Here is a 72,089-nt window from a genome sequence, read left to right as displayed (position 1 = left end):
GCAGCGAGGATTTCATCGTGCCTGAGGCACCCCTCGAGAAGGAGCGCTTCAAGCGCCAGCTAATAGCTACTGCAAGAAGCCTGAAGAAAAAGCAGTAGCAGCTCCAAGCCGATCAAGACCTACTCATTGACAGATGGACCGATGTCCTGGCAGCCGAAGAATACGGCCTCAAGCGCCCAGCCAAGAGTTACCCAAAGCGCAGACTGCTACCTCAGTTCGATGAGGAGGCACCAGATCCCATACCTCCCTCGCGTAATGCGGAACGACCACCACGCGGTCGGGATAGTGTGGCGGACCGACCACCCCGCGGTCGGGATAAAACCGCAACTCAGGCCGAACAACAGCCCGCCCACCGCCTCATAAAAACAGGGACAGAACAGCTCGGGACCATACATACGACCTTCGGCAGGACCTGGATAGTAGAGCAGGACACACCAGATCAATCTACGGATCACGGGGACGCTTCCCAACTCGGGATGACAGCTACCTATTCGGACGTGACAAACCCAGTCACGCCCGGGCCGATAACCGCAGACGGACTTCATCGAAAGTGCGTCGTGACGCGGCCCGATATAGAGGCGCCGCACACCCTCTTTACTTCACACATGAAGTATTGGATCACGAATTCCCCGAGGGGTTCAAGCCCGTCAATATAGAATCATACGATGGAACAACCGATCCTGCAGTGTGGATCGAAGATTTTATTCTCCACATCCATATGGCCAGAGGAGACGACCTCCACGCCATCAAATACCTCCCACTAAAATTAAAGGGCCAGCTAGACACTGGCTGAATAGCCTGCCTGAAAATTCTATCGGCAGCTGGGAGGACTTGGAAGAAGCTTTTCTCGACAACTTCCAAGGCACTTATGTCCGACCACCAGATGCCGATGACTTAAGTCATATAGTCCAACAACCCGGAGAATCAGCCAGAAAAATCTGGACTAGGTTCCTAACCAAAAGGAACCAGATCATTGATTGTCCGGATGCCGAAGCCCTAGCAGCCTTCAAACACAGCATCCGTGACGAATGGCTCACCCACCACCTCGGCCAAGAAAAGCCGAAATCCATGGCAGCCCTCACAGCACTCATGACCCGCTTTTGCGCGGGTGAGGACAGCTGGGTGGCTCGTAGCAAAAACACAGCCAGCGAGGTAGGCCCCTCCGAGGCCAAGAACAACACCGGCAAGACCCGGCGCAATAGACACAAACGCCGAAGTGACGGCGATAACACCGATGATACTACAGTTCACGCCGGATTCAGTGGCTCCAAGCCTGGCCAGCGAAAGAAACCCTATAAAAGGGACAGCGAGGGACCATCCAGCTTGGACCGCATACTCGATCGTCCGTGCCAGATACATGCACCCCGGGCAAACAAGCCAATCATACCAACAGAGATTGCCGGGTTTTCAAGCAAGCCAGCAAGTCAAATACCGAGAGTAAGGAAACGGGATCGCAAAGCGAGGACGACGACGAAGAGCCCCGGCAGCCGAACACTGGGCGACAGAAGAAATTTCCCCCTCAAGTCAAAACGGTGAACATGATATATGCTACACACATACCCAAAAGGGAGCGCAAGCGCGCACTCAGGGACGTCTACGCGGCAGAGCCAGTCGCCCCAAAATTCAATCCGTGGTCGTCATTTCCGATCACCTTTGATTGACGCGATCACCCAACTACTATCCGTCATGGCGGATCGGCCGCACTGGTCCTTGACCCAATCATCGACGGATTTCACCTAACACGAGTCCTAATGGACGGTGGTAGCAGCCTCAACCTGTTATATCAGGATACAGTGCGGAAGATGGGCATTAATCCCTCATGAATCAAACCCACAAGGACTACCTTTAAAGGAGTCATACCAGGCGTAGAGGCCCGTTGTACGGGCTCAGTCACGCTAGAGGTGGTCTTCGGTTCTCCGGACAACTTCCGAAGCGAGGAGTTAATCTTCGATATCGTCCCCTTCCGCAGCGGCTACCACGCACTGCTCGGACGAACCGCGTTTGCTAGATTCAACGCAGTGCCACACTACGCTTATCTCAAGCTTAAGATGCCCGCTCCATGCGGCGTCATAACAATTAATGGCAACACGGAACGCTCCCTCCATACCGAGGAGCACACAGCCGCCCTAGCAGCAGAGGTACAGAACGGCCTTCTCAAGCAGAAGTATAATCCGGCTGCCGAGCCACCGGACAGCGTTAAGAAGGTCCAGACTACACTGCAACAGGACAACTCGACTCGTAAAGAGCTTGATTAGCAATTTGGCCTCTGTCCCACGCGTACATAATTACGCGCCCAAACAATATGGACGGAGGCATAGCTAGCTCGCGATCCACAGTGCGGCTCGACCGACCCCAGCATTCGCGTACCTTTTCTTTTCCATTTCAGGTCAATTCTCTCTTTTCGAGATTTCTTCGGACAAACCGTCTGTCGGACACACCAAGGAGGCAAGGAGCTTTGGCGCACAAGGGAACCCCCAAGTGGCCTCCGTTAACGATTGCTATACCAGTTTTACATACCCGCACGCAGCTCGCACTTGGTCTTGGCATGTTAAATAGCCTTTTTTGCTCATCATATTGCACGTACAAATACGTCTCGACGTATTAATCACACAATAAAAATAAAGGGTTGCGTCAGTTTTTACTTAATCTTCCCCTTTCTTCCTCTGTATTTATTACTCGTCGCACACGTACACTCTGGTACGTATTACTGCGCCAGGGGCTTCATCACACCCCGAATTACGACAACAAAAGTCCGGACACCTCTACAGTACAGTTCGGCACCCCGAACTTATAGCATTATATGCATCGGCTCCGAATCATGTCTTTGGTCAATAGTTGGGTTGCCCGGCTCCTATGCTTACTACCTTACGTTCCGCTATATCGGCTAGGGTAGTAAAGGGAGAACTACTACGATTGTGTCCCGGTTCTTCCGGACGAGCACCTCAGTAGAGAAAGCCAAAAACTGACTGTCATGATGCGGCGAGAGCTGGTCAGCTGTTCGAGAGGTCTCAAATCCTTAGAGATTTTTTCCGCTTTACGCGAGGAATCGGTGTTTCTCCGATTAGGCGTGTATAGCGCCCCTAGTTCGGCCTTCCGAACACCTGGGGCTTCGCCAAAATTTTCATTGTCAAACTCCTATGGCTAAGTGAGGGTGATAAAGGCCATATAGTCTGATTGCCTTGTTCGTCGCGCTAAACACCTCCTTTATGGACCAAAATGTGGAGTAAAGAGTGTTTAGATTTATCCCGAACACCCCCGTACTACCTACGTGGGGGCAGAAGCCGACGACTGGTCAACCCTCAGATTTCATAAACGGCCGCACAGGAGGTAAAATTTTAAAAATCAAAAGCATTATATTACATAACATCATTGTTTCATCCTACGGGACAAGATAATACGAATGTTTTCATGGGAAAATAACATCCTTCGCACATTGCTCCGCCACCAGGCGGGACCCCTCCAGGACACTATCAAAATATAGCTCGGGTCGACGATGCTCCTTGCCCTCAGGCGGCCCCTCGGTCACCAGCTTCTTGGCATCTAGCTTCGCCCAATGCGTCTTGACGCGGGCAAATGCCATCCGTGCACCTTCAATGCAGACCGATCGCTTCACGCTTCGAGCCGTGGGAAGGCGCTCACGAGCCGCTTCACAAGTCCGAAGTAGCTGCTGGGTATAGGCTCGGCAGGCGACAGCCGGACTATCAGGTCCTTCATGGCTAGTTCAGCCGACCTGTGCAGCTCGACCAGCTGTTTCAGCTAGTCGCTAACGGGCACCGGATGTTCGGGTCCAAAATATTGAGACCAGAATAGCTTCTCCGTAGACATCCCCTCTTCGGCTCGATAAAACTCAACAGCATCTGATATGCTGCGCGGCAGATTCGTAAACGCCCCTGGAAAACCCGAATTCGGGTCAGTACAAGGTAGGTTTCCTTCGCCTACTGGCTTTGCATAGCAAAAGACTTACCTGCCGTAATCTCCTTGGCCGCCTGAATTTCTTGGAGGGCGCTTCGGGCTTCGGCTCGGTCATCCTGTGCGCTCTGACGGGCCTTCGCAAGCTCGGACTCTTGCGTCTTAAAATCGCGCTCCAAGGACTCGAGCTTCTCGACGGCGTCCTGGAGCTCTTGCTGGGCCTTGCTAACCAAGGCCTCGTGCTTCTCGCGCGCGGCACGTTCCTTGGCCGCTTTGTCCTCGGCCTCGGCTGACGCCTTCTTGAGGGCCGCCACCTCGGTCGTGGCCCCTAATAAAGTTCATGACACTTTAGTCAGCTTGAACAATTTATTCTTCAATATATACGCAGGTTACTGCATACCTTGGCTATCCTCCAGCTGCTTCTTCACGAGGCCGAGCTCTTCCTCGGCCCGCTCCAGTTTCTGCTTCAGTCCGGAGACCTCCGCGGTTTGAGCGGTAGCAGCCCGCAACGAGGCCTGCTTTTCACATAGACACCTTATGTTAGACTCATGCAAAAATTATTTTTGATCCAATGTTCGGCTTTTCCTTTCTGGACACCGAACAGAGCATCAGGGGCTACTGTCTACTCTGTGATATTCTTACATTACTCACCTCAAAGCCTGCTAGAAGGCTAGTGCAGGCCTCGGTCAGTCCGTTTTTGGCGGACTGGACCCTTTCAATCACTGTACCCATATGGGCACGGTGCTCATCCACAACGGAGGCGCCTTGCAGCGCTTCCAGTAGACGATCCGGCGCCTCCGGTTGGACAGAGGTCACCGGTAGCTCACCCCCTCCTTTTGGGAAGGGCCGTTTGCCGGACTCCGGAGCCGCATACGTCTCCGGAATAGAATCCGGCCGAGGGTCGAGTAGAACTCGGCCCACACAGTCCGTCTCCGTAGGGGCTTTTTCCCCCGTATATCCGGCGGCCCGGGAGTCATCCTGGGGCGCCACCCTGACGATCTCCGGAGCTTTCCCCCAGCCCGAGGAGGTCCTTTGGGACGCCTCCTCATCATCACCCTTGGCCGAAGGGGAGTAGGTCGACGGAGGTGACATGCTGGCCCGCTCCTTATGGTCCAGCGAACCTTCTGATGAAGATCGCGGAGAACTGTCCCGACCCTGACTATAACAACACGATTCAAACATATTAATATGGTAAAGCGGAAAGGACGGACGTTCGGGCGTGAATAAAGATTTTTGATACTTATGATGCGGCCCGAGGCTTGGCCCGGGAAGGCCGCTCCGGAGTGCTGTCAACATCCCACGCGGAGTTATCTGCGGGGAAGCCTTTCCCCCTCTTGGGTGCCTTCGCCTCCAGATGCGTGGAGGTCGTTCTCTTCTTCCTCCCCACCTCAGGTGGGGAGTCGTCTTCCTCTTCCTCCTCCTCGTCCTCGGTGGACGAAGAGCGAGTTTCGCCTTCGGACATCACGTCCGGAGCGCCTTTTCGGCGAGGGCCCCTCCGGACCCCTTTGGCCGCTTTCTTGGCCGTCTTCTCCGGCACCTCATAAGGTGCTGGAAACAGCATTTTCATCAGTAATGGAAATTCGGGGTCTTCGGGTAGCGGAGCTGGACAGTTAATCTCCCCTGCTACCTCGATCCAGGCCTGAAAACATGGATAGGAAGGCTTAGGCTTTTTCCTCAAAATATGCTAGTAAAGGGTATGCCTTGAAAACATGAAACAACTTACCGAATTAGGCTGACGCTTTAAGTTGAGCCCGCGATCCTCGGTCGTGGGCAGTGGTGTCTCGCCGGCCTTGAAGAGCACTTTCCAGATGTCTTCGTGCGTCGTGCCGAAGAGCTCTTGTAGCGTCTGGTGCTTGGCCGGATCGTACTCCCACAGATAGCAAGTCCGGAGTTGGCACGGAAGACCCCGACGAATGAGCATGACCTGGATCACGTTGACGAGCTTGATTTTCCTATCTATCATGTTCTGGACGCATGTCTGGAGTCCAGTCAGCTCGTCCAAGGGACCCCAGGTTAGACCCTTCCCTTTGATGAGGACATCAATACCATTGTTACACCCACAACCCCTGCTACTATACATACTGGACCGATTACTAGAGCTCGCGCACGCCAATTAAATTACCAGGTACTTTCGTTTCTTGGTAATGATTCTAATGTTCATGAGAATATGATGCTGCCTAAATTGGATACATTTGTTTTGCTTACAAATGAAGGGCCTAGCTTGGAGAAGGATGAACATTGGAGCAAGAACAAGCATGGAGTTGATGGCATGCGCAAGGGAGACAAGAACAGAGTTTCAAGTGATGATTTCAGGACTTTGAAGCCACCATAATGAGTGCATGAAGCCTTGGACGAAATATACAAGATGCCACTTCATAAATTTCGTCCAGAGGCTATTCTAGGTGCTGCGTCACCTTATTTTTGGGCCAGGCCCATGTAATTTCGAAATACTTCAATATAGGCTGTTTTTAGAGTCCGTATGTGTGGGGAAACAAGAGTTAGGGTGGGTTTCGGACCCCTCCTCCAAGGGCCACGAAATTCCCCCCTCTTCCTCCATATATACAGCCCCTAGGGCATCGTTTAGACTTTGGGTTTTGTTTAGATTAAAAGTTCGCCATAGCTGCAACTTCGCGTACTTCGTTTGTGTTCAACGACCAGACCAAGGCGTCACAGAACCCCAACTTCATTAATAAAGCTTTCCTCTTATATTCGCAATATCCAGATTGCAATCTTAGTTTCTTGCTTGTTCATCGTTTGCTCGCAGGAAACAGGCCCTCGTGGTCAGGTTGATCGTGCTCTGGCGTGGTCAATAACCCTCGGAAGTTGGTTTAGCGATTGCTAAGGCGCGGCGTCTCGCACGTTCGTAGTCGGATCGTCAAGGTCGACTCCCACAGAAAACGATAGCCACCATCTCATCGAAACATCGGGACACCTTTGCCTCTATCAAGTGGTATCAGGGCCAGGTTGCTCGGTGAGATTTTACAGTTTTTCGTAGTTTAGATCGAGTCTGTTCTTCATACCTACAGTCCACGAAAAATCCAAAAAAAAAATTTAGGGTTAGTTCATCATATCCGAACCAGTCTGAGCCTTTGCATAGTTTTTTCAGTATTTTGCTTTGTTGAATTTGCGGTTGCATCGTCGTGTCAAGTTGCTGGTCCTAGCATCTAGTACTTTAGAGTTTCGAGTTCTGTTCACAAGTTGTCACGCCGCCGCCGCACCATCGTCATCACCGCTGCCATATACCACCATCGTCATTACCGCTGCCATATACCACCATTGTCATCACCGTTGCCATATACCACCATCATCATCACCGCTGCCATATACCACCATCGTCATCGCCGCTTCCATATACCACATATCCACCGCCATCACGCTAATCCGAGTCCACCTCCATCACAGATTCGCCACCAGTCCGTGTTCCCTCGCCCTGCAAATATCCGCCACCAGTCCGAGTTTCCACCAGATTCATCTCCGCCACCAGTCCTAGTCCGAGTCCAGTAATTATTGCTTTGTTCTCGATTGCCAAATCACGCGATACTCCGAGTCGTGACAGAGTAGGACTTCCGAACTTCCGAGCCATCCGCAGAAGAAAAATAGTTCCAGTTTAAAAAAAACTAAGTCTGGAAAATTCTGGCTAGGCAGTTTTTAGGACATTTGTAGACTTTTTCGAAAAAAAATTGTTGCGGAGCAAAAAAAAGAGGAAAAAAAGTGAAAAAAAAAGAAAAAAATTTCAGAGTGTGCTCCTCCCTTGTTTACGTGCAGCGCCGTGATTTTGTTAGTGTTCTAGGCTCGCGTCTCTAGTACGGTCTAGCCTAGGACCAGCACAGTACCGTCGTTGAGCGTTTATTCAACTTTGCATCTCTGAATTGATTATTGCTGACCCTTTTTGCTACCATATTATAAGCCTTCCCAGCTCCACATACATCTACATCGTGCGTTTGACTCTCCCTCGTAATCGCTCTATCCAAGCTTTGAGAGTTTTGACTACATCGGTTGCCGATCACCGCCTGCTGCTGGGTAAGAACTGGTAAGAATTTGAGATTTGCTTGACGGATTTGTGACACCCACCGCCACCACTTGTTAGTAGTCTATAGGATCATATTCTTGTGTGTTTCTATTGCTGCTAACCATGCCAGGATCACAAGCCGACGAGATTGACCAGGAGAACTTAACGAACAAGGAGCTTCATGATAAGTTTCAGCAAATGATGACTGAACAGGTGCAAGATGTGCTGAACAATTTTGAAGAGGCCATGGAGAAGATCACTGGCCTTGAGAAGACGTTCGAAACAAAGCTCGATAACAGATTTAATGAACTGCTTGCGCGTCTTCCACCACCGGCTGCACCTGCCGCACCTCTGCCACAACAACAACAACAACGACGACTACCTCCACGTCGGGAAACAGCCCTCCGCCGAGCGAGTCGTGTCCCTCTTCAGCCTGGCCAAACTGCTGGTGCTGCTGTTGATACTTCTGTGGCTCCTGCTGCTGATGTGGAGGAGGATGATTATGCGCGAGATTACGAGGATGAGGTTGATCAAAATCAGAACTACGTGCAACCACCAGCACCACAACCACCAGGTCGTCCACATGCAAATAATGGCAATGTTAGGGCTCCCCCTCAGGTACGAGACCATGACCATCTCCCTAAACTGAAATTGAATATTCCACCATTTGAGGGTAGATATGTTCCTGATATATATCTTACTTGGGAGTTAGAAACTGAACAACGATTTACATGTTTACAATATCCTGAGGAGAGACGTGTTCCTGCTGCTGTTTGTGCTTTCACTAGCTTTGCATGTGTTTGGTGGTCTGAACATTGTAGATTATATCCTGTTCGAGCTACTTGGGTTGCTTTGAAAACTGCTATGCGTACTCGTTGGTCTCCACCATATTATCAACGTGAATTACTTCAAAAATTGCAGCGCTTAAGACGAGGAAAAAATTCTGTAGAAGAATATTATCAGGAATTACAAACTGGCTTGATTAGATGTGGTATTGTTGAGGAGAATGAAGCTATGCTTGCACGTTTTATGGGTGGATTAAATATAGAGATTCAGACCATTCTAGAGTATAAGGATTATAATAATATCACTTGTTTATTCCATCTTGCTTGTAAAGCTGAACGTGAAGTGCAGGATCGACAGGCATTGGCGCGAACTAACTTTTCTGCAGGTCGACCTTCACCATGGACACCACGTGCATCATCTACTTCCACTGCACCATCACCTCCTTCAGGTGCCACCTCCAACCGTGATACAAGAAAGCAGGCACAACCACCACTATCTGCCAAGAGCACACCTGCCGGGCCTGCACAGAGCTCTTCTTCTTCCATGGCGTCAACAGGGCACACAAGTGATATTATTTGTCGTCGTTGTAAGGGAAGAGGACATTTTGCGAGAAAATGCAAATCTCAGCGTGTGATGATTGCTACTGAGGATGGTGGGTATGAGTCCGCTAGTGACTATGATGAGGAGACTTTGGCTCTTATTACACATGAAGAACATGGTGGAGATGATTCTGATCATGAGACGCAATACATGGCTGCTGAAGATGCTGACAGGTATGAATGTTTAGTTACTCAACGTGTTTTGAGTGTGCAGGTTACACAAGCTGAGCAAAATCAGAGGCATAATTTGTTCCATACAAAGGGAGTTGTGAAGGAACGTTCTATTCGAGTCATCATGGATGGAGGGAGCTGCAACAACTTGGCTAGCATGGAGATGGTGGAGAAGCTATCTCTTACCACAAGACCACATCCACATCTGATAGGGGCGAGGGTGTCCCGATCTTTCGATGAGATGATAACTATCGATTTGGTGGAGTCGACTTTGACGATCCGACTACAAACGTGCACGACGTTGCGCCTTAGCAATCGCTAAACCAATCTCCTGAGGTTACTGACGATACCGGAAGCACGATCAGCCTGACCAAGAAGGTCTATTCCTGCAAGCAATCGAAGAACGAGCAAGAATATGATAAAGCAATCTGAATATTGCGAATATATATGAAGTATTGATAATGGTGGGAATCCGTAAGCGGTCTTGGTCTGGTCGTTGGACACAACGAAGTACACGAAGTTGCAATGGCTAACTTTTAACTAAACAAATTTCAAGGAAAAAGCTACTAGATGGATCTACTTATATAGGAGCAAGGGGTGGCGGCCAAGGAGGTGGGAGGACGTCCCAAGGCAGCCTAAAACCAACCCTAGGTCGTACAAGGCTCATGGGCCCAAGTGGAGGTGATGCAACACCTTTGGACTTGTAGTTTGACTCGGATTCTGGTGCAACGTCAGATTGTTTCGACCATAACTCGATGCTCCGGACGAATTTAAAGGTGAATCCAATTGGGTTGGAAAGAGCACGTAATCTAGTTTCCAACAAAAAAAGAATCACCCAATTCGGAGTCCGTATGAAAAAGTTGTTGGCGTTTTGAGTCAGGTATGTCTGTGCAGTCCGAATCTGAATCCAGAACGTGAGAGACTTGGACTCTATCTTCTCTTGGCCCAAAAGTGACGTGAGAGGACTTTTTGAACAGAACCTAAACTTCTCCTTTTGCCTTATCTTCATATGTGGATTGTACAAATGTCTCATACACCTGCAATTAGACAAAACACAAAAGTGTGTGAAGTATTTTTGTTCTGGATAACATAAATAGATTATTGAATAGTTTGCACTAGAAATCACCTGACAAATATGCATGTATGCAATATTTTTGGTCGTATCCAAGGTAGTCATGTCCTCATCATCCTCCCCTTCTTGAAAACAACGCCGTCCTCGGCGTTGCTTAATCTGAAATGTGGCTAACAAAAGAGACAAGGTGTACATGTTGTATATGTATATGTCATCCATTTTTACTTCCCGTGGATTTTGCACATATGACACATGTATACATGAGTAACTTTCATAGTTAATAAAATATAAAGCCAAAATATTATCACAAGAAGTAGAAGGCATGAAAGTATTGCAACTCAGTTTGCACATATAAGTGAAGCTCTTATTCATATGAAAAGATGGACAATATTCATCATTAAACCATCCCAACATTGATGAACCATCACCAAGATTAGAGGTCATATCAAAATGATTAAACATTGGCACAATTATTTTCAAACATATTTGATCCAAATCTGATTTATTCCCTGATTCACTTGATTCTTTTGCATCGATAATTAATTCAATGGGCTCACTCAAAATTGTTTGATCACATGGCAAAGTCAAATCATCAACATAGTCCTCTAAGGTAGCTGGTGTGATCAAAGTAGTGGGTAGCTCACCGCATGGTGCACTTAAATAGACAAGACATTCATCATACTCATGTGGAAGTGGAAGATTAGTACCTTTGTCATTACCTCTTATGATCAACTCAGATGAGGTAGGCACTCTCGGTGATGATGTGTCACATGGTGGAGGTGATGTAGTCCTCACAACAACGGATGTGGTCGTCATAGTATGCTTAGTAGTTGAAAGGACAACCGTATCAACTCTTGGAATGTGCATCTCGCGCTTGTTCTCCTTGTGCGCAACACGTCGTTTTATTTCCTGTTCAGCTTTGCAAGCAAGATGAAACAAATGGTCCATAGGATAACACTCTTCATGTATTAGTATCTCCTGAATGTCACGATTTAATCCTCCCCAAAATCTATCCATAAAATCTTCTTCACTTTCTTCTAAAGAGGAATGCAGCAAGGTAGTTTGTAAAGTATCATAATATTTCGTTACGGTGTCACTACCTTGTTTTAAATGTTGCAACTTTGTAATCATGTCACGAGTATAATAAGCGGGAACGAATGTATGTCGCATGGCAAGTTTCAAATCATCCCAAGTAGTAGGTATATCATTAGGGTGTAACCGACAATATTCACTCCACCAAACTACAGCATAACCAGTGAAAGAACCAACCGCAACCTTAACTTTTTTACGCACATCAAAATTATTGGAAGCAAATATATTATTTAGGTCAAACTCCCATTCAATATATAAAGCAGGTCTAAAACGGCCATTAAATGGTGGTATAGAAACATTAACCTGATCATGTGCATTTGGATGTTTGTGCACCTCTCGTGACGGTTGTGGTATTTGCATAGGTGATGGCACATCTCCCACGATCGACAAACCCCATGAATTGACTCTAGATCCTGTCATGATTAGTAGAAACAAGAAACAAAATTCAAGAATAATGTTCCTATGAACTACTAGGATGTGGTGGTAAAGCGCTCACAGTAAAGCAAATATCAATATCTTACAAGTTCTTACCAAGCAGCAGGTGGTGACAGGCAACCAGCGGTGTCAAATAACTCCAAAGATTGAGTAAAGCGATTGCCAGGGGAACGTACGTATACACGGTGTAGAAATATGTGGAGCTGGGTTGGCTATATATGGTAGCAAAATATTAGCAACAATCAATTCAGAGATGCAATGTTGAATAAACGCTCAACGACGGTACTGTGCTGGTCCTAGGCTAGACCGGACTAGAGACGCGAGCCTAGAACACTAATGAGGTCACGGCGTAGCACAACTAGCATCAATGAAGGATACTAAGTAGCTCTGGACAGCAAGATATAAGTGAAGATCACAACGGCAGTAAAGATAATGATGAAAAACAACTGCCAAGCAGGATATACAACAACTCTCTCCAACTTTCCTCTTGAAAAGTTTGTGCCAATTTTCTGATATTTTTTTCAAAGAATGCTACTAACTCAAGCTTTCCAATGCAAAAAGAATCACTCAATTCCGAGTTGATATGAGGAGTGAAAGAATTCTGAAACTGGCTTGAAAAACTGGAATAAGCTGTGTCCGCGAACTTCGGAGGGCAAAAAGACCTATTTAGAAGACGATTTTGAGGTGTCAAATATTGAACTAGTCTCTGCAACTATTTAGATGCGGCTCGTCGCTAGCTCTCATTTGAGTACTCGTGGAGTCAAACGGACTTCGTATGAGGAAGTTATGCCTGTTTTACTAAACAGTGCACAAAACAGATTCCAATCCGAATTCAACTACGAGATCGAGTCTAGATAGATCCGAATTTTGTTTTTTTTCTTCTCTCTTTTTTTTCCTCACACTTTTTTTTCTCTTTTTTTCTGACTTCTTTTTCTTTCTTTTTTCTCTCTTTTTTTTTCTCTGTCTTTTTTTCTCTCCCTCTTTCCAAGACAAACTAGATAAGATGCAGATTGGATCAAGCGAAGATGTGAACGACCTCAACTATGATTGTGACAATGAACTATGGGTAGCACGTGGTGGAATTTGATGGATGGTGTGGTGGACAGCAGAAGGGATAACGATGCAGCGGCGACGTGACTAATGTGAACAGAACTCGAAACTCTAAACGAACTAGACCCTAAGACCAGCAACTCGACACGACGATGCAACCGATAATTCAATAATGCAAACAATGAATAGAAAATTGCAAAGGCTCAGACTGGCTTGGACAAAAGGATGAATAGATCTAACTTTTTTGTGGCTTTTTCTTGGACAATAGGTAAGAAAATAAATCTAATCTAGGGGAAACTGGAAATTCTCACCGAGCAACCTGAAAACTGATACCACTTGATAGGGGCGAGGGTGTCCCGATCTTTCGATGAGATGATAACTATCGATTTGGTGGAGTCGACTTTGACGATCCGACTACAAACGTGCACGACGTTGCGCCTTAGCAATCGCTAAACCAATCTCCTGAGGTTACTGACGATACCGGAAGCACGATCAGCCTGACCAAGAAGGTCTATTCCTGCAAGCAATCGAAGAACGAGCAAGAATATGATAAAGCAATCTGAATATTGCGAATATATATGAAGTATTGATAATGGTGGGAATCCGTAAGCGGTCTTGGTCTGGTCGTTGGACACAACGAAGTACACGAAGTTGCAATGGCTAACTTTTAACTAAACAAATTCCAAGGAAAAAGCTACTAGATGGATCTACTTATATAGGAGCAAGGGGTGGCGGCCAAGGAGGTGGGAGGACGTCCCAAGGCAGCCTAAAACCAACCCTAGGTCGTACAAGGCTCATGGGCCCAAGTGGAGGTGATGCAACACCTTTGGACTTGTAGTTTGACTCGGATTCTGGTGCAACGTCAGATTGTTTCGACCATAACTCGATGCTCCGGACGAATTTAAAGGTGAATCCAATTGGGTTGGAAAGAGCACGTAATCTAGTTTCCAACAAAAAAAGAATCACCCAATTCGGAGTCCGTATGAAAAAGTTGTTGGCGTTTTGAGTCAGGTATGTCTGTGCAGTCCGAATCTGAATCCAGAACGTGAGAGACTTGGACTCTATCTTCTCTTGGCCCAAAAGTGACGTGAGAGGACTTTTTGAACAGAACCTAAACTTCTCCTTTTGCCTTATCTTCATATGTGGATTGTACAAATGTCTCATACACCTGCAATTAGACAAAACACAAAAGTGTGTGAAGTATTCTTGTTCTGGATAACATAAATAGATTATTGAATAGTTTGCACTAGAAATCACCTGACAAATATGCATGTATGCAATATTTTTGGTCGTATCCAAGGTAGTCATGTCCTCATCAACATCCTTACTACATCCAATGGTTCAACAACAGCGGCAAGGTTAAGGTAACACGTATTGTTCGTGTGCATTTTGGTATCTCTACATATGCTGATTATGTTGATTATGATGTGGTACCTATGCAAGCATGTTCCTTATTACTTGGTAGACCATGGCAATTTGATAAAAATTCTGTACACCATGGTAGAAACAATCAGTATACTCTTGTTCATAAGGGTACAAATATTACTTTGCTTCCTATGACTCCTGATTCCATTTTGAAAGATGATATTCGTAGAGCTAATAAAGCAAAACAGGAGAAAAAAAAGAGTGAAAATCATATTGTGGCAAAAGAATTTGAGCAACAAATGAAGCCTAATAATAAACCATCTAGTGTTGCTTCTGAAATTAAATTGAAAAGTGCATGTTTACTTGCCACCAAATCTGATATTGATGAGCTAGTTTTTAGCAAATCTGTTTGCTATGCTTTTGTGTGCAAAGAGGCATTATTTTCATTCGAGGACGTGCCTTCCTCTTTGCCCCCTGCTGTCACTGACATTTTGCAGGAGTTCGCTGACGTCTTCCCACAAGACGTGCCACCGGGATTACCACCTATTCGAGGGATTGAGCATCAAATTGACTTAATTCCCGGTGCATCGCTACCCAACCGTGCACCATACCGTACCAATCCAGAGGAGACGAAGGAGATTATGCGTCAAGTACAGGAGCTGCTCGACAAAGGTTATATTCGCGAATCCCTTAGTCCTTGTGTTGTTCCTATTATTCTAGTGCCGAAAAAGGATGGTACGTCGCGTATGTGTGCTGATTGTAGAGGCATTAATAATATTACTATTCGTTATCGTCATCCTATTCCTAGGCTAGATGATATGCTTGATGAATTGAGTGGCTCTACAATATTCTCCAAAGTTGATTGCGTAGTGGATACCATCAAATTCGTATGAAATTGGGAGATGAATGGAAAACAACTTTTAAATCTAAGTTTGGTTTATATGAGTGGTTAGTCATGCCTTTTGGGTTAACTAATGCACCTAGTACTTTCATGAGACTAATGAACGAAGTTTTACGTGCTTTCATTGGACGATTTGTGGTAGTCTATTTTGATGATATACTGATTTATAGCAAATCTTTGGAAGAACATTTGGAACATTTACGTGTTGTTTTTATTGCTCTACGTGATGCACGTTTGTTTGGTAACCTTGGGAAGTGCACCTTTTGCACCGACCGAGTATCTTTTCTTGGCTATGTTGTTACCCCACAGGGAATTGAAGTTGATAAAGCCAAGATTGTAGCTATTGAGAGTTGGCCGCAGCACAAAACGGTCACACAAGTGAGGAGTTTTCTAGGACTCGCTGGTTTCTATAGGCGTTTTGTGCGAGATTTTAGCACCATTGCTGCACCTCTCAATGAGCTTACAAAGAAGGATGTGCCTTTTGTTTGGGATACCACACAGGAAGAAGCCTTCATGATATTGAAAGATAAGTTGGCACATGCTCCTTTACTCCAACTTTCTGATTTTAATAAGATTTTTGAGCTTGAATGTGATGCTAGTGGAATTGGATTAGGAGGTGTGTTATTACAAGATGGCAAACCTGTTGCATACTTTTCTGAAAAATTGAGTGGGCCTAGTCTGAACTATTCTACTTATGATAAAGAATTATATGCTCTTGTTCGGACCTTAGAAACATGGCAACATTATTTGTGGCCCAAAGAATTTGTTATACATTCTGATCATGAATCTTTGAAACACATTAAAAGTCAAGCTAAACTGAACCGTAGACATGCTAAATGGGTCGAATTCATTGAGACTTTCCCTTATGTCATTAAACACAAGAAGGGTAAAGAAAATGTTATTGCTGATGCATTGTCTCGTCGTTATACTATGCTTTCACAACTTGACTTTAAAATATTTGGTTTGGAGACCATCAAAGATCAATATGTGCATGATGCTGAATTTAAAGATATATTGCAGAATTGTAAAGAAGGTAGAACATGGAACAAGTTCGTCGTTAACGATGGATTTGTGTTTCGTGCTAACAAGCTATGCATTCCAGCTAGCTCCGTTCGTCTTTTGTTGTTGCAGGAGGCGCATGGAGGAGGACGAATGGGACACTTTGGCGTGAAGAAGACGGAGGATATACTTGCTACACATTTCTTTTGGCCAAAGATGAGACGGGATGTTGAGCGTTTTGTTGCTCGCTGCACTACATGTCAAAAAGCTAAGTCACGACTCAATCCTCATCGTTTATATATGCCTTTGCCTGTACCTAGTGTTCCTTGGGAGGATATATCTATGGACTTTGTTTTAGGTTTACCTCGAACAAAGAAGGGGAGGGATAGCATATTTGTTGTCGTGGATAGGTTCTCGAAAATGGCACACTTTATACCATGTCATAAAAGCGATGATGCTGTTAATGTTGCTGATTTGTTCTTTCGTGAAATTATTCGCTTGCATGGTGTGCCAAATACTATTGTTTCAGATCGTGATACTAAATTTCTTAGTCACTTTTGGAGATGTTTATGGGCTAAGTTGGGGACTAAACTGCTTTTTAGTACTACTTGTCACCCCCAAACTGATGGTCAAACTGAAGTAGTCAATAGAACATTGTCTACTATGCTTAGGGCTGTTTTGAAGAATAATAAAAAAATGTGGGAAGAATGCTTGCCTCATATTGAATTTGCTTATAATCGTTCGTTGCATTCTACTACTAAGATGTGCCCTTTTGAAATTGTGTATGGTTTCCTACCTCGTGCACCAATTGATTTGTTGCCTCTTCCATCTTCGGAGGAGGTTAATTTTGATGCTAAACAACGTGCTGAATTGATCTTAAAAATGCATGAGTTAACTAAGGAAAACATTGAGCGTATGAATGCTAAATATAAACTTGCTGGAGATAAGGGTAGAAAACATGTTGTCTTTGCACCTGGAGATCTTGTTTGGTTACATTTGCGTAAGGATAGGTTTCCTAATTTGCGGAAATCAAAGCTAATGCCACGTGCTGATGGTCCTTTTAAGGTGTTAGAGAAAATAAATGATAATGCATATAAACTTGAGCTGCGTGCAGATTTTGGGGTTAGTCCCACTTTTAACATTGCAGATTTGAAGCCTTATTCGGGTGAGGAAGATGAGCTTCCGTCGAGGACGACTTCATTTCAAGAAGGGGAGGATGATGAGGACATCAATACCATTGTTACACCCACAACCCCTACTACTATACATACTGGACCGGTTACTAGAGCTCGCGCACGCCAATTAAATTACTAGGTACTTTCGTTTCTTGGTAATGATTCTAATGTTCATGAGAATATGATGCTGCCTAAATTGGATACATTTGTTTTGCTTACAAATGAAGGGCCTAGCTTGGAGAAGGATGAACATTGGAGCAAGAACAAGCATGGAGTTGATGGCATGCGCAAGGGAGACAAGAACAGAGTTTCAAGTGATGATTTCAGGACTTTGAAGCCACCATAATGAGTGCATGAAGCTTTGGACGAAATATACAAGATGCCACTTCATAATTTTCGTCCAGAGGCTATTCTAGGTGCTGCGTCACCTTATTTTTGGGCCAGGCCCATGTAATTTCGAAATACTTCAATATAGGCTGTTTTTAGAGTCCGTATGTGTGGGGAAACAAGAGTTAGGGTGGGTTTCGGACCCCTCCTCCAAGGGCCACGAAATTCCCCCCTCTTCCTCCATATATACAGCCCCTAGGGCATCGTTTAGACTTTGGGTTTTGTTTAGATTAAAAGTTCGCCATAGCTGCAACTTCGCGTACTTCGTTTGTGTTCAACGACCAGACCAAGGCGTCACAGAACCCCAACTTCATTAATAAAGCTTTCCTCTTATATTCGCAATATCCAGATTGCAATCTTAGTTTCTTGCTTGTTCTTCGTTTGCTCGCAGGAAACAGACCCTCGTGGTCAGGTTGATCGTGCTCCGGCGTGGTCAATAACCCTGGGAAGTTGGTTTAGCGATTGCTAAGGCGCGACGTCTCGCACGTTCATAGTCGGATCGTCAAGGTCGACTCCCACAGAAAACGATAGCCACCATCTCATCGAAACATCGGGACACCTTTGCCTCTATCACTCTTGCCAGGAGGTCAGCCGCATCGGGGTTCCAGATCGAAATTCAGGGGCCGCTGCCCAGTCAGCGTCGCGCGGCTCGGTGATGTAGAACCACCCCGATTGCCACCCCTTTACCGTCTCCGCGAAGGAGCCTTCGGGCCAGGTAACATTGGGCATCTTGCCCACCATGGCGCCTCCGCACTTTGCTTGTTGACCGCTCACCACCTTCGGCTTCACATTGAAGGTCTTCAGCCATAGGCCGAAATGAGGTGGGATGCGGAGAAAGGCCTCGCACACGACAATGAAGGCCGTGATGTTGAGAATGAAGTTAGGAGCTAGGTCATGGAAGTCCAGCCCATAGTAAAACATCAGTCCGCGGACGAACGGGTGGAGAGGGAATCCCAGCCCGCGGACAAAATGTGTGAGAAACACAACCCTCTCATGGGGCTCGGGAGTGGGGACGATTTGCCCTTTTGCCGGAAGTCGATGAGCAATCTCCTTGGCCAAATATCCGGCCTCCCGGAGCTCCGTGATGTCCTTCTTCTTAACGGAGGAGGCCATCCACTTGCCTCTAGCTCCGGATCCGGACATGTTTGGAGAGCTTTCTCAAACAAGGAAAAGCTAAAGCTTGGGCGCTGGAGCTCAAGAGCGGAAGGACTGAAGGAGAGAAAGGGTGTGGGTGAAGGAAGGGAATCCTTATCCCCTTATAAAGGCCGCGAATATCAAGCGCCTCCCCACTCGCCCTAAAAACTCGCCTATTCCCAAGGGTTGTATAAACGGCACGATTGGGTTACCCATGCCCACATTGATGAGAATCCCGCGATAAGGGGACGCGATCTCTATTTTGACAAGACGTGCCAATGGCAACCGCGCCTCGGGATGTGGGGCGTCGAACACGAAAACGGTTTGGAATTATGACCGGTCAGACGCAATGCCATGCTACAAAATTTGTCAGCGGATTGGATTCGTGTAGAACTATATTTTCTCTGTGGTTGCGTATGGTGTGTGTGACAGGTCCGGATACTATCACTGCGTCCGAAGACTATCTTGGAGTTCGGAAAGAAGGGAACCCGCCTTGCAATGCCGAAGACGATCTGCGCGCCGGACTCCTCGTCATTGAAGCCAGGCTCAGGGGCTACTGAGGGAGTCCTGGACTAAGGGGTCCTCGGGCATCCGACATGTTATCCATGGACCGGACTGAGGGGCTGTGAAGACACGAAGGCCGAAGGCTGTACCCGTGTCCGGATTGGACTCTCCTTGGCGTGGAAGGCAAGCTTGGCGACCAGATATGGAGATTCCTTCTTATGTAACCGACTCTATGTAACCCTAGGTCCCTCCGGTGTCTATATAAACCGGAGGGCGTAGTCCGGATAGCATATACTCATTACCATAGTCATACAGGCTAGACTTCTAGGGTTTAGCCATTACGATCTCGTGGTAGATCAACTCTTGTAATACTCATATTCATCAAGATCAATCAAGCAGGAAGTAGGGTATTACCTCCGTAGAGAGGGCCCGAACCTGGGTAAACATCGTGTCCCCCGTCTCCTGCAACCATCGACCTTAGACGCACAGTTCGGGACCCCCTACCCGAGATCCGCCGGTTTTGACATCGACACACGGTTGATCAGGAAATTAGTTGCCATCCAGTGAAGATAGTTGCTGAAAATGCCATGGCTACCATTATACTACACTTTGAAATACATCTACCTAGATCTAGGGTTCATTCGCAACTATCATATCCTCAAAATTAACAACAAAAAACTCCCTACACCGATGGCCTTATCATTCTGAAGCAATACATAACTAACATCTAGAAAAAATCGCCGGCGTGTGGACAGGATAATGGGCAATCCACACCGGCATGGCTGCCATCGCGGATAGGCCGATCCACACCGGCATGGCTGCCACCGCGGCGGCGTCGAAACTGCGCAATGCCGCCCTAAACGACAAGCACCGGACTCCACCGCCGACGAGGACGCCGGAGCACCGCAAAACCCCCGGAATCTCGAGGAATCTCGAGCGGAAATTAAGCACATAGGGGAGGGGGAATGCAGGCAGAAATGTGAGCGTGGGATGGAGCATTACCTTTAATCTGCGGGCACTCCGGCGAAGACGCTCCGGTCCAGCGAGCCCCACCAACCGCCGCGAATGCCGTCGACTCTTCCGCCTCCGCCGCCGCCTTCTCCTCTCGGCTTCTCCTCCAATCGACTGAACTGGTATGGATGGTGGGTTGGGGGAGTAATGAAGTGGAGGGAGTAATGGAACCGCGAGGGGAGGGGGGCGAAGTGGCGAGACGTGGTAGACGGTAACCGCAGTCGGGCGTGGCGTGCGGGCGCCACGGCAATTCCACCGCACGCCCCGACTGGCAACCGTTGACCGCGGAAAGGAAACCGGCGTGCGGGCGAACTCTCTCACACGCCACACACGAGTTGTCCTACGTGGCACACAAAATCAGCCATTTCGTATCAAAATTCGTGCAAAAGTAACTGGACGGCGATAAAGGCATATGGGTGAGTTGGCTAACACACACGTGTGGGCGTTAGTGTTTCCGAATCTTTATTATTGCTCGGTCGATACTTACCAAGTTTTTCTTGGCAGCCTTAAACCCTCTAAGCCCTTGTAGTAATCACTATTTTACCCCTTCCTCTCTTCGAATTCCCTTTCTCTTCTCCAAAACCCTAGCCCCACATCGGCGCCGTAACATGGCGTCTCGGGGAGGTTACGACGGCGGCTCCGCCACGGGAGGCAAGATCCGTAGGCGCCCTCCCTCCCGCGTCGCAGCTGCGTCACCCTATGCGCGCCCGGCTGCTCCTGCTCATCCAGCGTCACCCTATGCGCGCCCGGCTGCTCCTGCTCATCCAGCGTCACACGGCGGTGAAGGGAGCGGCTGGCTCGCCCGTCTCATCTCCGGTGGCGCATCGCGCCTCCTCTCCTCTGTGTTTCGCAAGCCGCCTCCTCAGCTCGCCGCGCCTACGCTTTCGGAACCAGAGTTGGTCGACGCTCCTTGCTCGTCGCCGCCGCCGCCTTTAGGTTGGTGCCTTGCTGATTTGTTTGCGTGCATTCTCCGATAGCTGTGTTGGCGGTTTGACTTGTCTGATCTGCGACTAGAGCGAAGTGTTTTCTATCATCCTGTAAAGATCAAATCATCCAAGTTTTTCCAGCTTATCATCATAGCTTGCCAATGCACATGGCGGCCGATAGGTGAAGTCGATGGTGTGAACCATGGTTACTGTTTTTATCAGATTAGCGATTTATTTACCAGCAATCAGTAAATAAGATGCTAGTTCAATCTACCCTGTGATATGGGAGATAATTCTCATTTTATTGTTAGTGGTTTCCACCAAACTCACACAAGCTGGTTTTGGAATGTAGAGAACGACATTCTAGAAGAAAACGGAGGAGGGACTGCTAACGTAAGCTGATTCTGTAACTCCATGCTGTACACGTCGTTGTTCTAATATTCTTTATTTTGTTGGGTACTAGTGCACTGTTTAACCATTTATCCTGACTAGAAGCTGAATTTAAGCTCTTTTAAATGGCTAGTATACTAAATTTACCATTTATCTTGCCTAGACACCGAGTTTAAGCTCTTTAAACCACCTATCTTTCAGCAGTATTTCGCAAGTGTTCTCAAAAGACAAAAAGCAGTGATACCACACCTTAGGTGGTACTATGCTACCACGGCAAGCCGGCAAGGTAGTACCTGCAAAAAGTTATGATTTTTTTAGAATATTGATGACAAAATATATGTCTACAATCCCACAAAACTTCAAATCCATATTTGATCTATCTGCAGAGAAACAAAAAAAAAACATATATTGTCATTTTTTTTTCAGAAATCTTCAAAACTTTTTAGAGGTGCTACCGTTTGTTGGTAGCACGGCAGCACAACTAAGGACACATTTATTAATTATTACTTCTTCGACCAGTTAATAGCGTGCCCAACCTTAGGACACATTTCTCTATTTTCTTATTGTTCTAAGGTTACACTTTTACACTGTTCCTCTGCTAATTATTTTACTTCTCTAGCCTATTGGACTTTATAATTTCCTGTAATCCTGAGTTTCCAAGCATTATTGCTGCCCATGCAGAATCTGTCTACTGATAATCCTGAAAATTATCCCATTGATGGAGATGACATTCTAAGTTCTTGTTTCAATGGTAGTATGGATCTTGAAGAATTGTTGAAGCAGAAGACCTTTACAAGGCAAGTATTGGATATTCTAATATATCATTTGAGCAGTGTTAGTGTGGTACTCACCTCAGTTCATTCTGAACTTTTCAAATGTTCAATGTTCTGCAAGCTAAGGATATGATATGTAGGAAATTCACATCACCTTGTCCTGATGAAATGCACTAATAGTACATGAGGAAGAATGTTTCTGTTAACACGCTATCAAGAACTGTGGGTTATCCTTATCTGGTTCCTTTGATATTTTGTTGGGATTTACTGGAATTCTCAGCGGTAAGTGCTTATATAATATAAGTTATATTTGTCATGTTGGTAGCAAACAAGTATCATTCAATGCCAATACCTGGTATCAAGACGTGGAAGGTTCCCTTTATTTGCTTTGTAAAGGACAATTGCAATGTGTGGCACGCGTGCATAATTTTGGCTTCTTATCTGTATGGTCCGATCACCATAGTTGCCAATGTTTCGTACCTGTTTTCACATTTTCCTCAAATCCTCATCTGTATTGCTATTTTTTCCTGATACAGCAGAGAATATATCCTTCTGTAGATTTCTTTACATTCTCTTGGGTACTTACAACGACCTTTTCTGCATGGTGCACTTATAGTTCACGAGACAGTTACTTAATATCATTCCTCGAGGCTGGAGTAGTTGGGCCTAACTGTGGAGTTATTGCATTTTGTACAAAGGGAGATCAACATAGAACTGTGGCATAGGGTAGTAGTTTTATTTTGTTGTTGCAGGTTTCGAATCAACATCCAGTTATGTTTATCACATGAACACCGGGGAACTAACTCCCTTCTTATTGTTCTGATTCCTTGTTTCTTATTCATCTTTATGTGTTTTCCTGTTTATGCAATTCAAATCTCACATTATTTTGTTGATTCCCATATATATCTGTTAATGTTAAAACTTGAGTTCATGTTCTGCTTCATCGTATGCATTATGTAAATTACAAATATATAAGTTGACTTAAGTTCTGTGTTCCACATTGTTTTGCTTATCTCTGAAATGTAGCCCTAACAGATCTCTCTGGAATAACTGTCTGTATGTTCTGTAGGAGTGAGTTTGAATATTTGACTGGGTTGTTGCGATCCAGAACTGTTGGATCCAATACAATGCAGTCAGAAGTTAATAATATAAAACAAACATTGTCTCCCGAGAAGGAAAAGGGATCTAGAGACTTACCTGTTGATTTCTCCATTAAATCATACAGTATCGCTGTGAGTATGCAATTCATGCTGTCCTTTTAAATGTTCAAAGGTTTCCGACTCACTGATGAAAAATTAGACTTTCTTGCAATTAACCGTATACTATATAATATGATTTTGCTTAAAAGTTTGGAACTACTACTATTTGCTATTTGGAAGTTAAGTAAACATATCATTGTTTGGACTTTACCAATAGATACTTCTATCATATTATTGACCCAATAGGTTTTTATATCTTGACGCATTTGTTAAGAGAGACCTGAAGGATTGGAGTATCACCAAAGAACTAGCTATGGACAGGGATGCGTGGAAGCTTGCTATCCATGTGCCAGAGCCATGAGTTGGTCGCGAGATCTTATGGGTTTCACCTCTAGCCTATCCCAACTTGTTTGGGACTAAAGGCTTTGTTGTTGTTGTTGTTGTTGTTACGCATTTGTTACTTGTACTGTTGATATTCTCCTTCTGATCACATGATTAATTTAACCTTATGCATTCCTGCAGGATCAAGTTGCTTCACCTGCAGAACTTGCAAAGGCATATATGGGTTCAAGATGTTCAGAGGGGGCACCGTTACGCCTTAGATTGCATGAACCCTCCTCCCTTTCTGTCAAATCAATAGAATCTGGCACAATACAAATAGCTAAATCTCCAAAGGCCCCACTTCTCGGAATTTCAAGATTGTCTGCTTCCACACCCTTTGATCGCCTTGGAAGCAACTATAGGACTCCAAATAAATCAGCAATACACAAAATGTCATCATCTCCTTATTTTAAGGTTTAATTTCCTCATTTTATTTATTCAGTATATTATTAATTTATGCTTATGGTATGATTACTTGGAATATCGGAAGTGCAAGTTAATTATGTATTGTACCTTTGACCAATCCCTCGAGCAGTATTGAAACCACATGCATTACTCTTTCTGCCGTGCCATAGAATGATGTCCTGTCTGGTTCCAATGCACGTAATATCTATTTCTATCCTTGTTTCGAGCAAGGAAAAAAAAGGCGCTCCTAGGCGCTCGCTTAGGTGTGCTTTGCTTTGGCACCTGGCAGTACAAAAAAAAATCAGCCATCAAGGTCCCCCGGTGAGGAATAAGCCTTCTCCGGCGAGATATCAATCTCCCCGGCCAGATTTCACCTTCCCAGCAAGTATGTATATGTATCCTCCCTGGCGAGGATTCAACCACTCTGACGACAAATTGACCTATTCTGGCAAGGAATCGAGCTTTGCTGTGGCTGATTGCCATCACTGCAGTGAGGGAGGTGGCGTGAGGAAGGCTCCCTAATTTGCTGTGTATATATGCGCTTTGAGTAGAATGCAGCTGTATCCAGAATAAAGACTAGAAAGTGTTCAGCTAGGGTCCATTTGTACTGCAGCCAACAAGAGATTCATGAATAGAAAAACCGAGTGCGTTGTTGTCTCTATCTTGTGTAGTAGTCAAGTGCTAGGGGAGATAAGATGGCAGAAATACTTACTTTGCAGAACAGCTGAAAGAATTGAATACCACACTACAGCCTATACATTCTTCACACTAACCATTTCGTGCAGCGTCCGTACAGAATGCCCAGGCACGCCTGGGCGACACCTAAGTGAGTTAAGCGTTAGGCAGTGGCAAAACGCCTAACATATTTTTTCCTTGCTCAAGCATAACATCCATCTCTAGTAGGTCTAGTCTTTCTAACTTGTGTTCAATCAATCTATTCAGGGTCCTGTTTCTTCTAGGGACATATGTGGTACTGTATCTTCATCATATCAGACTGCAAACAGCGTTCATACATTTGGCAGGCAGGTACTCATTGGTGAAGCACAACTTGTTTTGTAGTATATTTACTTTGTGTTGGTTGTTAGTTTCTGTGCTATTATATTGAGTTGATATTGTACTACATTCTAAATTTTTCATAGGGATTAGCCATGAGATGAAATCTTAGAATCTGGATTCAGCAATTTAAGCGTACATGCTTATTGTTATCACCGGTTAACTCCTCCCCTTAAAGCTGCAGGAGGATACATCCATAAACCATGCTTTCAGATTTTCTTGACTGCACCCTACCTATCTTCCTGTGTAAAATAAGCTCAACATATTGATGTAAAAATTCTCTTATATTTTCAAATCGGTGAAATTTATTCTTGATATTATTCAGGTTTTAAAATGCTATCTTTGCAGTCAGTAGTTGACACCAGGTATTTCGGCACAAGCATGATTCTACATAAATAATGTTAACCCGTGCTTCATTGTCCAATAACATGTTTAATTCCAACACTAATTTTGTATTGGTTTTGCGTTCCTGAACAATATATAAGCATTGAATACAGTAACATCCATTGCATTTACATTCAGCAATTTGTTTTCGTGAAAAGGATAAAAATCCATCAGTGTGGGATAGGCGAAAAATATTAAGAGCCCTAGCATCCTGTACAAAATGGTTTTGTTAGAGATTTGCATGAGGTTCATGGGCCAGATATAGCAACTGCGATTCAATTCATGAGCCTATGTTGGCAGTTTTGAACTACATGGCTACTGTGCTATTTCCCCAATGTTATGCCATTAAGTTATCTAATTTATGTGCCCTTTGATGTTCTACCTTACTGGCTTATTTTGTACGCTGCGTTGTGCTGTTAGTAATTATTTATAAATCAGCAGTTCCTGAGGAGGAAGAACATTGCTCTCAACAATGAGACTGTGTCTGTTGGCCCCATACGCAAAATGCACCAAAGATATAACAGAGTATCATCACTCTCGGAAACATGGCCTGGTTATCGTGAGTATCCTGGTAATGATGCAAGCAAACTGGATGAAGGTTTCGAACACTCCACACAAACTCAAAAGCGTCTGCGTCTGGCTGAAGTTGACGATGGCACTCTACGTATCTGTGGCAACAGTTTTGTTAAAGCACCAGCTCAATCAACTGAGATGGCTGCAAAGATATTGAAACAGCTTGATACATTAGTCCCTTCACCTCCAGAGAAGGAAAGCACACCAGAAACGAAGCAAAAACATGGAAATGTCCTGGATGTTGAGGATTCTATTTCTCGGAGAAAGGAAATACCATCTCAGGGCAGCCTTTTGGAATCATCTTCGTCATTCATCCCAGCTGCAATAGATGGCAAGACTGTTGATGCTATGTCAAACGGTTCTGCCCTCCTCCTAGAAAGTAAATCATCCTCTGAATTAATTACTTCACCCAAGGTAGGACCATATGACTAAAAATATGATACTATCTTCTATACTCTGCAGCTACCTTTTTGAGATATATTATGTAGCTATTAATGTTTTTCTTGTAGGATTCTCTGGAGGTGGACCACTGCAGTGGAAGTATTGAAATTGAGAAAAACTACTCACCAATCCAGGAACATGCTGCTAACAACTCTGGAACAACAAATAAGGAGAATCCCCCAACAGCCTCTTTGCGAAGCTATTCTCCTTCCAATCTGGTGTTATCTAGTGAAATAAAACGAACCAAAATGCTGGCTTCATCAAATGGCTTCTCATTCCCTGTCACGGCTGCACCGGGTGCCCACTCACAGGCCCCTCCAACGCCTACTATGGCATCTCCACCTGCACTACATGTTGGAAAGCACAAATCTTCTGCACTACCCAGTGTGCCAGTTACTTCCCCGGAAAGTGCTCCAAGGTCAGATTCTGATCGAGCTAGAAAGCATTTTTTTTACTCTGAAGTGTTATTGTATTTTCCTGCTTAATAAAATTGGAACAACCATCAGTTATCAAGTAGATACTGCAATGAAGAAATGCTACTTTTGTTTCCTCCATTTATGTTAGAGCACTATTAGCTTGTTAGTCTTGAGCGTGCCATTTTTGGTTCCACTTCTCCAGTTAGAAGGGTATCTGCTCAGTTGATGTTCAAACTGTTGGTCTGTAATTCTGAAGCTTGCCATGTTTATTCACCTCTCCATTTATTTAAAAATTGTTGAAGCCTGGACATTATTTTATTTGTCTTTGCAGGTTTTTGAAACGAGTTTCAGAAGAAAGCTCAATTTCAGACAAGCACAATAAGAAGTTAAATGGAGAAATTCCGCCGGTTTCTTCCAAGGGTGCTGGACATGTTGCATCATTCACTAGTAACCCTGTATTTACTGTTGCCAGTTCCAAGCCTACAACCTTAAGTAATGGGCTAGAACATACATCAAAATCAACTGCCTCTGCTGTTCTGGCTTCTAATAAACCGAACAACCCATTTTTGTCTACAAATACTGCCTCTTCCCAATCTGCTAGAGCACCAACATCTGGAAGTGCCAATGCGCCTTTCAATTTCTCACCAAAGTTTGGTGGTGCAAGTTTGTTAGCTGCCCAGAACAAATCCAAGGCAGGAAGCAGCAGTGCCCCATTTAATTTCTCTCCGCAGTTTGGTAGTGTGAATTTGGTCGCGTCTCTGGATAAGTCCAAAGTAACCTCACCTGAATCAACGTTGTTGTCTGGAAACCAGTTCGCCCAACCAGGAAATAACAATTCATTGTGCACACAGAGTTCAGCAAGTAAGTCGGATATGATGTCTCCGGAAGAATCAAACACGGGGAGCTTACCATTTGGTTCAGCACCTCTGAGCCCTAGTCCTTTCAGTTTGAGCTCTGTAACTGCCTCTGGCACGACCTCTGTGATTACAACTACTCCACTGCCTCTGCCATCTATGGCTTCTTCTGCTTTGGGGTCTAGTAAAGCATTCTCGGTGTCACCAATATTTGGCAGCAGTCCAATCACGACTGCTCCATCGTCGTTTGGCATGCCGAATAATGGTTCCGCTATGTCCATTAGCCCCTCTAGCGCTGTATTTTCATTCACTTCGGCCACACCTACAATACCAGATCCACCATCCTCAACACCACTATTTGGTAGCACGATCCCAACTATTGGCTTCAGTACAGGAACTGATCAGATGACTGTGGGGAATAACCATACTCTTTCTGTTACGGCCCCACCATTTGGCTTTCAGAGCAATTCACTGTCAACTCCAGCTTTCAGCGGCTTTCAGAGCAATTCACTGTCAACTCCAGCTTTCAGCACGCCAGCTACTCAATTCGCTTCCACCTCAACCACCTCACCTGGCATTTTCCAGTTTGGCCAGCAGAGTCAAGCTTCGTCAGGTGTCTTTTCAATGGGCACTGTCCGTGACAATGACAAGTCTGGCAGAAGAATTGTCAAGGTAAAGAGAAAGAAATAGGCTACTCTGTTCAAAGTTGATTGAGGCTCGGAACTTGCAGTCAAATTGGCCTGTGGACCAGCCTACATTGCAAATTGATATGGCTCCCAGGGCTCTGGCGATCGGCGAGTGTAGTGCAGCACATTTGTTCACTTGATATCGACTGATCTGGCATGAGATTGCCCGTGGCGTTTTTGGCACAGTACCTATGGTGGACTCTCTCTAGTCTATTTTGTTGAACTGAATTTTGTTGCATGATTTTGTTCCCTGATGTACCATTACAAAAACATTTGTATATCGAAGTAATGTTTTGAGGTATCTGTTCTTGTTACTGCTTAGTCCTATGATCCTTGCACCTTTCTTCAGTCGATTCATGCATATCGTTCATGTAGGGAAACACAATTTTGGTCTGTGTAATGAGAAGGGTCAGATTTGCGGGTTGCAGTACACTGACAACTTATTGTTGGTTGCATCTCGTCCAGAGTTTTAGCCTCCCAGTTTAATGAGATTGATCTAACGTTGCCCTCCGCCAATTGTATTGTTCGTATTACAGGGTCCAACTGGCGCCTGTGTTCAGTGTCTTGCACCGGAACCATGATTTGCATTTTTAGATTAGTTAGGTAATTGCCTGTGATTTGCAATTCTAGATTAATAACTAGGTAATTGCCTGCAATGGGGCATAAATATTCTTGTACGTCACTATCTGCTAAAGCAAAGCCGAGGAAACACGGCCGCTGCGGACAAGAGGGAAAGCATCAAAGAAAAGAAAGATATGCACATATACGAGAGCTAACCTAACTGTGCACTAGCCTAATCTTTATCGAAAAAGGTAATAGCTCAGTAGGATGATTTTCCTGTGTTGAACTCTAATTCAGAATATCACATCTTGTAGCATGAATCATATTGTGTTGCTCACAAGAAAATAATGCACATACGATCGATAAGAAAAGAAGTGTCACACATAGTACACCTGACTAGTTTTTGATTTAACATTCAAGTGTAGAAGAATCATTCCACTTTCGTCCGGTAAACTGATTCCTCTACTTCTTGCTCTTGCCTCGATCAACGCCACTTCTTGCTCTTGCCCCGATCAAGCAGGCTTTATATCCATCCCTTGGCCGCTACCTAAAACCTACAAACGGAAATGGCACACAAGAAATTAAAGCATGAAACGCCGGGACAAGCCCAACATGCATGCAACGGCCGTAAGACCCGCCGTTTCCCACCATCAACACAGGGTCTACGCGGTATTCATAGAGTGCAGTGCCTCGGAGCCAGGGACAGACTTTGTGATGCATATGACTAATATATGTTACCACCTTCATAGTGAGGATAACATATTTTTCGCGAATACGCAAAGATTGCGTATCTTTTCATTAATAGAAGAAGTTGAATGAATACAAGAACGTTGGTACAACACATGTTACAAACGCAAAGGGTAACATGGTGACCCGAGCATGGGGAGGGGGATGCTCAACCCCAACAAGACTAAAGCGTATGTCCAGCAATGATGAGAGCCAATCCTTTGGCACCGGCCTTTACCCATAGCCGTGCCTGATCCTTGATGTCCTGTATCACGCGGGCCATGGATGGCCGTAGCCCATAAAAAATGCACGCGTTCCGGTGGCACCAGATGCACCAGACTGTCAGCATAATGAGGGATGAGAGGCCACGTCTATGAGCCGTGGGTGCATGGTGGCAGGAGAGGCCCACCACACCGAAAGGCTCGACGCCGGGTCTGGGATCATAGCCGTGGAGCGGCACTGGGACAACATATCATGCCATACCCAGTGGGGAGTAACATAGAGAGTGTCATAGGTGGTTGTATTTATTAGCTTGTAGACTCATTTTGCTTTGGGAAGTGCTATGTAATGGTAACATATTATGTTACTGCAAACACCTCTCTCCTCATTAACTACATGCCACATAAGCAAACTTATCTCGAGGTGTGTTATATTACTTGTTAAGTTACTCCCACTAAGAAGGGCCATAGTGGGAATAACTTCAACAATAGCATGGAGTCCAACTCAGCAAATTTTCCTAGTGGCAATGAGTTAATGAGGAGAAAGGTAATTTGAGCAACTTAGCTAGTTACCGTAACATCACATATCCTAATACAATATGTGTCTTATAACCTAATAAATGAAGCTTTGCATGACACCATACTTATGTTACTACCCACTATGAAGGTAGTAACATAGCCTAGGGTCATGTGTATGTTACTAATGTAAGTTACTCTCCACTATTGCTAGTCTAAGGCTGGTCATAGTGAGAGTAACTTAGCTATTAACCTAACATACCCCAAGATAAGTTTGCTTATGTGACATGTAGTTAATGAGGATAGAGGTGTTTGGAGTACTACCTCCGTCCTGGTTTATTGGCCCCCTTCGTATTTTGTGCCAAATTTGGACCATAGATTTAACTAACAAAATTTTAATGCATGTCAGCAAAAATTATATCGTTGGATTCGTATTTGAACATAGTTTCCCATGATATAGGAGGAAGAGTAGGCAGAGGAGGAGGGGGCGCATGAGGAAGAGGTTTAGGGAGAGGTATGGGACAACAACAACACTAGGATGTGGAAATGGAATACATCGAATCCAATATGGAAACAGATGGAGATCACAATAAAAATGTTCGCAGGCGGCTAGTATCTCCTGATGGCATTGTCAACTTCCGAGGGCAACCCTTGGCAAACTTGGCAGGAAAAGTAGCGGGAACGGTGCTTCCATTGGAAGGAGCGGCGGTCAGTGGAGGAAAGGAAGGAGTTGTTACAGCTCTTGAGAAAGCACCAATTGTTAAACAGAGAAGACAAGGGGATGGGGTGGATTTAGAAGAGAATGATCTTATGAGCGAGGCGACCTCTTTCGAGGAGGGCCACCATCATCAATGAGTACCCTATGTTGGAACTGCCGTGGGATTGGCGACCCTGCGATAGTTCAAGAGCTCAAGGAGCTCATCTGGGGTGTGCGCCGAAGGTGGTTTGTCTGGTCGTAACGCAATTGACAAAGCAATGTGTCAAGGACCTGGCAGGTATTCTAGGGTATGATGGGAAATATGTTGTGGCTAGTAGGGGAAGGAGTGGTAGCTTGGCGGTGTTCCGAAAGAGTCCTATTAGTTTGTGGTTGTTAAACTTCTCCAAATATCATATTGATATAGTTGTGACAGAGCCAGGGAAGGAAGAATGGAGACTAACTTGTTTTTACGGGGAAGCTAACCAGAGTTTGAGGCAAAATAGGATATGATGACATTTTTGAGGGGAGAATCAACTATGTCATGGGCTTCTATAGGTGATTTTAATGGGACTCTTTGCTGAGAGGAACAATTTGGTCCAAATGAGAGGGATGCGGCTCATATGGCTGGGTTTAGGGAGGCGGTCGATGTATGTGGATTGTGTGACCTGGGCTACATTTGTCTAGACTGGACTTTTGAGGAGAAGGTGGCATGGGGACATTCTGTAGAGTCAGTCTGGACAGAGCGCTTGCTACAACAAGTTGGAGCGCCCTATTCCCTTTTGCTTCAGTACGCCATTTGGTTGCAACTAAATCCGACCACTCTCCAATCATCTTATTTAATGATCTTGATGCTGCTAATAGGAAAATAGCACTGGATCAGCCATTTCGGTATGAAAATATGTGGGAGGCACATGCTAATTTCCCCCCTATGCTTGATAGGGTCTGGTCAGTAGCAGGCAAGGCTGACTCAATGCATGATTTGAAGCAGAAAACTGAGGCAATTGCAGGCTCCCTAGCGGCATGGGGAAGGAGTCTTTTGGCCATGTCTGAAATGAGTTGCGAGCTCTGAAGAAAAGGCTTGAGGAGTTGTGTTCTGAACCAAATAGACAGGGGCGGTCCTTGGAAGAAAAGAAGGTGGAGCAATGCATAGTTGAGCTGAACTTCAGGGAGAACATTATGTGGAGGCAAAGGTCGCGTATTTAGTGGCTGTCAGAAGGTGATGGAAACTCTAAATTTTTCCATCAAAAAGCATCCACTAGAAAGAGGAGAAACATAATAATTCAACTAAAGTGTGATGACGGAACAATGTGTGAAAATGATGCATAAATCGGTAATATGGTTATAGATTTTTACAAAAATCTTTACACTTCTGAAGGTACTGTTGGGATGGAGGAGGTGCTCTTCACATACCATGTAAAGTAACTAATGATTTTAACGAGATGTTGTGTGCTCCGAATGAGGCGTGTGAAGTGAAGGAGGCCCTATTTCAAATGTTTCCCACTAAAGCACCGGGACCGGATGGTTTCCCGACGCATTTTTTCAAAGGAATCGGGGAGTGTGGTGATGAAGTTACTAAGATGGTGTTGCGAGTGCTTAATGGTATTGAGTCTCTGGAGGTTATTAACAAGACATTCATCGTTCTTATCCCGAAGGTACAAAAACTAACCTCTCTAGTCCAATTTCGGCCAATTACTTTGTGCAATGTAATCTTCAAGATTATATCGAAAGTACATGCAAACTAGATGAAAAAGATTCTACCGGAGATATTTTCCGAAGAGCAGTCCGCTTTTGTCCCAGGCAGGCTAATCACCGACGATGTTATAGTTGCATATGAGTGCCTTCACTTTATGAAAAGATCGCGAAGTGAGAATAATGCTTGTTGTGCATTGAAGTTGGACATGATGAAAGCATATGATAGAGTTGAATGGAATTATTTGGAGGTGGAAATGATCAAAATTTGCTTGCACCGCAGCTGGGTAAAGAGGGCAACGCAGTGTGTGACGACTATCTCTTTTTCGGTTTTGTTGAATGGCAGTCGGCTTGAAGAGTTGAGGCCATCGAGGGGGATTCGCCAAGGGGATTTGATGCGGAGCATCCTACGGACATCACCATGTCAAGACTCCGTTTGGCAAGTGACACGTGGGACATCTACTTCACATACATAAAGGTGAATCATCTCCTTTACATGTGTTCACTTGACCCCTTCGAGGATGGTATACTACTTGACATTCCTCTCATGTGCATGCATAGGTATTATCGGAGCACCACAGATGAAGAGGAGGAGTGCAAGCGCAAGTGTACGCTGATAAGTCTCCATCATATCTACTTTTCCAAACTCTTTTGCCCTTGTTTTGGACTCTAATTTGCATGATTTCAATGGAACTAACCCGGACTGACGCTGTTTTCAGCAAAATTTCCATGGTGTTATTTTTGTGCAGAAAAGAAATTCTCGGATTGACCTGAAAATTTACGGAGAATATTTCTGGAATATATAAAAATACCGGCAAAAAAGATACCAGAGGGGGGCCACCTGTGATGCCCCCGATTCAATCGTACACTAATCATACACGCAAATGTGTACGATCAAGATCAGGGACTCACAGGAAGATATCACAATACAACTCTAGACACAAATTGAAATAATACAATCTTTATATTACAAGCCAGGGGCATCGAGGGCTCGAATACATAAGCTCGAATACAAACGAGTCAGCGGAAGCAACATTATCTGAGTACAAACATGAGTTAAACAAGTTTGCCTTAAGAAGGCTAGCACAAAAGCAACATCGATCAAAAAGGCAAGGCCTCCTGCCTTGGAGCCTCCTAACTACTCCTGGTCGTCGACGGCCGTCACATAGTAGTAGGCACCCTTGGGGTAGTAGTAGTCGTCGGTGGTGGCAACTGGCTCCTGGACTCCGTCATCTGGTTGCAACGCCCGAGAAGAATGGAAAAGGGGTAAAAGAGGGAGCAAAGCAACCATGAGTACTCATCCAAAGTACTCGCAAGCAAGGATCTACACTACATATGCATCGGTATCAATGAAATGGGTAGTATCTGTGGACTGGACTTCAGAATGCCAGAAGAGAAGGGGAAGGCCTAGCCTATCAAAGACTAGCATCTTCAAGCATCTTGCAGCATCAGAAAAGATAGGAGTGGCATATTATAATATTAGTAAGTATGTTGTAACATCGCCCAGAGATCACTTCCTCGTCTCCCTACGAGAAAACAATCCCGGAGCCATCATTTCCATTACATGCCTTAGCATCAAGTTCTAGTTGTATCGATCGGGATACAACTCCGAGCATCCGTTACCGTGGACACGGCTATTTGAATAGATAGAATACTTCCCTGCAGGGGTGCACCAACTTACCCAACACGCTCGATCAACTCCGGCCGGACACACCATCAGGTCATGACCGTCCTCGGCCGATCAACACACCGTAGTCCTACCTAGGCTCAACAGAGAGGCCAGCACGCCGGTCTACATCCTAAGCGCGCAGGGGTCTTGGGCCCATCGCCCTTTGCACTCCCGCATGTTGCATGGGCGGCCGGTGAGCAGACCTAGCTACCTCCTTAAAAAGGCAGGTGCTTACGTAGTCAGACCCGGCGCGTGCCGCTCCATCACCGACGTCCGTTGAGCTTTCGGCTGATACATATGACGCAGAGTGCCCATACCTATTCCCGCGTGGTGGTTAGTGCAAAAAAGGCCAGAGGCCTACTCGGATCAAATATCCAAACCATTAGTGTCTTGGTAGTGCGGTAACGATCAATGATCCACAATATGTGGTCCCGTCGCCCCGTCTCACAGACTTGCGAGCTAGAATGCCCGGCCGTGCCGCATGGAAAACTTGCGGGTATCCTCCAGATCAACCCGACTTCACATCACTCGCGGGTACCCCTCGGGGCTGACCTGATGTCATCATGGTTCTTTGGTAAGTCAAAAGTAACTGTGTGTCCAAAACAGCAAGGGGAAGCCTGAGGAATCACCCTCGATGGATTCCCACTCGATGTAACCGTCAAGGTGGACTTGGAGGAATCACCCTCGTTGGTCCACACTTGAGGGGTTGTACGACTGAGTCGTTAACGGGAGTGGTGAAGGAGGAATCACCCTCGATGACCATGACCGAATAGTTACACTATAGGGTTAACATCAGAAGTGCTGACGAGGTATCACCCTCGGCACTTGATAGTAACTCTGCAGAGTTGTACACCTAAGGGGGGGTGATGTGTGGTGTCGGGGTCTGGACGTCGATCACGTGGATCGAGTCATCGGTCATCAAGCGGGGACGAATGGGATAAGGAGAGGGGTCTTTGGTGGATCACCAACCAACCTGTACGAAGCAGTTTAGGATAAACAGGTAAGGTATGAAAGCAGGTAACAAAGACGGGCTATGCATCAGAGTAGGATCATACACAAAGCAGTAGCAGTTCTAATGCAAGCATAAGAGAGAAGGGAATGGGCGATATTGGAATGCTCAAGGGGGGTTTGCTTGCCTGGAAGTTCTGCTGCAAAAAAGGGTTGTCGACGATGTAGTCGATCACAGGGGCAGCATCGATCTTGGGGTTTACAGGAGAGAAGAGGGGGAAGAAACAGTAAATGCACAGCAAAAAAATGCATCACTAAGCATGACAGGACAATATGCAGAGCTAGGGGTGTTCTAACGCAGTACTACACGTTGCAGACGGAGAGGGAAAACATCCGGAGAGGTTTTCCCGGCATTTGGCATTTTCCGGACAGATGAAAAAGAGGGGAAGGTTCCATGTTCAGTAGGTTAGAGGGGTCTGGCAGGTATGTGGGTGACATATTAGGATCCGTCATATTTTTCTGATCATTTTTCATATATAAAACATTTTCATCCGGGTTACGGTTGAATTTATATGAATTTTTAAAGTTTTCTAAACAACTTATAGAATTAATGGATTTATTAATATTTCGAACAAAATAGTGAAAATGCTAAGTACACCCAGAAACGTACCCAACAGAGTGTTGTGAGAGGCTGACAGTAGGGCCGGTCAACTGCTGACTCAGTAGTTGACTGGTCAAGGCGTTGACCGGTCAAAGTGTTGACTGAGCCCATGTGTCATTGACTACTTGTCTACTAACTAGATTAAAAAGGATAATTTAACAGGTGGGGGCCCCTAGTCATTCTATAGAGGGTCATTAGCGGGGGATTAGTGCCAAACAATGGGGATTAGGTGATGAGGACATCAATAACATTGTTACACCCATAGCCCCTTGATGAGGACATCAATACCATTGTTACACCCACAGCCCCTGCTGCTATACATACTGGACCAATTACTAGAGCTCGCGCACGCCAATTAAATTACCAGGTACTTTCGTTTCTTGGTAATGATTCTAATGTTCATGAGAATATGATGCTGCCTAAATTGGATACATTTGTTTTGCTTACAAATGAAGGGCCTAGCTTTGAGAAGGATGAACATTGGAGCAAGAACAAGCATGGAGATGATGGCATGCGCATGGGGAACAAGAACGGAGTTACAAGTGATGATTTTAGGACGTTGAAGCCACCATAATGCGTGCATGAAGCCTTGGACGAAATATACAAGATGCTACTTCATAACTTTCGTCCAGAGGCTATTCTAGGTGCTGCGTCACCTTATTATTGGGCCAGGCCCATGTAATTTCGAAATACATAAGTATAGGCTGTTTTTAGAGTCCGTATGTGTGGGGAAACAAGAGATAGGGTTGGTTTCGGACCCCTTCCTCAAGGGCCACGAAATTCCCCCCTCTTCCTCCATATATACAGCCCTTAGGGCGTCGTTTAGACTTTGGGTTTTGTTTAGATTAAAAGTTTGCCATAGCTGCAACTTCGTGTACTTCGTTTGTGTTCAGCGACCAGACAAAGGCGTCACAGAACTCCACCTTGATCAATAAAGCTTTCATCTTATATTCGCAATATCCAGATTGCAATCTCAGTTTCTTGCTTGTTCTTCGTTTGCTTGCAGGAAACAGACCCTCGTGGTCAGGTTGATCGTGCTCCGGCGTGGTCGATAACCTCTCGGAGTTGGTTTAGCGATTGCTAAGGCGCGACGTCCTCGCACGTTCGTAGTCGGATCGTCAAAGTCGACTTCCACCAAAGCGATATCCATCATCTCATCGAAAGACGGGACACCTTTGCCTCTATCACCCCTGCTGCTATACATACTGGACCAATTACTAGAGCTCGCGCAAACCAATTAAATTATCAGGTACTTTCGTTTCTTGGTAATGATTCCAATGTTCATGAGAATATGATGCTGCCTAAATTGGATACATTTGTTTTGCTTACAAATGAAGGGTCTATCTTGGAGAAGGATGGACAATGGAGCAAGAACAAGCATGGAGTTGATGGCATGCGCAAAGGAAACAAGAACGGAGTTACAAGTGATGATTTCAGGACTTTGAAGCCACCATAAGGAGTGCATGAAGCCTTGGATGAAATATACAAGATGCCACTTCATAAATTTCGTCCAGAGACTATTCTAGGTGCCGCGTCACCTTATTATTGGGCCAGGCCCATGTAATTTCGAAATACATAAGTATAGGTTGTTTTTAGAGTCCGTATGTGTGGGGAAACAAGAGATAGGGTTGGTTTCGGACCCCTTCCCCAAGGGCCACAAAATCCCCCCCTCTTCCTCCATATATACAGCCCCTAGGGCATCGTTTAGACTTTGGGTTTTGTTTAGATTAAAAGTTCGAAATAGCTGCAACTTCGCGTACTTCATTTGTGCTCAACGACCAAACAAAGGCGTCACAGAACCCCGCCTTCATTAATAAAGCTTTCCTCTTTTATTCGCAATATCCAGATTGCAATCTCAGTTTCTTGCTTGTTCTTCGTTTGCTCGCAGGAAATAGACCCTCGTGGTCAGGTTGATCGTGCTCTGGCGTGGTCAATAACTCCTTGGAAGTTGGTTTAGCGATTGCTAAGGCGCGACATCTTCGCACGTTCGTAGTCGAATCGTCAAAGTCGACTCCCACAGAAAACGATTGCTATCTCATCGAAACATCGGGACACCTTTGCCTCTATCAAGTGGTATCAGATTTCCAGGTTGCTCGGTGAGATTTTACAGTTTTTCGTAGTTTAGACCGAGTCTGTTCTTCATACCTATAGTCAACGAAAAAGCCAAAAAAATTAGGGTTAGTTCATCCTATCCGAACCAATCTGAGCCTTTGCATAATCTTTTCTGTATTTGCTTTGTTGAATTTGCGGTTGCATCGTCGTGTCAAGTTGCTGGTCTTAGCGTCTAGTCCTTTAGAGTTTCGAGTTCTGTTCACAGGTTGTCACGTTGCCGCTGCCATATATCACCACCGCATCATCATCATCGCTGCTGCCATATACCACCACCGCACCAACTTCATTACCGCTGCCATATACCACCGCCACATCTTCACCGCCAATCCGAGTCCATATACGCCACCACATATCCGCCGCCATCACGCCAATCCGAGTCCACCTGCAACATATATCCGCCACCAGTTCGAGTTCCACCAGATTCATCTCCGCCACCAGTCCGAGATTCCACCAGATTCATCTCCGCCACCAGTCCGAGATTCCACCAGATTCATCTCCGCCACCAGTCCTAGTCCAAGTCCAGTAATTGTTGCTTTGTTTTGGATTTCCAGATCACGCCATACTCCGAGTCATGATAGAGAAGGACTCCCCAACTTCCGTGCTACCCGCAGTAGAAAAATAGTTCCTAACTCAAAAAAATAATTCTGGCTAGGCAGTTTTTAGACCATTTGTAGACTTTTTCAAAAAAAAATTGTTGCGGAGCAAAAAAAGAGAGGAAAAAAAGTGCAAAAAAAAAAGAAAAAAAAGTTCAGAGTGTGCTCCTCCCTTGTTTACGTGCAGCGCCGTGATTTTGTTAGTGTTCTAGGCTCGCGTCTCTAGCACGGTCTAGCCTAGGACCAGCACAGTACCGTCGTTGAGCGTTTATTCAACTTTGCATCTCTGAATTGATTATTGCTGACCCTTTTTGCTACCATATTAAAAGCCTTCCCAGCTCCACATACATCTACGTCGTGCGTTTTGACTCTCCCTGGTAATCGCTTTATCCAAGCTTTGAGAGTTTTGACTACATCGGTTGCCGATCACCACCTGCTGCTGGGTAAGAACTGGTAAGAATTTGAGATTTGCTTGACGGATTTGTGACACCCACCATCACCACCACTTGTTAGTAGTCTGTAGGATCATATTCTTGTGTGTTTCTATTGCTGCTAACCATGCCAGGATCACAAGCCGACGAGATTGACTGGGAGAACTTAACGAACAAGGAGCTTCATGGTAAGTTTCAGCAAATGATGACTGAACAGGTGCAAGATGTGCTGAACAATTCTGAAGAGGCCATGGAGAAGATCACTGGACTTGAGAAGACGTTCAAAACAAAGCTCGACAACAGATTTAATGAACTGCTTGCGCGTCTTCCACCACCGGCTGCACCTGCCGCACCTCTGCAACAACAACAACAACAACTACCTCCATGTCGCGAAACAGCCCTCCGCCGAGCGAGCCGTGTCCTTCTTCAGCCTGGCCAAACAGTTGGTGCTGCTGTTGATACTTCTGTGGCTCCTGCTGCTGATGCGGAGGAGGATGATTATGCGGGAGATTACGAGGATGAGGTTGATCAAAATCAGAACTACGTGCAACCACCAGCACCACAACCACCGGGTCGTCCACACGCAAATAATGGCAATGTTAGGGCTCCCCCTCAGGTACGAGATCATGACCATCTCCCTAAACTAAAATTGAATATTCCACCATTTGAGGGTAGATACGTTGCTGATATATATCTTACTTGAGAGTTAGAAACTGAACAACGATTTACATGTTTACAATATCCTGAGGAGAGACGTGTTCCTGCTGCTGTTTGTGCTTTCAGTAGCTTTGAATGTGTTTGGTGGTCTGAACATTGTAGATTATATCCTGTTCCAGCTACTTGGGCTGCTTTGAAAACTGCTATGCGTACTCGTTGGGTTCGACCATATTATCAACGTGAATTACTTCAAAAATTGCAGCGCTTAAGACAAGGAAAAAAATTCTGTAGAAGAATATTATCAGGAATTACAAACTGGCTTGATTAGATGTGGTATTGTTGAGGAGAATGAAGCTATGCTTGCACGTTTTATGGGTGGATTAAATAGAGAGATTCAGACCATTCTAGAGTATAAGGATTATAATAATATCACTTGTTTATTCCATCTTGCTTGTAAAGCTGAACGTGAAGTGCAGGATCGACAGGCATTGGCGCGAACTAACTTTTCTGCAGGTCGACCTTCATCATGGACACCACGTGCATCATCTACTTCCACTACACCATCACCTCCTTCAGGTGCCACCTCCAACCGTGATACAAGAAAGCAGGCACAACCACCACTATCTGCCAAGAGCACACCTGCCGGGCCTGCACAGAGCTCTTCTTCTTCCATGGCGTCAACAGGGCACACAAGTGATATTATTTGTCGTCGTTGTAAGGGAAGAGGACATTTTGCGAGAGAATGCAAAGACTTAGTGTGTGATGATTGCTACTGAGGATGGTGGGTATGAGTCCGCTAGTGACTATGATGAGGAGACTTTGGCTCTTATTACACATGAAGAACACGGTGGAGATGATTCTGATCATGAGACGCAATACATGGCTGCTGAAGATGCTGACAGGTATGAATGTTTAGTTGCTCAACGTGTTTTGAGTGTGCAGGTTACACAAGCTGAGCAAAATCAGAGGTATAATTTGTTCCATACAAAGGGAGTTGTGAAGGAACGTTCTATTCGCGTCATCATAGATGGAGGGAGCTGCAACAACTTGGCTAGCATGGAGATGGTGGAGAAGCTATCTCTCACCACAAGACCACATCCAGATCCTTACTACATCCAATGGTTCAACAACAGCGGCAAGGTTAAGGTAACACATACTGTTCGGGTGCATTTTAGTATCTCTACATATGCTGATTATGTTGATTGTGATGTGGTACCTATGCAAGCATTTTCCTTATTACTTGGTAGACCATGGCAATTTGATAAAAATTCTGTACACCATGGTAGAAACAATCAGTATACTCTTGTTCATAAGGATACAAATATTACTCTGCTTCCTATGACTCCTGATTCCATTTTGAAAGATGATATTCATAGAGCTAATAAAGCAAAACAGGAGAAAAATAAGAGTGAAAATCAGATTGTGTGGCAAAAGAATTTGAGCAACAAATGAAGCCTAATAATAAACCATCTAGTGTTGCTTCTGAAATTAAATTGAAAAGTGCATGTTTACTTGCCACCAAATCTGATATTGATGAGCTAGATTTTAGCAAATCTGTATGCTATGCTTTTGTGTGCAAAGAGGCATTATTTTCATTCGAGGACGTGCCTTCCTCTTTGCCCCCTGCAGTCACTAACATTTTGCAGGAGTTCGCTGACGTCTTCCCACAAGACGTGCCACCGGGATTACCACCTATTCGAGGGATTGAGCATCAAATTGACTTAATTCCCGGTGCATCGCTACCCAACCGTGCACCATACCGTACCAATCCAGAGGAGACGAAGGAGATTATGCGTGAAGTACAGGAGCTGCTCGACAAAGGTTATATACGCGAATCTCTTAGTCCTTGTGCTGTTTCTATTATACTAGTGCCTAAAAAGGATGGTACGTCGCGTATGTGTGTTGATTGTAGAGGCATTAATAATATTACTATTCGTTATCGTCATCCTATTCCTAGGCTAGATGATATGCTTGATGAATTGAGTGGCTCTACAATATTCTCCAAAGTTGATTTGCGTAGTGGATACCATCAAATTCGTATGAAATTGGGAGATGAATGGAAAACAACATTTAAAAATAAGTTTGGTTTATATGAGTGGTTAGTCATGCCTTTTGGGTTAACTAATGCACTTAGTACTTTCATGAGACTAATGAACGAAGTTTTACGTGCTTTCATTGGACGATTTGGGGTAGTCTATTTTGATGATATACCGATTTATAGCAAATCTTTGGAAGAACATTTGGAACATTTACGTGCTGTTTTTATTGCTCTACGTGATGCACGTTTGTTTGGTAACCTTGGGAAGTGCACCATTTGCACCGACCGAGTCTCTTTTCTTGGCTATGTTGTTACTCCACAGGGAATTGAAGTTGATAAAGCCAAGATTGAAGCTATTGAGAGTTAGCCGCAGCCCAAAACGGTCACACAAGTGCGGAGTTTTCTTGGACTCGCTGGTTCCTATAGGCATTTTGTGAGAGATTTTAGCACCATTGATGCACCTCTCAACGAGCTTACAAAGAAGGATGTGCCTTTTGTTTGGGGTACCGCACAGGAAGAAGTCTTCACGGTATTGAAAGATAAGTTGACACATGCTCCTTTACTCCAACTTCCTGATTTTAATAAGACTTTTGAGCTTGAATGTGATGCTAGTGGAATTGGATTAGGAGGTGTGTTATTACAAGATGGCAAACCTGTTGCATACTTTTCTGAAAAATTGAGTGGGCCTAGTCTGAACTATTCTACTTATGATAAAGAATTATATGCTCTTGTTCGGACTTTAGAAACATGTCAACATTATTTGTGGCCCAAAGAATTTGTTATACATTCTGATCATGAATCTTTGAAACACATTAAAAGTCAAGCAAAACTGAACCGTAGACATGCTAAATGGGTTGAATTCATTGAGACTTCCCCTTATGTTATTAAACACAAGAAGGGTAAAGAAAATGTTATTGCTAATGCATTGTCTCGTCGTTATACTATTCTTTCACAACTTGACTTTAAAATATTTGGTTTGGAGACCATCAAAGATCAATATGTGCATGATGCTGAATTTAAGGATGTATTGCAGAATTGTAAAGAAGGTAAAACATGGAACAAGTTCGTCGTTAACGATGGATTTGTGTTTCGTGCTAACAAGCTATGCATTCCAGCTAGCTCCGTTCGTCTTTTGTTGTTGCAGGAGGCGCATGGAGGAGGACTAATGGGACACTTTGGCGTGAAGAAGACGGAGGATATACTTGCTACACATTTCTTTTGGCAAAAGATGAGACGGGATGTTGAGCATTTTGTTGCTCGCTGCACTACATGTCAAAAAGCTAAGTCACGACTCAATCCTCATGGTTTATATATGCCTTTGCCTGTACCTAGTGTTCCTTGGGAGATATATCTATGGACTTTGTTTTAGGTTTACCTCGAACAAAGAAGGGGAGGGATAGCATATTTGTTGTCGTGGATAGGTTCTCGAAAATGGCACACTTTATACCATGTCATAAAAGCGATGATGCTGTTAATGTTGCGGATTTGTTCTTTCGTGAAATTATTCGCTTGCATGGTGTGCCAAATACTATTGTTTCAGATCGTGATACTAAATTTCTTAGTCACTTTTGGAGATGTTTATGGGCTAAGTTGGGGACTAAATTGCTTTTTAGTACTACTTGTCACCCCCAAACTAATGGTCAAACTGAAGTAGTCAATAGAACATTGTCTACTATGCTTAGGGCTGTTTTGAAGAATAATAAGAAAATATGGGAAGAATGCTTGCCTCATATTGAATTTGCTAATAATCGTTCGCTGCATTCTACTACTAAGATGTGCCCTTTTAAAATTGTGTATGGTTTCCTAGCTCGTGCACCCATTGATTTGTTGCCTCTTCCATCTTCGGAGGAGGTTAATTTTGATGCTAAACAACGTGCTGAATTGATCTTAAAAATGCATGAGTTAACTAAGGAAAACATTGAGCGTATGAATGCTAAATATAAACTTGCTGGAGATAAGGGTAGAAAACATGTTGTCTTTGCACCTGGAGATCTTGTTTGGTTACATTTGCGTAAGGATAGGTTTCCTAATTTGCGCAAATCAAGGCTAATGCCACGTGCTGATGGTCCTTTTAAGGTGTTAGAGAAAATAAATGATAATGCATATAAACTTGAGCTGCCTGCAGATTTTGGGGTTAGTCCCACTTTTAACATTGCAGATTTGAAGCCTTATTTGGGTGAGGAAGATGAGCTTCCGTCGAGGACGACTTCATTTCAAGAAGGGGAGGATGATGAGGACATCAATACCATTGTTACACCCACAACCCCTGCTACTATACATACTGGACCAATTACTAGAGCTCGCGCATGCCAATTAAATTACCAGGTACTTTCGTTTCTTGGTAATGATTCTAATGTTCATGAGAATATGATGCTGCCTAAATTGGATACATTTGTTTTGCTTACAAATGAAGGGCCTAGCTTGGAGAAGGATGAACATTGGAGCAAGAACAAGCATAGAGTTGATGGCATGCGCAAGGGAGACAAGAACAGAGTTTCAAGTGATGATTTCAGGACTTTGAAGCCACCATAATGAGTGCATGAAGCCTTGGACGAAATATACAAGATGCCACTTCATAATTTTCGTCCAGAGGCTATTCTAGGTGCTGCGTCACCTTATTTTGGGCCAGGCCCATGTAATTTCGAAATACTTCAATATAGGTTGTTTTTAGAGTCCGTATGTGTAGGGAAACAAGAGTTAGGGTGGGTTTCGGACCACTCCTCCAAGGGCCACGAAATTCCCCCCTCTTCCTCCATATATACAGCCCCTAGGGCATCGTTTAGACTTTGGGTTTTGCTTAGATTAAAAGTTCGCCATAGCTGCAACTTCGGGTACTTCGTTTGTGTTCAGTGACCAGACAAAGGCATCACAGAACCCCACCTTGATCAATAAAGCTTTCCTCTTATATTCGCAATATCCAGATTGCAATCTTAGTTTCTTGCTTGTTCTTCGTTTGCCTGCAGGAAACATACCTTCGTGGTCAGGTTGATCGTGCTCCGGTGTGGTCAATAACCTCTCGGAGTTGGTTTAGCGATTGCTAAGGCGCGACGTCCTCGCACGTTCGTAGTCGGATCGTCAAAGTCGACTTCCTCCAAAATGATAGCCACCATCTCATCGAAAGACGGGACACCTTTGCCTCTATCAAGTGGCACAAAAAAAATTGATGCAATATGTTAGCAAGAGTCAATAATGTTGAAAAAGATTCACAAATTCGCAAGTGAAACAAGTAGACCAATAGCAAAGAATGGCACACGGAAACACACACACGGATAGATAAATGGGGTCGTGCAACCAAGGAATGAGCACAAAATGTGGAATCCACGGAAAACGCTCGTGTTGCACAACTCAAGAGAGATGCTAGCACGATTGCTCTATAGGCGGATACGACACTTGTGCACAACCTATGATATGCAAAATGGATACACTTTCTATCCCAAGTATGCTATGTATGTATGGTTCCCGGTGTTTCTCTCAAGCTGATCCAAGATGACCGGATATGACAATCTTATATGCAATGTGGTATGATGCTATGGCACTTGCTTACAAGCTCTTTGCTCTTTCTCTTTTGCTTAAAAGCTTATTGTTTTTTTGTATGGCCACTTTTGCACAATGCACAAACCAAGATAGCAATTGTGTATATGCGGGAACAATCTTTGTGACACAATGGGTGATATGATACAAAGATGATATGGTATGTATGCAATGGAAGGTATAGACCACTAATGTGCACAAGTAACATTGCCGGCAATACTCAAATGGCTAGTCTCGGTAGGCAAGTGACGCAAAATGGGCTAGGGGTTATCAATGCAATTGCAAGGGGAATATACAATGGTGTCGTCGAGGTTACCGTCCTTGGCGATGATGAGTGGTGGTGTTCTTGATGTAGATACCAAGATGATGGAGACTCGTCCCTAAGTAGCCGAAACACCTTAGGAAACGAAAAAACCACAACTCAAAATCTCAAGGACAAAAGTCAAACGGTGGTAGTGGAAAGCGGTGGTGGTTTTGCGGAAGCTCAATGGGATTGCGGAAAAGCAATGATGGGGTTTTAAGACACAATGCGGAAATGGAGGGTAAGGTGGTATACTATACACGGTGTCGGAGTTGGAAGCACGGTCCCTAAGTAGCCAAAACACCTTAGGAGACACAACTCACAACACAAACAAAATTGGGTTAGGTTGTTGTCGGAAGTGTATGGTGGGTAAGCCTATGCGGTAGTGGTGGTGGTGGTTGATGAAGAAGCAACCGTCCCTAAATAGCCGAAACACCTTAGGAGACTTTAATCACAACTCAAACAACCACAAATGCAAAGGGGAACAAAATTGGTTAGGTTGCGGAAGGCTATGGTTGTTTTGCGGAGGTTATAGTGGAGGGCCTAGGCAAACTTGCCAAATTTCGGAAAATTTGATGGAGTCAAATGGTGATGGGACCTATCTAGAGGGATAGAGGATGTCAATAGCTACTCAACGAGCTAAAGAACGCGAAAATCGGACTCCGGATGTGAAAGTTACGGTCAAAACGGTGAAACGGGAAAGCTGAAATGTACAGGGGTCGGATGTCCGGGGTGGAGCCCGGATTTCCGGGGCTGTCTGTCCAGAACCGAGCAGATTTGGCGCTCCAGGAGCCGGATGTCCGGCTTGGGGCCCGGATGTCCGGCCCGATGATTCCAAATCTCTTTTGGGGCGGAAATTTTCGAATTGGGGGCGGAAATTGATGATTCCAAGGGCAAAATTAGAGATTTCGTGGATGGAAAGTGGGAAAACTTGGGGAGATGCTAGATCCACTCGAAACCAAGCAAATCCATGGATCAAAATCAACAAAACATCATCAAACCAACAAATCACAAAAAAATTTGGGGGCTATTTTTGGTGGGGATTTTTCGAATTTAGGATGAAATCAACAAAACTAGGCTAGAAAACACAACGGGGAGGCTCAGAAATCGTGATCAACGTGGCTCATGAGACCAAGATGATGTAGGGTGGAACCCTAGATGGCCGATCTTTCACGAAAGGAGCGGATCCCTACGAAGAACGCGATGAACACGAGGGGAAACACGAGGGAAACACGAGAGAAATCACTCAACCAACAAGAATAGATCACGCATGCGCTAGATCGATGAACACAAAGGTGAGATACAAGATCCAAGTCCAACAAAGGACGATACAAAGGGTAACCGGTCCGTGAGGAGGTCTTGATGGGGGTCTTCTCCGTGAGGAGGTCTTGATGGGGGTCTTCTCCGTGAGGAGGTCTTGAATCCAAGGTGGATCGTCTCCGTAGAGGGGCCGCGATCTCTCTCGTGGAGCAGATCCGTATGGATGAGCAAAGCTCTATCTCACATATGAGCTAAACCAAGCTAACCCTAGCTAGGAGGAGGTGGGGGAGTATATATAGTCTAAGGGACGAAGGGGTACATGGGCCTCGGCCCAGATGCGCTGCACGCAGGCAGGGGAGGCCGGATGTCCGGGCGTCGGGCCGGATGTCCGGGCCTTCGCGAGGTGCCGGATGTCCGGGCTAGCGGGCCGGATGTCCGGGCTGGAGTGGCCGGTCTCGGAGCTCTCTAGGTAGGCGGGGTCCGGATATCCGGGCTGGGGGCCGGATGTCCGGGCTGACGGGGTTCAGCTTCCGGCGCGTCCTGTGATGGGCGCTGGATTTCCGGGGGTCGGGCCGGATGTCCGGGGCCTGTAGCAGCTGTCTCTTCTTCCTTCTCCTTCCTTTACTTCCGCGCACACTTGGCCTTGGTCCTTGGGTTCTCCATGGTCTCCTCGGGTGTACCTGAGTATGAACAAGGTCCGCGCTTGAAGTAGCATCCATGTCTTGCATGCGGAAAGGGAAGATTCGGAAAGGAGCGAGTTCACCTTAGGTCCAATGGCGTAGGCTCGAGTGTACATGGGGATGATCGTCGGATGCTCTGCATCAGTTAATTTTGATGCTAAACGACGTGCTGAATTGATTTTAAAAATGCATGAGTTAACTAAGGAAAACATTGAGCGTATGAATGCTAGATATAAACTTGCTGGAGATAAGGGTAGAAAACATGTTGTGTTTGCACCTGGAGATCTTGCTTGGTTACATTTGCGTAAGGATAGATTTCTCAATTTGCGCAAATCAAAGCTAATGCCACGTGCTGCTGGTCCTTTTAAGGTGTTAGAGAAAATAAATGATAATGCATATAAACTTGAGCTACCTGCAGGTTTTGGGGTTAGTCCCAGTTTTAACATTGCAGATTTGAAGCCTTATTTGGCTGAGGAAGATGAGCTTCCATCAAGGACGACTTCATTTCAAGAAGGGGAGGATGATGAGGACATCAATAACATTGTTACACCCACAGCCCCTGCTGCTATACATATTGGACCAATTACTAGAGCTCGCGCACGCCAATTAAATTATCAGGTACTTTCGTTTCTTGGTAATGATTCTAATGTTCATGAGAATATGATGCTGCCTAAATTGGATACATTTGTTTTGCTTACAAATGAAGGGCCTAGCTTGGAGAAGGATGAACAATGGAGCAAGAACAAGCATGTAGTTGATGGCATGCGCAAGGGGAACAAGAACGAAGTTACAAGTGATGATTTCAGGACTTTGAAGCCACCATAAGGAGTGCATGAAGCCTTGGATGAAATATACAAGATGCCACTTCATAAATTTCCTCCAGAGGCTATTCTAGGTGCTACGTCACCTTATTATTGGGCCAGGCCCATGTAATTTCGAAATACATAAGTATAGGCTGTTTTTAGAGTCCGTATGTGTGAGGAAACAAGAGATAGGGTTGGTTTCAGACCCCTTCCCCAAGGGCCACGAAATCCCTCCCCTCTTCCTCCATATATACAGCCCCTAGGGCATCGTTTAGACTTTGGGTTTTGTTTAGATTAAAAGTTCGCCATAGCTGCAACTTCGCGTACTTCGTTTGTGTTCAACGACCAGACAAAGGCGTCACAGAACCCCACCTTCATTAATAAAGCTTTCCTCTTTTATTCGTAATATCCAGATTGCAATCTCAGTTTCTTGGTTGTTCTTCATTTGCTCGCAGGAAATAGACCCTCGTGGTCAGGTTGATCGTGCTCCGGCGTGGTCAATAACCCCTCGGAAGTTGGTTTAGCGATTGTTAAGGCACGGCGTCTTCGCACGTTCGTAGTCGGATCGTCAAAGTCGACTCCCACAGAAAATGATTGCTATCTCATCGAAACATCGGGACACCTTTGCCTCTATCATTAGGTCTTACACTGGCCAACCCATCTAGCTAGTGATGTAGGGTGGAACCCTAGATGGCCGATCTTTCACGAAAGGAGCGGATCCCTACGAAGAACGTGATGATTACGAGGGGAAACACGAGGAAACACGAGGGGAACACGAGAGAAATCACTCAACCAACAAGAATAGATCACACATGCACTAGATCGATGAACACAAAGGTAAGATGCAAGATCCAAATCCAACAAAGGAAGATACAAAGGTAACCGGTTCTTCTCCGTGAGGAGGTCTTGAATCCAAGGTGGATCTTCTCCGTGAGGAGGTCTTGAATCCAAGGTGGATCTTCTCCGTAGAGGGGCCGCGGTCTCTCTCGTGGAGTAGATCCGTTATGGATGAGCAAAGCTCTATCTCTAAATGAGCTAATCCTTTGCTAACCCTAACTAGGAGGAGGTGGGGGAGTATATATAGTCTAAGGGACGAAGGGGCACATGGGCCTCGACCCAGATGCGCTGCACGCAGGCAGAGGGGGTCGGATGTCCGGGCGACGGGCCGGATGTCCGGGCCTTCCCGAGACGCTGGATGTCCGGGCGCTGGGGCCGGATGTCCGGGCTGGCAGGGTCCAGCTTCTGTGATGGGGCGCCGGATTTCCGGGAGCTGGGCCGGATGTCCGGCGGCTCGCGACGGGCCGGATGTCCGGGCTGACTTGGTTCAGCTTCGGGTGTCTTCTGTGATGGGCGCCGGATTTCCGGGGGTCGGGCCGGATGTCCGGGCTGGTCCGGATGTCCGGGGCCTATAGTAGCTGTCTCTTCTTCCTTCTCCTTCCTTTGCTCCCGCGCACGCTTGCCCTTGGTCCTTGGGTTCTCCATCGTCTCCTCGGGTGTACCTGAGTATGAACAAGGTCCGCGCTTGAAGTAGCATCCATGTCTTGCATGCGGAAAAGGAATATTCGGAAAGGAGCGAGTTCACCTTAGGTCCAATGGCGTAGGCTTGAGTGTACATGGGGATGATCGTCGGATGCTCCGCATCATCTCCCCTCCCTTGGGAAAGATCCGACCTCGGATCGAAATCCTCATCACCATGGAAACGGTTGTCGTGGATGGACTTGTAATTGGACGGAGTGGAAGTCATGGCACAATCCAAGTACTCCAAGGTGTTTCCAGAGTGGTACACAAGCAAAAAGAGCAAACACAAACAACACTTGGAAATACAATGGTTAGCGCACACAAGGTGTCCATCATGTAAGAATGAGTCCGCGAGGCAAGGTTGTTCATGACAAAGCACATGAAGCTTAGCAAGATGATATGGAATGACATGTAAAGCATTCATGGGAGCAAAAGCATTCATTATGCACACAAATGTGTTGTGAATATGATCAATGCAACCACGGTGCAAAATGATGTCATAGTGAGACGGTTGATCAATAGCATGAATATGGCAATGGATGCTCAATATGATTATGTTATCATGCAATTGATGGTAGGCAATATGATCATGATGTATGAATATGCCATCAAGAAAGATCACAACAAATTTGCTAAGAAAATGCACAAGCTCATATACCATGGTTGACATGGAAATAGATGCAACAAGACAAGCATAATGTGAGTCAATCCATGCATAGGGTGCAAACTTGTGGTGACTATGATATGTCCATCGAGCATGACATGTGTGAGCACAATCAACAAATATGGAGGTGTTGATGCAATATGTCAAAGGAGTGTTGATGTACCAATGCTCGATGTCGTGGCATGAGTGGAGGTTGGAAGGTGCATCCAATAAGTGCGAGCGCTCCTCAATTTGAAGGTCCATAGAGCCAATCTCCAATGTCGCTCCTCCATTCGCGAGATGTATCATGTAGACAACAAGAAGGAAACAACAATGAAAGAATGACCCATCCAATATGTGTATTTGAGGATGGCTCAAAGGGAATGAGTTCACCTTTATGACGATGTCAAAAATGTTGGTGTTGCACATCATGTACGCCTTCACATAACCGATATGTCTCGTGATGGTACCGCCTTGTGAATCCTTCAAAATGAAAGAATATGACAAACACTCGGAAAAACAGATGAGGTTAGCGGAAGTGCAAAACATATCATTCGTGTGGTAAGATACCCAACAAGTGTATGCATCATGCTCATCATAAGAAAGGACAAGGGAGCATTTCATAGTATGGAGGCATATGATGCGAGAACAACCAAATACAATAGGCTCAATCAACCAAGCATGCATCACAAGTGAAGTGTCCAAGTCTCCAAGATCATTAAGCATAGAGGGAACTATTGGAGTCAAGCGACAATAAACAAGATGTATCATGTGAGAGGCATGAGCATATATGTCATCAACCCAAGAAAGCGAGTAATGGAACATGGGTGATTCAACCAAGCAAGTAATCATAGTGATCAAGTCAAGCAAGCTAGTAGTGCGAAGATGCAACGTACTAGAAGGAATCTTGGCAAGCATGTCATGTGTGCAAATGGTGGGCATGAATAATGCACATGACATATCACAAGTATGGAAGCAAGATATGAGCAAAATAGCATCAATAGCATGAGGCACATGATAAACATGGCAATAGCAACAAGGATCTCCACCAAACATGCAAATACACATAGGAGTAGCATAATGGTGAATCATGGGTAGATGCAAGCAAGGGTCACAATTGCATGGCAAAATCATAGAAAGAGGCATAACATGCAAAGTGAACGCGGGAAAATGGACATAACGTAACAAGTGATATATAGCCCAAAGCCGTGTGAGAGCCAAGTAAAAGGAATGTGCGAAGTCGGTGCGCGAAGGGAATGGTGGGAAGGACAATCCACGGGATCCCAAGTCATCTTTGCTCTCAAGAGCTCGTTTCGTCAATTCTTGGGATTGAGAGGTTGACGAGTATACGTGAGTACCTACACAAAACAAGGACAAAGGGAAAATTGTGTGTGCGTGGTAGATGTACACATCATCCATCATGATGCATACGTGCTTGTGTTGGTTAGCACAAAATATCCAATGCTCAAATAAATGAGATGCGTGATATAGAAACATGTCATCCATCATGAGAGGTTTGTTATTATGTATAGCATAATGGAGACTCAAATCATGTAATGCATCACAAGAAATATGTAGAGCATTATTATTCATGGAACGCATATGGTGCAAAAAATTATGGGAATCATGCAAACTATGGACTGCATCAAAATCTCCTAATATGTATGAGGAAACTATGGGGGTCTCCTCATGAGCATTTGTAGAAACATCACATGAAGAATATTGACAACATCCAAAACAATGCATATTCGGAGCAATGTGATCATGGCATGGCATAGTAGATGAATTGCGTAAATCATGTAAAGGAAGCATGGCAATATCATCACATGAAAAACAAAAGCCAATGACCATCATTTCGTCATCTATGCCATAAGTGCAAATGGGATTTATCTTAATGGGGGCATGCATAGTTACTATGTTGAGATTGAAATGATGCAATATGGGAGATCTCACTCATAGCATATGACAAGTTCAAGGGATTGTCAAACATGACGTGACCTATAGAATTTTCACATGATATCCTATGGAGCATGGCATCACAACTAGGCAACTCAACATGCTCATCATCATATTCATCATAAATTGGTAAGTCATGACATGAAGAAGTCGCACTAGCATGAAGCATGGGAATAGGTGTATCAACATCGTGCAAGCAATCATTGGTGATATAGTCCACTAGTGGGACAAGAGAAGCACTTTCACCTATGTTACCTTTGGAGCATCGCTCATGTGTTGTAGGTGAGGTTGCAACTTGATGGTACCATGTGGGGGTGTGTCATCGTCCACCATGGCCATCGTCGTCTCCATTGGAGGTATGTACTCGTCGAGGATAGGCATGTCGTCATGTAGGAGACCTAGCACCAAAGAAGAAAACACACTCGGAGTAGAGGGTAAGTGATAGAGGCAAAGGTGTCCCGTCTTTCGATGAGATGATGGATATCGCTTTGGTGGAAGTCGACTTTGACGATCCGACTACGAACGTGCGATGGCGTCGCGCCTTAGCAATCGCTAAACCAACTCCGAGAGGTTATTGTGATGAGGACATCAATACCATTGTTACACCCACAGCCCCTGCTGCTATACATACTGGACCAATTACTAGAGCTCGCGCACGCCAATTAAATTACCAGGTACTTTCGTTTCTTGGTAATGATTCTAATATTCATGAGAATATGATGCTGCCTAAATTGGATACATTTGTTTTGCTTACAAATGAAGGGCCTAGCTTTGAGAAGGATGAACATTGGAGCAAGAACAAGCATGGAGATGATGGCATGCGCATGGGGAACAAGAACGGAGTTACAAGTGATGATTTCAAGACGTTGAAGCCACCATAATGCGTGCATGAAACCTTGGACGAAATATACAAGATGCTACTTCATAACTTTCGTCTAGAGGCTATTCTAGGTGCTGCGTCACCTTATTATTGGGCCAGGCCCATGTAATTTCGAAATACATCAGTATAGGCTGGTTTTAGAGTCCGTATGTGTGGGGAAACAAGAGATAGGGTTGGTTTCGGACCCCTTCCTCAAGGGCCACGAAATTCCCCCCCTCTTCCTCCATATATACAGCCCTTAGGGCGTCGTTTAGACTTTGGGTTTTGTTTAGATTAAAAGTTCGCCATAGCTGCAACTTCGCGTACTTCGTTTGTGTTCAGCGACCAGACAAAGGCGTCGCAGAACTCCACCTTGATCAATAAAGCTTTCATCTTATATTCGCAATATCCAGATTGCAATCTCAGTTTCTTGCTTGTTCTTCGTTTGCTCGCAGGAAACAGACCCTCGTGGTCAGGTTGATCGTGCTCCGGCGTGGTCGATAACCTCTCGGAGTTGGTTTAGCGATTGCTAAGGCGCGACGTCCTCGCACGTTCGTAGTCGGATCGTCAAAGTCGACTTCCACCAAAGCGATATCCATCATCTCATCGAAAGACGGGACACCTTTGCCTCTATCAAGTGGTATCAGATTTCCAGGTTGCTCGGTGAGATTTTACAGTTTTTCATAGTTTAGATCGAGTCTGTTCTTCATACCTACAGTCCACGAAAAAGCCACAAAAAAAATTAGGGTTAGTTCATCATATCCGAACCAATCTGAGCCTTTGCATAATCTTTTTAGGGTTTTTGCTTTGTTGAATTTGCGGTTGCATCGTCGTGTCAAGTTGCTGGTCTTAGAGCCTAGTCTTTTAGAGTTTTGAGTTCTGGTCATAAGTTGTCACGCCGCCGCCGCACCATCATCATCGCCTTGCCATCTACCACCATTGCTTATCCGCCACCGCTTTGCATCCGTATCCATATACCACCACCAATCCGTATCCATATACCACCACCGATCCGTATCCATATACCACTACCGCTACCATATACCACCACCGCTGCCATATCCTACCGCCATATATCCACCACCAATCCGAGTTCTTTTCATATTCGGTTGGTTTTAGAGATCCATATATTTTCCGTTTCGTGTTTCCTTGCCTGAGTAGGTCTGGAGACCCCCGGGCAGTTTTTAGGCCAAAATTTCGGCAACCAAAAATATTTTTTCCCTATCCTATTTTTAGGCCCCGGGTAGTGTTTTGAGACACTCGCCATCATAGTGATTTTTTGTCGCACTTTTTCGTCGTCGCTGCCCTGATTTCCGAAAAAAAAATAGTCAAAAAATTTTGTGCCCATCCTGTCAGTTTGACCTGGGAAGAGCTTTGAGACACTCGCCATTATAGTGATTTTTCGCAAAAAAAAAAGAGGAGCGCAAAAAAAAAAGAGCGCAAAAAAAAAAGAGCGAAAAAAAAATTCCAGAGTGTGCTTTTCCCTTTTTTACGTGCAGCGCCGTGATTTTGTTAGTGTTCTAGGCTCGCGTCTCTAGCACGGTCTAGCCTAGGACCAGCACAGTACCGTCGTTGAGCGTTTATTCAACTTTGCATCTCTGAATTGATTATTGCTTACCATTTTGCTACCATATTATAAGCCTTCCCAGCTCCACATAAGTCTACATCGTGCGTTTGACTCTTCCTGGTAATCGCTATATCCAAGCTTTGAGAGTTTTTGACTACAACGGTTGCCGATCACCACCTGCTGCTGGGTAAGAACTGGTAAGAATTTGAGATTCGCTTGAAGGTTTTGTGACACACCACCATCACCACCACTTCTAGTAGTCTGCAGGATCATATTCTTTTGTGTTTCTTTTGCTGCTAACCATGGCAGGTTCACAAGCCGATGAGACTGATTGGGAGAACATGACGAACAAGGAGTTGCATGATAAATTTCAGCAAATGATGAGTGGCCAGGTGGGAGATGTGCTAAACAGATTTGAAGAGGCTATGGAGAAGATAGATGCCGTGGAGAAGTCGTTTGAGACAAAGCTGGATAACAAGTTTACTGAATTACTCAAGCGTCTTCCCCAACCACCACCGGCTGCACATGTCGCACCTCTACAACAACAACAACCACATCTCCAACGCCGCCTTCCAAATCAAGTGGGACGGGCACAGCGCGTTCCAATTGAGATTGGTCAAAATTCGGGTGCTGCTGCACCTACTGTTGATGCTTCTTTGGCTCCTGCTCCTGCGGCGGCTGAGGAGGATGACGATTATGCGGGCGATTATGAGGATGAGGTTGATCAAAATCAGAACTACGTGCAGCCACCAGCACCACCACCAGCAGGTCGACCTCAGGTATATATTCGCAACGGTAGGCCGGCACCACCACCTCAGGTACGAGATCATGACCATCTCCCTAAACTGAAATTGAATATTCCACCATTTGAGGGTAGATATGTTCCTGATATATATCTTACTTGGGACTTAGAAACTGAACAACGATTTACATGTTTACAATATCCTGAGGAGAGACGTGTTCCTGCTGCTGTTTGTGCTTTCACTAGCTTTGCATGTGTTTGGTGGTCTGAACATTGTAGATTATATCCTGTTCCAACTACTTGGGCTGCTTTGAAAACTGCTATGCGTACTCGTTGGGTTCCACCATATTATCAACGTGAATTACTTCAAAAATTGCAGCGTTTAAGACAAGGGAAAAATTCTGTAGAAGAATATTATCAGGAATTACAAACTGGCATGATTAGATGTGGTATTGTTGAGGAGAATGAAGCTATGCTTGCACGTTTTATGGGTGGATTAAATAAAGAGATTCAGACCATTCTAGAGTATAAGGATTATAATAATATCACTCGTTTATTCCATCTTGCTTGTAAAGCTGAACGTGAAGTGCAGGATCGACAGCCATTGGCGCGAACTAACTTTTCTGCAGGTCGACCTTCATCATGGACACCGCGTGCATCTTCTACTTCCACTTCACCATCACCTCGATCAGGTGCCACCTCCAGCCGTGATACAAGAAAGCAGGCACAACCACCACTCTCTGCCAAGAGCACGCCTGCCGGGCCTGCGCAGAGCTCTTCTTCTTCCATGGCATCGACAGGGCACACAAGTGATATTATTTGTCGTCGTTGTAAGGGAAGAGGACATTTTGCGAGAGAATGCAAATCTCAGCGTGTCATGATTGCTACTGAGGATGGTGGGTATGAGTCCGCTAGTGACTATGATGAGGAGACTTTGGCTCTTATTACACGTGAAGAACATGGTGGAGATGATTCTGAAAATGAGACGCAATACATGGCTCCTGAAGACGCTGACAGGTATGAATGTTTAGTTGCTCAACGTGTTTTGAGTGTGCAGGTCACACAAGCAGAGCAAAATCAGAGGCATAATTTGTTCCATACAAAGGGAGTTGTGAAGGAACGTTCTGTTCGCGTCATCATCGATGGAGGGAGCTGTAACAACTTGGCTAGCATGGAGATGGTGGAGAAGCTATCTCTCACCACAAGACCACATCCACATCCTTACTACATCCAATGGTTCAACAACAGCGGCAAGGTTAAGGTAACACGTACCGTTCGTGTGCATTTTAGTATCTCTACATATGCTGATTATGTTGATTGTGATGTGGTACCCATGCAAGCATGTTCCTTATTACTAGGTAGACCATGGAAATTTGATAAAAATTCTGTACACCATGGTAGAAACAATCAGTATACTCTTGTTCATAAGGATAAAAATATTACTTTGCTTCCTATGACTCCTGATTCCATTTTGAAAGATGACATTAATAGAGCTAATAAAGCAAAACAGGAGAAAAATAAGAGTGAAAATCAGATTGTGGCAAAGGAATTTGAGCAACAAATGAAACCTAATAATAAACCATCTAGTGTTGTTTCTGAAATTAAATTGAAAAGTGCATGTTTACTTGCCACAAAATCTGATATTGATGAACTAGATTTCCACAAATCTGTTTGCTATGCTTTTGTGTGCAAAGAGGCATTATTTTCATTCGAGGACGTGCCTTCCTCTTTGCCCCCTGCTGTCACTAACATTTTGCAGGAGTTCGCTGACGTCTTCCCACAAGACGTGCCACCGGGATTACCACCTATTCGAGGGATTGAGCATCAAATTGACTTAATTCCCGGTGCATCGCTACCCAACCGTGCACCATACCGTACCAATCCAGAGGAGACGAAGGAGATTATGCGTCAAGTACAGGAGCTGCTTGACAAAGGTTATATACGCGAATCTCTTAGTCCTTGTGCTGTTCCTATTATACTCGTGCCTAAAAAGGATGGTACGTCGCGTATGTGTGTTGATTGTAGAGGCATTAATAATATTACTATTCGTTATCGTCATCCTATTCCTAGGCTAGATGATATGCTTGATGAATTGAGTGGCTCTACAATATTCTCCAAAGTTGATTTGCGTAGTGGATACCATCAAATTCGTATGAAATTGGGAGATGAATGGAAAACTGCCTTTAAAACTAAGTTTGGTTTATATGAGTGGTTAGTCATGCCTTTTGGGTTAACTAATGCACCTAGTACTTTCATGAGACTAATGAACGAAGTTTTACGTGCTTTCATTGGACGATTTGTGGTAGTCTATTTTGATGATATACTGATTTATAGCAAATCTTTGGAAGAACATTTGGAACATTTACGTGCTGTTTTTATTGCTCTACGTGATGCACGTTTGTTTGGTAACCTTGGGAAGTGCACCTTTTGCACCGACCGAGTATCTTTTCTTGGCTATGTTGTTACTCCACAGGGAATTGAAGTTGATAAAGCCAAGATTGAAGCTATTGAGAGTTGGCCGCAGCCCAAAACGGTCACACAAGTGCGGAGTTTTCTTGGACTCGCTGGTTTCTATAGGCGTTTTGTGAGAGATTTTAGCACCATTGCTGCACCTCTCAACGAGCTTACAAAGAAGGATGTGCCTTTTGTTTGGGGTACCGCACAGGAAGAAGCCTTCACGGTATTGAAAGATAAGTTGACACATGCTCCTTTACTCCAACTTCCTGATTTTAATAAGACTTTTGAGCTTGAATGTGATGCTAGTGGCATTGGATTAGGAGGTGTGTTATTACAAGATGGCAAACCTGTTGCATACTTTTCTGAAAAATTGAGTGGGCCTAGTCTGAATTATTCTACTTATGATAAAGAACTATATGCTCTTGTTCGGACTTTAGAAACATGGCAACATTATTTATGGCCCAAAGAATTTGTTATACATTCTGATCATGAATCTTTGAAACATATTAAAAGTCAAGCTAAACTGAATCGTAGACATGCTAAATGGGTTGAATTCATTGAAACTTTCCCTTATGTCATTAAACACAAGAAGGGTAAAGAAAATGTTATTGCTGATGCATTGTCTCGTCGCTATACTATGCTTTCACAACTTGACTTCAAAATATTTGGTTTGGAGACCATCAAAGTTCAATATGTGCATGATGCTGATTTTAAAGATGTATTGCAGAATTGTAAAGAAGGAAGAACCTGGAACAAGTTTGTCGTTAATGATGGATTTGTGTTCCGTGCTAACAAGCTATGCATTCCAGCTAGCTCTCTTCGTCTTTTGTTGTTGCAGGAGGCGCATGGCGGAGGATTAATGGGACACTTTGGCGTGAAGAAGACAGAGGACGTACTTGCTACACATTTCTTTTGGCCAAAGATGAGACGGGATGTTGAGCGTTTTGTTGCTCGCTGCACTACATGTCAAAAAGCTAAGTCACGACTCAATCCTCATGGTTTATATATGCCTTTGCCTGTACCTAGTGTTCCTTGGGAGGATATATCTATGGACTTTGTTTTAGGTTTACCTCGAACAAAGAAGGGGAGGGATAGCATATTTGTTGTCGTGGATAGATTCTCGAAAATGGCACACTTTATACCATGTCATAAAAGCGATGATGCTGTTAATGTTGCTGATTTGTTCTTTCGTGAAATTATTCGCTTGCATGGTGTGCCAAATACTATTGTTTCCGATCGTGATACTAAATTTCTTAGCCACTTTTGGAGATGTTTATGGGCTAAGTTGGGGACTAAACTGCTTTTTAGTACTACTTGTCACCCCCAAACTGATGGACAAACTGAAGTAGTCAATAGAACATTGTCTACTATGCTTAGGGCTGTTTTGAAGAATAATAAGAAAATGTGGGAAGAATGCTTGCCTCATATTGAGTTTGCTTATAATCGTTCATTGCATTCTACTACTAAGATGTGCCCTTTTGAAATTGTGTATGGTTTCCTACCTCGTGCACCTATTGATTTGTTGCCTCTTCCATCTTCGGAGAAGGTTAATTTTGATGCTAAACAACGTGCTGAATTGATCTTAAAAATGCATGAGTTAACTAAGGAAAACATTGAGCGTATGAATGCTAAATATAAACTTGCTGGAGATAAGGGTAGAAAACATGTTGTGTTTGCACCTGGAGATCTTGTTTGGTTACATTTGCGTAAGGATAGATTTCCTGATTTGCGCAAATCAAAGCTAATGCCACGTGCTGATGGTCCTTTTAAGGTGTTAGAGAAAATAAATGATAATGCATATAAACTTGAGCTGCCTGCAGATTTTGGGGTTAGTCCCACTTTTAACATTGCAGATTTGAAGCCTTATTTGGGTGAGGAAGATGAGCTTCCGTCGAGGACGACTTCATTTCAAGAAGGGGAGGATGATGAGGACATCAATACCATTGTTACACCCACAGCCCCTGCTGCTATACATACTGGACCAATTACTAGAGCTCGCGCACGCCAATTAAATTACCAGGTACTTTCGTTTCTTAAATGATTCTAATATTCATGAGAATATGATGCTGCCTAAATTGGATACATTTGTTTTGCTTACAAATGAAGGGCCTAGCTTTGAGAAGGATGAACATTGGAGCAAGAACAAGCATGGAGATGATGGCATGCGCATGGGGAACAAGAACGGAGTTACAAGTGATGATTTCAAGACGTTGAAGCCACCATAATGCGTGCATGAAACCTTGGACGAAATATACAAGATGCTACTTCATAACTTTCGTCCAGAGGCTATTCTAGGTGCTGCGTCACCTTATTATTGGGCCAGGCCCATGTAATTTCGAAATACATCAGTATAGGCTGTTTTTAGAGTCCGTATGTGTGGGGAAACAAGAGATAGGGTTGGTTTCGGACCCCTTCCTCAAGGGCCACGAAATTCCCCCCCTCTTCCTCCATATATACAGCCCTTAGGGCGTCGTTTAGACTTTGGGTTTTGTTTAGATTAAAAGTTCGCCATAGCTGCAACTTCGCGTACTTCGTTTGTGTTCAGCGACCAGACAAAGGCGTCACAGAACTCCACCTTGATCAATAAAGCTTTCATCTTATATTCGCAATATCCAGATTGCAATCTCAGTTTCTTGCTTGTTCTTCGTTTGCTCGCAGGAAACAGACCCTCGTGGTCAGGTTGATCGTGCTCCGGCGTGGTCGATAACCTCTCGGAGTTGGTTTAGCGATTGCTAAGGCGCGGCGTCCTCGCACGTTCGTAGTCGGATCGTCAAAGTCGACTTCCACCAAAGCGATATCCATCATCTCATCGAAAGATGGGACACCTTTGCCTCTATCAATCTCCATGCTTGTTCTTGCTCCAATGTTCATCCTTCTCAAAGCTAGGCCCTTCATTTGTAAGCAAAACAAATGTATCCAATTTAGGCAGCATCATATTCTCATGAATATTAGAATCATTACCAAGAAACGAAAGTACCTGGTAATTTAATTGGCGTGCGCGAGCTCTAGTAATTGGTCCAGTATGTATAGCAGCAGGGGCTGTGGGTGTAACAATGGTATTGATGTCCTCATCATCCTCCCCTTCTTGAAATGAAGTCGTCCTCGACGGAAGCTCATCTTCCTCACCCAAATAAGGCTTCAAATCTGCAATGTTAAAAGTGGGACTAACCCCAAAATCTGCAGGCAGCTCAAGTTTATATGCATTATCATTTATTTTCTCTAACACCTTAAAAGGACCATCAGCACGTGGCATTAGCTTTGATTTGCGCAAATCAGGAAATCTATCCTTACGCAAATGTAACCAAACAAGATCTCCAGGTGCAAACACAACATGTTTTCTACCCTTATCTCCAGCAAGTTTATATTTAGCATTCATACGCTCAATGTTTTCCTTAGTTAACTCATGCATTTTTAAGATCAATTCAGCACGTTGTTTAGCATCAAAATTAACCTTCTCCGAAGATGGAAGAGGCAACAAATCAATAGGTGCACGAGGTAGGAAACCATACACAATTTCAAAAGGGCACATCTTAGTAGTAGAATGCAATGAACGATTATAAGCAAACTCAATATGAGGCAAGCATTCTTCCCACATTTTCTTATTATTCTTCAAAACAGCCCTAAGCATAGTAGACAATGTTCTATTGACTACTTCAGTTTGTCCATCAGTTTGGGGGTGACAAGTAGTACTAAAAAGCAGTTTAGTCCCCAACTTAGCCCATAAACATCTCCAAAAGTGGCTAAGAAATTTAGTATCACGATCGGAAACAATAGTATTTGGCACACCATGCAAGCGAATAATTTCACGAAAGAACAAATCAGCAACATTAACAGCATCATCGCTTTTATGACATGGTATAAAGTGTGCCATTTTCGAGAATCTATCCACGACAACAAATATGCTATCCCTCCCCTTCTTTGTTCGAGGTAAACCTAAAACAAAGTCCATAGATATATCCTCCCAAGGAACACTAGGTACAGGCAAAGGCATATATAAACCATGAGGATTGAGTCGTGACTTAGCTTTTTGACATGTAGTGCAGCGAGCAACAAAACGCTCAACATCCCGTCTCATCTTTGGCCAAAAGAAATGTGTAGCAAGTACGTCCTCTGTCTTCTTCACGCCAAAGTGTCCCATTAATCCTCCGCCATGCGCCTCCTGCAACAACAAAAGACGAAGAGAGCTAGCTGGAATGCATAGCTTGTTAGCACGGAACACAAATCCATCATTAACGACAAACTTGTTCCAGGTTCTTCCTTCTTTACAATTCTGCAATACATCTTTAAAATCAGCATCATGCACTTATTGATCTTTGATGGTCTCCAAACCAAATATTTTGAAGTCAAGTTGTGAAAGCATAGTATAGCGACGAGACAATACATCAGCAATAACATTTTCTTTACCCTTCTTGTGTTTAATGACATAAGGGAAAGTTTCAATGAATTCAACCCATTTAGCATGTCTACGATTCAGTTTAGCTTGACTTTTAATATGTTTCAAAGATTCATGATCAGAATGTATAACAAATTCTTTGGGCCATAAATAATGTTGCCATGTTTCTAAAGTCCGAACAAGAGCATATAGTTCTTTATCATAAGTAGAATAATTCAGACTAGGCCCACTCAATTTTTCAGAAAAGTATGCAACAGGTTTGCCATCTTGTAATAACACACCTCCTAATCCAATGCCACTAGCATCACATTCAAGCTCAAAAGTCTTATTAAAATCAGGAAGTTGGAGTAAAGGAGCATGTGTCAACTTATCTTTCAATACCGTGAAGGCTTCTTCCTGTGCGGTACCCCAAACAAAAGGCACATCCTTCTTTGTAAGCTCGTTGAGAGGTGCAGCAATGGTGCTAAAATCTCTCACAAAACGCCTATAGAAACCAGCGAGTCCAAGAAAACTCCGCACTTGTGTGACCGTTTTGGGCTGCGGCCAACTCTCAATAGCTTCAATCTTGGCTTTATCAACTTCAATTCCCTGTGGAGTAACAACATAGCCAAGAAAAGATACTCGGTCGGTGCAAAAGGTGCACTTCCCAAGGTTACCAAACAAACGTGCATCACGTAGAGCAATAAAAACAGCACGTAAATGTTCCAAATGTTCTTCGAAAGATTTGCTATAAATCAGTATATCATCAAAATAGACTACCACAAGTCGTCCAATGAAAGCACGTAAAACTTCGTTCATTAGTCTCATGAAAGTACTAGGTGCATTAGTTAACCCAAAAGGCATGACTAACCACTCATATAAACCAAACTTAGTTTTAAAGGCAGTTTTCCATTCATCTCCCAATTTCATACGAATTTGATGGTATCCACTACGCAAATCAACTTTGGAGAATATTGTAGAGCCACTCAATTCATCAAGCATATCATCTAGCCTAGGAATAGGATGACAATAACGAATAGTAATATTATTAATGCCTCTCCAATCAACACACATACGCGACGTACCATCCTTTTTAGGCACGAGTATAATAGGAACAGCACAAGGACTAAGAGATTCGCGTATATAACCTTTGTCAAGCAGCTCCTGTACTTGACGCATAATCTCCTTCGTCTCCTCTGGATTGGTACGGTATGGTGCACGGTTGGGTAGCGATGCACCGGGAATTAAGTCAATTTGATGCTCAATCCCTCGAATAGGTGGTAATCCCGGTGGCACGTCTTGTGGGAAGACGTCAGCGAACTCCTGCAAAATGTTAGTGACAGCAGGGGGCAAAGAGGAAGGCACGTCCTCGAATGAAAATAATGCCTCTTTGCACACAAAAGCATAGCAAACAGATTTGTGGAAATCTAGTTCATCAATATCAGATTTTGTGGCAAGTAAACATGCACTTTTCAATTTAATTTCAGAAACAACACTAGATGGTTTATTATTAGGTTTCATTTGTTGCTCAAATTCCTTTGCCACAATCTGATTTTCACTCTTATTTTTCTCCTGTTTTGCTTTATTAGCTCTATTAATGTCATCTTTCAAAATGGAATCAGGAGTCATAGGAAGCAAAGTAATATTTTTATCCTTATGAACAAGAGTATACTGATTGTTTCTACCATGGTGTACAGAATTTTTATCAAATTGCCATGGTCTACCTAGTAATAAGGAACATGCTTGCATGGGTACCACATCACAATCAACATAATCAGCATATGTAGAGATACTAAAATGCACACGAACGGTACGTGTTACCTTAACCTTGCCGCTGTTGTTGAACCATTGGATGTAGTAAGGATGTGGATGTGGTCTTGTGGTGAGAGATAGCTTCTCCACCATCTCCATGCTAGCCAAGTTGTTACAGCTCCCTCCATCGATGATGACGCGAACAGAACGTTCCTTCACAACTCCCTTTGTATGGAACAAATTATGCCTCTGATTTTGCTCTGCTTGTGTGACCTGCACACTCAAAACACGTTGAGCAACTAAACATTCATACCTGTCAGCGTCTTCAGGAGCCATGTATTGCGTCTCATTTTCAGAATCATCTCCACCATGTTCTTCACGTGTAATAAGAGCCAAAGTCTCCTCATCATAGTCACTAGCGGACTCATACCCACCATCCTCAGTAGCAATCATGACACGCTGAGATTTGCATTCTCTCGCAAAATGTCCTCTTCCCTTACAACGACGACAAATAATATCACTTGTGTGCCCTGTCGATGCCATGGAAGAAGAAGAGCTCTGCGCAGGCCCGGCAGGCGTGCTCTTGGCAGAGAGTGGTGGTTGTGCCTGCTTTCTTGTATCACGGCTGGAGGTGGCACCTGATGGAGGTGATGGTGAAGTGGAAGTAGAAGATGCACGCGGTGTCCATGATGAAGGTCGACCTGCAGAAAAGTTAGTTCGCGCCAATGGCTGTCGATCCTGCACTTCACGTTCAGCTTTACAAGCAAGATGGAATAAACGAGTGATATTATTATAATCCTTATACTCTAGAATGGTCTGAATCTCTTTATTTAATCCACCCATAAAACGTGCAAGCATAGCTTCATTCTCCTCAACAATACCACATCTAATCATGCCAGTTTGTAATTCCTGATAATATTCTTCTACAGAATTTTTCCCTTGTCTTAAACGCTGCAATTTTTGAAGTAATTCACGTTGATAATATGGTGGAACCCAACGAGTACGCATAGCAGTTTTCAAAGCAGCCCAAGTAGTTGGAACAGGATATAATCTACAATGTTCAGACCACCAAACACATGCAAAGCTAGGGAAAGCACAAACAGCAGCAGGAACACGTCTCTCCTCAGGATATTGTAAACATGTAAATCGTTGTTCAGTTTCTAACTCCCAAGTAAGATATATATCAGGAACATATCTACCCTCAAATGGTGGAATATTCAATTTCAGTTTAGGGAGATGGTCATGATCTCGTACCTGAGGTGGTGGTGCTGGCCTACCGTTGCGAATATATACCTGAGGTCGACCTGCTGGTGGTGGTGCTGGTGGCTGCACGTAGTTCTGATTTTGATCAACCTCATCCTCATAATCGCCCACATAATCGTCATCCTCCTCAGCCGCCGCAGGAGCAGGAGCCAAAGAAGCATCAACAGTAGGTGCAGCAGCACCCGAATTTTGACCAATCTCAATTGGAACGCGCTGTGCCCGTCCCACTTGATTTGGAAGGCGGCGTTGGAGATGTGGTTGTTGTTGTTGTAGAGGTGCGACATGTGCAGCCGGTGGTGGTTGGGGAAGACGCTTGAGTAATTCAGTAAACTTGTTATCCAGCTTTGTCTCAAACGACTTCTCCACGGCATCTATCTTCTCCATAGCCTCTTCAAATCTGTTTAGCACATCTCCCACCTGGCCACTCATCATTTGCTGAAATTTATCATGCAACTCCTTGTTCGTCATGTTCTCCCAATCAGTCTCATCGGCTTGTGAACCTGCCATGGTTAGCAGCAAAAGAAACACAAAAGAATATGATCCTGCAGACTACTAGAAGTGGTGGTGATGGTGGTGTGTCACAAAACCTTCAAGCGAATCTCAAATTCTTACCAGTTCTTACCCAGCAGCAGGTGGTGATCGGCAACCGTTGTAGTCAAAAACTCTCAAAGCTTGGATATAGCGATTACCAGGAAGAGTCAAACGCACGATGTAGACTTATGTGGAGCTGGGAAGGCTTATAATATGGTAGCAAAATGGTAAGCAATAATCAATTCAGAGATGCAAAGTTGAATAAATGCTCAACGACGGTACTGTGCTGGTCCTAGGCTAGACCGTGCTAGAGACGCGAGCCTAGAACACTAACAAAATCACGGCGCTGCACGTAAACAAGGGAAAAGCACACTCTGGAAATTTTTTTTTCGCTTTTTTTTTTGCGCTCCTCTTTTTTTTTTTTTTTTTGCGAAAAATCACTATAATGGCGAGTGTCTCAAAACTCTTCCCAGGTCAAACTGACAGGATGGGCACAAAAATTTTTGACTATTTTTTTTTCGGAAATCAGGGCAGCGACGACGAAAAAGTGCGACAAAAAATCACTATGATGGCGAGTGTCTCAAAACACTACCCGGGGCCTAAAAATAGGATAGGGAAAAAATATTTTTGGTTGCCGAAATTTTGGCCTAAAAACTGCCCGGGGGTCTCCAGACTCTTTTTTTTTTCCGAGACCTACTCAGGCAAGGAAACACGAAACGGAAAATATATGGATCTCTAAAACCAACCGAATATGAAAAGAACTCGGATTGGTGGTGGATATATGGCGGTAGGATATGGCAGCGGTGGTGGTATAAGGTAGCGGTAGTGGTATATGGATACGGATCGGTGGTGGTATATGGATACGGATTGGTGGTGGTATATGGATACGGATGCAAAGCGGTGGCGGATAAGCAATGGTGGTAGATGGCAAGGCGATGATGATGGTGCGGCGGCGGCGTGACAACTTATGACCAGAACTCGAAACTCTAAAATACTAGGCTCTAAGACCAGCAACTTGACACGACGATGCAACCGCAAATTCAACAAAGCAAAAACCCTAAAAAGATTATGCAAAGGCTCAGATTGGTTCGGATATGATGAACTAACCCTAATTTTTTTTTTGTGGCTTTTTCGTGGACTGTAGGTATGAAGAACAGACTCGATCTAAACTATGAAAAACTGTAAAATCTCACCGAGCAACCTGGAAATCTGATACCACTTGATAGAGGCAAAGGTGTCCCGTATTTCGATGAGATGATGGATATCGCTTTGGTGGAAGTCGACTTTGACGATCCGACTACGAACGTGCGAGGACGTCGCGCCTTAGCAATCGCTAAACCAACTCCGAGAGGTTATCGACCACGCCGGAGCACGATCAACCTGACCACGAGGGTCTGTTTCCTGCGAGCAAACGAAGAACAAGCAAGAAACTGAGATTGCAATCTGGATATTGCGAATATAAGATGAAAGCTTTATTGATCAAGGTGGAGTTCTGTGACGCCTTTGTCTGGTCGCTGAACACAAACGAAGTACGCGAAGTTGCAGCTATGGCGAACTTTTAATCTAAACAAAACCCAAAGTCTAAACGACGCCCTAAGGGCTGTATATATGGAGGAAGAGGGGGGGAATTTCGTGGCCCTTGAGGAAGGGGTCCGAAACCAACCCTATCTCTTGTTTCCCCACACATACGGACTCTAAAAACAGCCTATACTGATGTATTTCGAAATTACATGGGCCTGGCCCAATAATAAGGTGACGCAGCACCTAGAATAGCCTCTGGACGAAAGTTATGAAGTAGCATCTTGTATATTTCGTCCAAGGTTTCATGCACGCATTATGGTGGCTTCAACGTCTTGAAATCATCACTTGTAACTCCGTTCTTGTTCCCCATGCGCATGCCATCATCTCCATGCTTGTTCTTGCTCCAATGTTCATCCTTCTCAAAGCTAGGCCCTTCATTTGTAAGCAAAACAAATGTATCCAATTTAGGCAGCATCATATTCTCATGAATATTAGAATCATTACCAAGAAACGAAAGTACCTGGTAATTTAATTGGCGTGCGCGAGCTCTAGTAATTGGTCCAGTATGTATAGCAGCAGGGGCTGTGGGTGTAACAATGGTATTGATGTCCTCATCAGAGATGATGGCATGCGCATGGGGAACAAGAACGGAGTTACAAGTGATGATTTCAAGACGTTGAAGCCACCATAATGCGTGCATGAAACCTTGGACGAAATATACAAGATGCTACTTCATAACTTTCGTCCAGAGGCTAATCTAGGTGCTGCGTCACCTTATTATTGGGCCAGGCCCATGTAATTTCGAAATACATCAGTATAGGCTGTTTTTAGAGTCTGTATGTGTGGGGAAACAAGAGATAGGGTTGGTTTCAGACCCCTTCCTCAAGGGCCACGAAATTCCCCCCCTCTTCCTCCATATATACAGCCCTTAGGGCGTCGTTTAGACTTTGGGTTTTGTTTAGATTAAAAGTTCGCCATAGCTGCAACTTCGCGTACTTCGTTTGTGTTCAGCGACCAGACAAAGGCGTCACAGAACTCCACCTTGATCAATAAAGCTTTCATCTTATATTCGCAATATCCAGATTGCAATCTCAGTTTCTTGCTTGTTCTTCGTTTGCTCGCAGGAAACAGACCCTCGTGGTCAGGTTGATCGTGCTCCGGCGTGGTCGATAACCTCTCGGAGTTGGTTTAGCGATTGCTAAGGCGCGACGTCCTCGCACGTTCGTAGTCGGATCGTCAAAGTCGACTTCCACCAAAGCGATATCCATCATCTCATCGAAAGACGGGACACCTTTGCCTCTATCATATTGACCACGTCGGAGCACGATGAACCTGACCACTAGGGTCTGTTTCCTGCGAGCAAACGAAGAACAAGCAAGAAACTGAGATTGCAATCTGGATATTGCGAATATAAGATGAAAGCTTTATTGATCAAGGTGAGGTTCTGTGACGCCTTTGTCTGGTCGTTGAACACAAACGAAGTACGCGAAGTTGCAGCTATGGCGAACTTTTAATCTAAACAAAACCCAAAGTCTAAACGACGCCCTAAGAGCTGTATATATGGAGGAAGAGGGGGAATTTCGTGGCCCTTGGGGAAGGGGTCCGAAACCAACCCTATCTCTTGTTTCCCCACACATACGGACTCTAAAAATAGCCTATACTCAAGTATTTCGAAATTACATGGGCCTGGCCCAATAATAAGGTGACGCAGCACCTAGAATAGTCTCTGGACGAAAGTTATGAAGTAGCATCATGTATATTTCGTCCAAGGCTTCATGCACGCATTATGGTGGCTTCAATGTCCTGAAATCATCACTTGTAACTCCGTCCTTGTCCCCCATGCGCATGCCATCATCTCCATGCTTGTTCTTGCTCCAATGTTCATCCTTCTCAAAGCTAAGCCCTTCGTTTGTAAGCAAAACAAATGTATCCAATTTAGGCAGCATCATATTCTCATGAACATTAGAATCATTACCAAGAAACGAAAGTACCTCGTAATTTAATTGGCGTGCGCGAGCTCTAGTAATTGGTCCAGTATGTATAGCAGCAGGGGCTGTGGGTGTAACAATGGTATTGATGTCCTCATCAGTAAGTCGTTAGAAATCATAGTGGCCTCACATGCCGTGTCAACTATCTCACTCACTAGGTGTTGTGGCTCACTCACTCCCTCTTCGATGCTCTCACTCATATGGTTGGTGGAGTCACTCAAATGGCTCTCAACCTCACATAGGATGTGTGGAATACTCTCAAGTGTGGGGCTAGTGATGGTCACACTCATCCTCTCATAGGAAATGCACTCAATGTCACATATGGTGGAGTCACTCATATCACTCATGGTGGGGTGGATCTCCTCACATGGGAATTGGGCCATCTCATGATATGTGGGTGTCGGAGAGATGTTGGTGCAAACGTTTCCATGCTCAACTCCTATCGCCGCCTTGGTTGAAGGGATAGTCCCATGCTCAACCTTCTTGTCGCCGTCTTGTTGATGGAGGCCCATATGATGTGGCACCTCGTAGCTCGTCTCCATGACCGAAGGGAATTTCCCATGCTCGGCCATCTTCCTTGAGGGGCTTCCGAAGATGGAAGTGTCGCCCTCGCTCGTAGGTGGTCGCCTTGTTGTTGAAGATGTTGATGTAGGCGAACTCATGGGAAGTAGGCGAAGATGCCGAACGTCCAAAGGCGAAGATGCCTTGAGAACACTTGGCGAAGATGCCGAAGTGGTTGGTGTAGCCGTAGCTCCATTTTGGTGGTGCTCGTCTCGCGGTCTTCTCTTATGCTCATGAAGCTTGGACTTGTACGTTTGCGCTTGTGGAGCATCTTCATGTTGATGGTGTCGTTGTCGCACTTGAGCTCGTAGTAGATGTCGTTCGTCGTCGTTGTGCACATGTTGCTTGGAGGTGACTTGCCCTTCATGACGATGTGGATCACGATCGTGATGGTGGTCGCCATGTATATGTGGACGTGGACGACTCGCGCTTGCGTCGCGTGGGTGCTCCGAAGATGATCGACTTGCTCGCCGCCGCCTTGAGGAAGATGAAGGGGAAGAAGACTTGTAGTCGGCCACCATGTCGCGTAGTTGATCCTTTAGCTTGCCCAACTTGGTGTCGATGTAGTCCCTTTTCCTTGCTTCGGAGTGTCGTATGTCGATGGCGAGGTTGTCGAGGCGCTCTCGCAAGGTAGATTGTGTGCCTTGCATTTGTCGTTGTAGATCGAAGATGGACGCTTTGGTGATGTAGTTGTTCGCGCCGTCGTTGTTGTCGAAGACCGGAGATGAAATGCCTTGCCTATCCATCACAAGACTCGAGAAAATATGAGTGGGAGAAAGAGAAGAACTTATACCAAATGTACCTTGACCGATGTTGAAGATGGATCAATGATCACTCAATGTGTAACAAGGAAATAGCACAATTGGTACCAATTCTTGTCGGTTTCTCACACCTACACAAATAAGGCTTATGGTGGAGCTTGGTGAGGATAGTGGCACAAAAATTTGATGCAAAATGTTAGCAAGAGTCAATAATGTTGAAAGAGATTCACAAATTCGCAAGTGAAACAAGTAGAGCAATAGCAAAGAATGGCACACGGAAACACACACACGAATAGATAAATGGGGTCGTGCAACCAAGGAATGAGCACAAAATGTGGAGTCCACGGAAAACGCTCGTGTTGCACAACTCAAGAGAGACGCTAGCACGATTGCTCAATAGGCGGATACGACACTTGTGCACAACCTA

At 44.6% G+C, this 72,089-nt stretch overlaps 1 protein-coding gene across 4 annotated transcripts; it reads left to right on the top strand.

Annotated features, from left to right (window-relative positions):
* The first annotated feature begins 21,129 nt into the window (after positions 1–21,129).
* LOC109755934 (uncharacterized) lies at positions 21,130–29,381 on the top strand. Of its 4 annotated transcripts, none has more exons than XM_040389154.3 (9): positions 21,130–21,535; positions 21,878–21,918; positions 22,597–22,712; positions 23,758–23,920; positions 24,410–24,682; positions 25,616–25,699; positions 26,552–27,097; positions 27,193–27,542; positions 27,872–29,381. In XM_040389154.3, the coding sequence occupies exons 1-9, from the start codon at positions 21,208–21,210 to the stop codon at positions 29,082–29,084; spliced, it is 3,114 nt and encodes a 1,037-aa protein (XP_040245088.1). In that variant the 5' UTR covers positions 21,130–21,207; the 3' UTR covers positions 29,085–29,381. The 4 variants fall into 4 exon arrangements, with proteins under 4 accessions (XP_040245088.1, XP_073356198.1, XP_073356199.1 ...); XM_073500097.1 differs by having other exon boundaries at positions 21,140–21,535; positions 26,549–27,097; XM_073500098.1 differs by lacking the exons at positions 21,130–21,535; positions 21,878–21,918; positions 22,597–22,712 and adding an exon at positions 22,732–22,970.
* The last annotated feature ends 42,708 nt before the right edge of the window (positions 29,382–72,089 follow it).

Source organism: Aegilops tauschii, chromosome 5 (assembly GCF_002575655.3).
Source record: "Aegilops tauschii subsp. strangulata cultivar AL8/78 chromosome 5, Aet v6.0, whole genome shotgun sequence".
Taxonomy (NCBI): Eukaryota; Viridiplantae; Streptophyta; class Magnoliopsida; order Poales; family Poaceae; genus Aegilops; species Aegilops tauschii.
Note: the sequence above shows the minus strand (reverse complement) of the source record. Positions and strands in the feature narration are given on the sequence as shown.

What these genes read in the sequence shown, in the direction of transcription:
- LOC109755934 (XM_073500097.1), top strand. Translation starts at nt 21,208, where the DNA reads ATGGCGTCTCGGGGAGGTTACGACGGCGGCTCCGCCACGGGAGGCAAG. An exon ending in AAGCAGAAGACCTTTACAAG is followed by an intron (nt 22,713 to 23,757) that starts GCAAGTATTGGA and finishes TATGTTCTGTAG; the next exon opens with GAGTGAGTTTGAATATTTGA. An exon ending in TCCCCGGAAAGTGCTCCAAG is followed by an intron (nt 27,543 to 27,871) that starts GTCAGATTCTGA and finishes TTGTCTTTGCAG; the next exon opens with GTTTTTGAAACGAGTTTCAG.